We start from the raw sequence: 72,089 nt of genomic DNA, 5'->3' as shown, positions 1-72,089 counted from the left end.
AACCAAGAAGGGAGTTGAATTTGTGACCTCAAATTCGCGGAAATAAAGAACTTTAGATAAAAATACAAGAGATTAAGGAAGGTAAGAAGATTAAGGGCTAAAGAAGATAACACCAAAAATTTATAGTGGTTCGGGAACAAATCTTCATACGTCCACTCCTCAAGATCACACTTGAGTATTCCACTATAATCACTTAGAGTACAATCTTGAATTTTACAAGTTCACCCAATAACTTGATGTTTTCAAGGCTCACACTAAATCTCTTCCCTTAGTTTATCAAACTCTCACTAAGTCTCTTAACCCTTGAGTATTAATTGTCACTCAACAATCAATTCTTTGTGTTTTTAATACCTAAGCTCACATGACAACCATTTTAAATTTTAGTTGAACAAAGGTTTCAACTTAATACACTTTACAAAGAAAGAAAATTAGTGTAAGAAGTTGAAAAATAAATTTATAATAATTTTGGTATATCTAATTCACACACTTAGTTGTAGAGTCTTTAAGAGGGGTATTCATACACATACCAACTCTTTGGAGACGTTATAATGAAGCTAAAACTCTTTTAATGCAAAATTTAATAACTTGGCAAAAATTGCCTAAAGCCATGGAAAACACGCTAGCGCTTTCTAAAAAGAGACATTGGGGCTCCAACGACTCCAACTAAGTGGCACTCATAGGGTGGCTGCTATCTCAACGGTTACTGACATCGCATTAATTGCGAAAATCGCCCCCGCGCTATAATAACGCCCTCATGCTTGCCTTGACCGCACCTTGAAGCACTTCTCATTGCACTAACGTCTGCTAGAATTTGTCTCAACGTCTAAAGAGAGGGGACCCTCACGCTTTTTGGAGCTTTGACACTTTTAACTGTCAAGTGTCAAGAGATGATTGGCCTTCTGTCAGGTGGACTTTTCAACGTCTTGTAAGCTTTTGGCCATATGAAAAGCGCTCCCTCGCCTTTGAAGTCTTTTTACAAGATTTGCTTCAAGGCTAAAGAATATTTAGGATAGGCTTGGTTCCTTTGATGCTCTTTTACATAGACACACATTCATGGTGTTAGTGATAATTAATTTGGTTGTTATAATCAAAATAAAGATCAATTGCACCTTAGGTCAATAATATTTCTTGTATAAAATTTGAGAAAAACTCAACTTCTTACAGATTTGGAAAGAACTAATCTTCATAATCCGAAAAGCAACCAGATATCAACCATACCCATTTTAAAATCAACTAAATATCCACCAAACATCAATAGTTATAAAAAAATTAAAATAAATAGATATCAACGAGAAAATATTTAAGAAATAGAAAGAATATTTAAAACGACTAAAGAATAATAAAAATGACAATCACGTCGAACATATATTGGTTACGAGAAGAATATGCATAGCGTATCATTTGTAATAAACTAATTATTTTACTCCACAATATTTTTTCCTTTTAACTTTTTATTAATAGATACTATAGCTTGAATTTCTTAGAAATAAAAAATTCAAAAGTTATAGAAATCTATGGAATACTTTATATAATAATCTTAATAAATATATTAAAAATAAAGATAAAAAATATATATATTAAAAACCTAAAATATTTTTCTTATTCAATCTTTGTGGTTTTATTTACATAAAAACTCAAAACATATTCCATTTTTATAAGTCAGGAAATTAATAACAAAAAAATCAAGTGTAAAATCAAACAAAATGAATCTAAAGTGGTTAGAAAATTCAAATTACTTTATTCACTCTAAGAAAAAAGATAAAAATTCTGAAGGCAAACTGAGTAAAGTTATAATGTTTGTTGATATTTCTGTTGCCTGCTTTTATTTTTAGTTTTTATTTTTAAAATTTAAAATTTTATTTAAGAAACCTGAAAGGTTAGAAAAAAATAAAAAGTAAGACTATATTTAAATACTATTATGTTATCTTGCAGGATTAATTTGACATATTCTTTTTGGAATTGATTAATTTTACTCATGTTGTTATTTTCTTATAGATTTAAAGATTTTGTAATTCTCTTTAACACTTGTCACATATATGCAATCTTTAGATCTTTTGAGGTACCAAGGAAGACAAAAAAAGAAGAAGAAAAGAACATAAAGAAAAATAATTTAGAGGATTAAATGAAAGCGTAATTTGATATAGGAATGATTAAAAAGTTTAAAGAAAGAGTTTGTCTTTTTATTCTACATCTTTATGATTGACTTTGCAACAGTCGCTAGTAACTTGTACTTATTAGACTTATCTTACAAAAGAAAAAGCAGAAGCGTAACGAAAAGTTGAAAGCGTAAGAATGTAATGAAGTAAAATAAGATGCAATCTGTAATTATTTCTAAAAAAAAAAAGCGTGTAGGCATAGTTTTCTCTTTTTTTTTTTTTTATAAAAACTAATAATTTATACATTGCTCATTCTATATGATATGCATGTTATGCAATTAAATATAAATGAATAGGTGGGTGTTATATATAGTGTTTTGTATTAATACGATTAGTACATATTTATAATATTGAAGTATGGAGATTGTTATCACCAAAAAGACTTTTTTCAAAAAAAGATTATAATGAACATTAAATTTATTATTTTTTATTTTCTGCTGAAGAGATTGTAGAATAAATAAATATAGAATCAAATTTCATTTAAAACATACAATAAAAAAAGTTTTAATGAGAATAAAAGTATTTTTTAGAAATAATTATTTCACATATTTAATTGATAATATTATTTTTTTACTTCAATGCAAATGTTAGTAATTTTAGATACATGAAAGTAATTTTGAGGTTTTTATTATATAGAAAAGCTAAAATTATTTTATGTGAACATTTTATTTTAGAAAGCTATTTAAATTTTAAAATTTCAAACGACATAGTATGTTTTTTGATATTAATTATTAAAATTATTTAATAAAGGAGTATATACTTTTATATTTTTCTATATTACACTACTTATGCATTAATATTTAAAAGTTATATATTTCATTGTTCTATTTTGTAATATTATACTAAAAACTCCTTCCATTAGAATTTTCATAAACAAATTTTAACTAAGTTTGATTTTATACTATTTGCGTCTTAATTTTTTGTGTAATATACAAATTGCCTATGTTTTAGGCTTAATTACAAATTTAATCCCAACCTTTGGCCCTTTTTTATTTTTTAATATGACTTTTTAATTTTGGCAAATAAAATTTTCAGGTTTTAGAAATTTACATTTTAACATTAAACGATGCATTTTTCCTATAACTCCTATCCTTCATTCTGAAATGCTAGAATCTAAACGTAACTTCTATCCCCAAATTTGATTAAACGGTTTACACAATTGAACCCTATTCATCTATTACATGAAAATCTATCATAATGTCTTTAAATTGGAATCGGAAATTCTTTTATTAAACCTAAATCGAGATAAGTTTCCAGTTATTGTTATATTGAAGCATATTGTGCAACTTGAAAATATTGTTTCAAAGTAGATAAGGTACTGTGAAACTCAAAGCTACAGTGGTCCCAACTGCAAACTTTGTCATGATAATAACGAACAGGTAATGCCATTATTTTTTTTACAGTAGTCCTTTTGAATCTCTTTTATTTTCATGACTTAAATATACTATTAGGATTTCACTTATGTTTTGTTTGTATTATTGTTGTCTAGGGTTTCTATGTATATTTATTGAATTAAATAAGTGTTTAGAGTGACCAATAGTAAATGCTAGTAGTGACATTGTTATATATTATTTTTCAACATTTACAGTGACCCGTTCTCTATTTACTTCCACCATGGGGGAGATTAATGAATGCTGGTAGAGATAAGGTATATATTGGTGGTAAAATCAAGCCAAAGCATGGTTTGGATGTTGATAGGTTTTAATATCTAGACTTAAAAACAAAGTGGATAAGCTAGGTTATATTTCTTGGAAGCAACTATCATTTAGATTACCATATGTGAGAAGTAATGAGTGCTATAAGGTTATTTATGATGATTCTGGAGTTATGGCTATGCTTGAGTTTGTTTCTAGTGGTAGTGGTATGATAAATGTCTTTGTAGAAGGGGGAAAGGTGAGAAAGAGAAGTCTCTGGTGAATGACAATTCTGCTGGGAATGAATTTGATGGAAACGAACAAAATAAAGATGATAATGATGTAAAAGGAAAGGTTGCAAATGAATTTATTTATATAGTAGTTGAAGAGGAGGTGATAGATGTGCTATATGATGTAGAGGAACATACTGAAGATTATGAAAGTGAAAATTTAGACCATTGTCTAGTTGGAGAAGTGATACAAATGATAGTCTCGATGACCATGAACTTGCTTTAGAAGATGAGGAATACAAAAGCCAGGCAAAACAAGACTAAGTACAGGAAATATGTACTTGTAGATGAAGTAGCTGAAAGGTTCAATATCATAGTTGGTTCTCAAACAAAGTGGCCTGAAGTGGCAACTAATGTTATTGTGGATGCAGAATCTGATAGTGAGATGGTTTCAGAATATGAAGATTTCAAAGAAGATATAAATTCTGATTCGACAACTGATGAAAATGATGATGCAGATGAGGAAAGAAGTATAAGGAGGAGGAGGACACAAAGAGTTACATATGATCCTAAGTGTGATCATAAAACCTCCAGAGTTTGTATTAGGCATGAGATTTGACAATAGATTATAATATAAAAAAGTAGTTCAAAGGCATGCAAATTTTTAATGGTTATAACATGCAGATTTGCAGAAGCAACAAGGATCAACTAGAAGCCAAATGTATATCAGGCTGCCCCTGAAGGTTATATGCTAATGTAATTAAAAAAAGAAAACTTTTATAGTGAAGACTTATTTTAACCTGCATAAATGCCATATGGAAATGAAGAATAGACAAGCTACATCAACATGGATTGGAAGAGAATATGAATAGATTTAGAAGAAACCCAAATTGGTTAATCGAAAATTTAGAGGATAATGTGCTTGAAAAATATAAAGTGGAGTTGTCCAAGTGGAAATTGTTGAGAGGGTCCATAAATGACCATTATGCTAGTTTAAGGTCATATAAGGCTGAGTTGATGAGAGTTGACCCTGAAGGGAGGTTTGACTTCTTACTTGAAGGAGAAAGTGTATTTAAGGCTCTTTTATTGGATTCAGTGCACTAAGAAATGAGTGTTTATCTGGATGCAGATCCATTATTGGATTCCATGGGTGTTTTCTGAAGACTTTTCTTAGTGGGGCCATTTTATATGTTACTGCCAAGGATGAGAACAACCAGATATTTTCAATCTCTTGGGCAATAGTGGAATCTAAGAATATTTTTTTAGGAATGGTTATTAAAAATACTCTTTGAAGAGCTCAACATAACTAATGGTTTAGGTTGGACTTTTTTCGGTGACCAACAAAAGGTTGTACACTTCTACTATTTTTATTTTAAATGTTTTTACATACTTATTTTGTTACTGTAGTTATTAAGTGTTTTGCTTTTGACTATAATAGGGTTTGACCAATGCAATAAAGAAATTGGTTCCTTTTATCTAGCATAAGAATTGTACTAGGTATGTGTACTGTAACTAGAAGAAAGAATTTAAGGGCTAAACACTCAAGAACATATTTTGGAGAGTTGTAAGAAGTACAAATAAGGCATTATTAAAAGTTGCATTGGATGAGCTCAAAAGGGAAAATGTAGCAGCTTATTTGACATTTCAAGAGAGAGAAACCTCCAAGTTCAGTAAGGCTTACATTTCTACTATACCTAAGGCTTACATTTCAGAGAGGTCAAGACTGTAGGAGGTTTTTGAATTTGGCTTTCTATCCTAACAAGTTGTTTTTCTATTGTGTTAAGATAGGTGTTTGAAAAATTATTCTGCTGAATAATATTTTTGACATTTTTCTCAAGCTCTTCTCCTACTAATTTGTAAGGTGCGGCTTTGATTTTGTTTTCTCCATAAGAAATGGTTATCTTAGGAATCATTTTTTTCGCTATCTTTTTTCGTGAACCACCTAAAGTTTCAACTAAAAAGATAAAATGATTTTTGGTTATCTTAATTGAAGTAAAGAGCCTCCTAAGGGGAGGATGTTCAGATTGGATGGTTTGGTTTTCTCTGACCTTCCATTCTGGCGCCTTGTTCCTTACAGTAACAGGACTAATGAGTTTTTCTTTGAAAGGATAAGAGATACTATTTTCTTTACAATAAATCTGAAACCAATCAAAAAATTTGATTTGGATTCTATTTTGTATGCAAAATTGGTAGTATTCTTCTTGGATACTGTATTTTTCTTGTAGAAAATGTTTAAAAAACTAAAGTTTTTTGGAATGGTTTTTCTTTGAATAGAAATCTTCATGTAAAAGCTTTTTATTGATTTGAAAATATTTTGAAATCATGTTGATTTCTGCTTCTAGATTTTAGGTTATTGCAGATGGTGATGGTGAAGAGGGGGTAGAGACAGTCTATATATCATCATCATTCTTTGGTTCATTGTAAACAGGTCTAGGAACATTGCTTGGTAATCAACATTTTGTAATGTGGTGTTTGAGCTTGGTATATCATATGTTGAAAATCTTTGTAATGTTTGTGATGAAGTTGGTTCTTTGTAAGGGGCATAAATAACAGAAGGTATAAAACAACTCTTGATAAAAGGGTTCCTAAAATAACAGTTTGTTGTAAACCCTTTGTAAGAAGAAAAATATTTTTTAAAGCAATATTGTTGTTTAGAATAGCGGCTTCAGTTTTTCCCCCTATTCTAATCTTTGAATTATTTGTAGAGGTGAGTCTTTCTTTTATTTCTTGGTGATATCTTTTAGGAACCAGCTCATAATTGATACAGTTGAGGTCTGCTACTGTATCAAACAAGGCTATGGTTTCTATTTGGAAATTATCACGGAAAATGAGTTTTATCTGAATCAGATATTTTCTTGAGGTTATTTCTTTTAAAACATTAATAAATTTTTCTGGGACGTTTTTAGAAACCTCAAGATTTTGAAAATCATTTTCTTCTTCAGAATCAGAATCACTATTTTGTTTAAGAATCAAGTTTTGGAGTAAAACAGAATCATTTTGTTGTTTTTCTTTTAATTCTTTAGGTTATGTTTTAATGGTTTTAATTTCTTTTTGGAGTTCTTGGATAGTAGGTAGAGGGTTCTTTTGCTTTTTCCCTTTTTCCAAGATCATAGTAAGATCATAGATGTTCTTACTAGAAGAAGGGATGAGGGTTTCAGTTTTTAGAATTTCTTTCAAAACTTGTTTTTGAATTTGAGGGTCATTAATATGCTTGACAGCTTCAAGAAGAGCTTCTTGTTGCCTAGTGAGCATATTAATATTTTTTAGAATATCATCTAATTTTGATTCAGAATATTCAGATGACGTTTTAATTTCATCAATTTGAAACTATTCCTCATCATTTGAAAATTCTGATTCAGAGGTATCAACTAGAAGAGCTGAAATTTTACTCAAAGTTTCTTCTTTTATTTGGAGCTCATGAAGTTTTTTAGAAAACTTGCAATACTTTGAAGTGTGTCCCTTTTTTCCACATTTGTAGCAAGTAATTTTGCTAAAATCCTTTTTGGAATTTTGTTTTGAAAATTTTGAAGAGAATGGTCTTTTGTAGAAATTCTCTCTGTTTTTTGGCACTTTCCTACTTTTGAAAAAAAGTTTTTTCTTAAAAGGTTTAGAAAAATCTTTTTTGCATTTTCCTTTGCAGGTGGGGGAAGGTTCTATGGGATTATACTCAAACTGGTTACAAAAGCTACCTAGTTCTTGTCTAGTTCTCTTCATTTCCCATTTGAGTTGTCTTTGAAGTTTAAGGTCATGGCAAATTTTTAATCCTTCTTTCTGAGTAAGGCTGACTAATTTGCCATAAGTGTAGAAATCATAAGGGATTTGGCCATTATGAGCTTCTCTGATGGTAATATATTTCTAGAGGATTTTTAGATTTAGAAGATAGATTTCTTCAAAAGGCTTTGAAATTTGGATATCTCTTTCTTCAGTTTTAATAGTAAAATCAGTTTTGAAGATAGGAAACTTTGAAAACTCATAGATTTGCTTCTTTTGAATCTTGGGTATTTCCCAATCATCAATATGCTTTGTAAAATCTTCCATAGTGATTTCCTCACTATTTACTAATCCTTTAGACGTTGAAGACTCAGAGGTAGAAGATTTTGAAAAAGAAGACGATCTACAGAAAAGAGGTTCTAAATTCATTTTAAAATAAATCAAAATAACTTTCTAAACAAACATGAACCAAGCCACCAGTTTTACTGCCCTTAAATCGAACGGGAATTACTACTATGCATAAATGAACAAGTTTGTTTAACAGAGATATGATGCAGTTTAAAATGATTCTAAAATCTCTTATATGTAAATAACCTTCTCTTCCAAAGAACCCTGTAGGCTCTGAGGTAGAAGAGTTTGAAAAAGAAGACGATCTACAGAAAAGAGGTTCTAAATTCATTTTAAAATAAATTAAAATAACTTTCTAAACAAACATGAACCAAGCCACCAGTTTTACTGCCCTTAAATCGAACGGGACTTACTACTATGCATAAATGAACAAGTTTGTTTAACAGAGATATGATGCAGTTTAAAATGATTCTAAAATCTCTTATATGTAAATAACCTTCTCTTCCCAGGAACCCTGTAGGCTCTGATACCATAAGGGGAAAAGACTAACAAGTTTTTGATATGCAGGATCCTCAGACGAGGCAAGCACAGAGCATACACTTGTTAAAAACTATGCACTCAATGTAGAATGAAAATAACAAATTCTTATTGATAAACAAATATACAAACTTTGAATCTTTCAGTGAAAACTATTATACCTCTAGAGTAGTCAGGGAACAACTTAGCAAATTAGCCACTTCGTAGTCTTCTAAAAACCTAATACCTGATACTCCTCAAAGTAGTAGAAATATCAGTGCTATAGATCAAGCCTAAAGCAATGAATCCAATGATTAAGAGCTTGAAAGTGTCACTGAAAAACCCTCCCACATCAACATATTGGGATGGCAAGCCCCTAGATTAACTTGGCAAACTCCTAGGAATACTGCCGCAGATTTAGGTATAAAAAATATAAATAATATCCTCACCCAATCTAGGTTCAATGCTTCCTTCGTCTATGAATGGAATATAGATGGAATGTCTTAGTATAACATTCTTGGTCTCTTACAACAGATGACCATGGCAGCTAATGCCTACAAAATCCAAAGCGGTACCTTTGATAGAGCTATAGCTGAGCTCCTTATAGCTGGATTTTCTGGCCAGCTAAAAGGATGATGGGATTACCATCTCACTCAAACACAGTAGTTGCAAATCCTAGGTGCCATCCAAACCACAATAGAAGGGACCCCCATCTTAGATGAGCTAGGAAATCCTATTGAGGATGTTGTGTCAACCTTAATTCTAACAATTTTCCTCCATTTCATAGGAAACCCATCTCTTCTAAAAGATAAGAATGCTGAGCTCCTCAGCAGTCTAACCTGTAAAAAACTTAGCAATTTCCAAGCTTATAAAGACACTTTCCTAACCAGAGTCATACTTAGGGAAGATTCAAACCAACCTTTCTGAAAGAAAAATTCTTAGCTGGTTTACCCAAGATACTAGGTGAAAGGGTTAGGAATACCATTAGAGAAGCTCATAATGGCCAGATCCTTTATGATTTCTACACCTATGGCGAATTAGTTAGCCTTACTCAGAAAGAAGGATTAAAATTTGCCATGACCTTAAACTTCAAAGATAGCTCAAATGGAAAATGAAGAGAACTAGACAAGAACTAGGTAGCTTTTGTAACCAGTTTGAGTATAATCCTATAGAATCTTCCCCCACCTGCAAAGAAAAATGCAAAGAAGATTTTTCTAAACCTTTTAAGAAAAAACTTTTTTTCAAAAGTAGGAAAGTGCCAAAAAACAGAGAGAATTTCTATAAAAGACCATCCTTTTCGAAATTTTCAAAACAAAATTCTAAAAAAGATTTAATTACTTGCTACAAATGTGGGAAAAAGGGATACACTTCAAAGTATTGCAAGTTTTCTAAAAAATTTCATGAGCTCCAAATAGAAGAAGAAATTTTGAGCAAAATTTCAGCTCTTCTAGTTGATACCTCTAAATCAAAATTTTCAAATGACGAGGAAGAGTTTCAAATTGATGAAATTAAAACCTCATCCGAATATTCCGAATCGAAATTAGATGATATTCCAAAAAATATTAATATGCTCTCACTAGGAAACAAGAAGCTCTTCTTGAAGCTGTTAAGCATATTAATGACCCTCAAATTCAAAAACAAGTTTTGAAAGAAATTCTAAAAACTGAAACCCTCATCCCTTCTTATAGTAAAAACATCTATGATCTTACTATGATCTTGGAAAAAGGAAAAAAGTAAAAGAACCCTCTCCCTACTATCCAAAAACTCCAAAAAGAAATTAAAACCATTAAAACAGAACTCAAAGAATTAAAAGAAAAATAACAAAATGATTCTATTTTACTCCAAAACTTGATTCTTAAACAAAATAGTGATTCGGATTCTGAAGAAGAAAATGATTTTCAAAATCTTAAGGTTTCTGAGAACGTCCCAGAAAACTTTATTAATGTTTTAAAAGAAATAATCTCAAGAAAATATCAGATTCAAATAAAACTCATTTTCCGTGATGATTTCCAAATAGAAACCATAGCCTTGTTTGATACAGGAGCATACCTCAACTGTATCAATTATGAGCTGGTTCCTAAAAGATATCATCAAGAAACAAAAGAAAGACTCACTTCTGCAAATAATTCAAAGATTAGAATAGCGGGAAAAACTGAAGCCGCAATTCTAAACCACAATATTATTTTAAAAAATATTTTTATTCTTACAAAGGATTTACAACAAACTGTTATTTTGGAAACCCCATTTATCAATTTAATTACTCCCTTCAAAGTAACTACTTCTAGTATCATTTTCAAAGTCAAAAACTCAAAGATTGTTTTTCCCTTTTTAGAAAAGCTCGAGAAGAGAAATCTCAATCTTATAAAGGCTCACTCAATTTATAATTTTGAGATAAATGCTTTAATTAAAGGAAAACAAACCCAGCTTTTCCATCTAAAATAAGATATGAGTTTAAAAAGAATCCAAAGCCAATTGCAAAATGATTGTCCAAAAAAGAATTTTTGATTTTGCAAAAGAAAATCGAAAAAGAAGTTTGTTCTGATCTTCCTAATACTTTCTAGAAAAGAAGACAGCATATGGTAGATTTATCATATGAAAAAGAATTTAGTGAAAAACAAATCCCTACCAAAGCCAGGCCTATCCAAATGAATGAAACTCTCAAAAGACATTGTAGAATAGAAATCAAAGATTTAGAACAAAAGGGTTTAATTACCAAATCAAGATCCCCCTAGTCGTGTGCAGCCTTCTATGTCAACAAAAATAATGAAATAGAAAGGGGAACACCTAGATTAGTAATTAATTACAAACCTACACCTAGATTAGTAATTAATTACAAACCTTTGAATAAAGCTCTAAAATGGATTAGATATCCTATTCCAAACAAAAAAGATCTTCTTCAAAAGCTTTATTCTGCCTTTATTTTTTCAATGTTTGATATGAAATCAGGATTTTGGCAAATCCAGATTCATCCTAAAGATCGGTACAAAACTGCATTTACAGTTCCATTTGGCCAGTACAAATGGAATGTGATGCCTTTTGGATTAAAAAATGCTCCTTCTGAATTCTAAAAAATTATGAATGACATTTTTAATCCTTATTCAAATTTTTGCTTTGTTTACATGGATGATGTATTAATCTTTTCAAATTCTCTAGAACAACATTTCAAACATTTAGAGATATTTTTCTATGTTGTCAAGAAAAATGGTATAGTTGTTTCAAAATCCAAGGTATCTTTATTCCAAACGAAAATTAGATTTCTTGGATACTACATCTCCCGGGAAACTATCACCCCAATTGAAAGATCTCTAGCTTTTACTTTAAAATTTCCAGATAAAATTTTGGAAGAAACTCAATTGTAAAGGTTCCTTGGCAGTTTAAATTATGTCATGGATTTTTATCCAAATTTAAACTGTATAGCTAAACCCCTCCATGATAGATTAAATAAAAAATCCCCCTGCATGGATTGATGAGCATACAAAGATTGTCCAAAGCATTAAAAAATAAGTTTCTGAAATTCCATGTTTACATCTTGCTGATCCATCTGCATTCAAAATTGTTGAAACTGATGCATCAAATTTAGGTTATGGTGGAATTCTCAAACAGATCGATGAAATCAAGGCTGATCCTTTACCACCAAGCAAGCCACAAATAGATCTATTGAAATATGAGGGTCCAATCACATGAGCTAGAAGCAAGAGATTCAAGGCTGCCTTGTGTTCTTTCATGGTCCACGTGATAGATAAGATGCATTCAAGAAGCAAGGATAGCGAGTTGGACTTAGAAGATCAAGGTTCAACTTTGATTAATTGTATTTCATTAATGGATTAAAGCCCAACGTAAAGATATGAAGATCAACTCTGATTTACGTTGAATTCAAGCCCAAACGTAAAGCCCAACTCCAAGGTTGAATATTCAAAATCAAAATCCAAGTCAAACTAGGAGTTTTCTTTTAACAAGTCCAAGTTAAAATAGGAGTTTTCTTTTCTTTTAATTCAAAGTTTTATTTATTTAGGAATCTTGGCAATATATCCTAGTCATTCTAGGATTAGGATTAATATGTTTTAAACTCTATAAATAGAGCTATGTAATTCGGCAAACATATATCTTTGATTGAATAGAAAACCTTATTTTTACTTAAAGAGTTTCTTTAAGTGTTCTTGAGATTAAAACTTATTTTTGAGGTTTTGATTTCACTTCTATCTTAATTTAATTCTATTAACTTATTAGTTTCTAGGATTAATTAAGTTCATCCCATTATAGCTATTGATCTTATTTCTTTATAAATAAGGGTGATAGTTCTGCAAATATCTTTTGGCAAACCTTATAAGTATTGATCTTGGCGTGTATCCTTCTCTTTCTTAGAAGGCTTACATCATTTGGTATCAGAGCTAGCTTACAAGGGCACAAAGACAAAAAATTTCTTTGATTGAGTGCAAACACGTGAGGGAGAAACCAATCTTCTTGAAACCATGTCTAATCAATCTTCTTCCAAAGATTCCAATCATAAAATTCCAGATATGAGAGCATTCATGGAGGCTATAAACTCCAAAATTGAACGACAATGGCTTGATAATAAAAATAGGTATGTTGAAATGATGGATGAACTAATAAAAATCAAATCTGAATCGAGAGGTAGGAGCTTTCGAGATGAGAAAAGTATATCTAGAGCGAGGAGAGGAACGTGGAGAGATGAAGAAGAATGCGGAGATAGAACCGAAACTCACCATGGGAGAAATAAGGTAGATTCAAACTTGGGTAGTATTAAGCTTACAATTCCTTCCTTCCAAGGTAAGGGTGATCCCGAGTTGTATCTAGAGTGGGAAAAGAAGGTTGAGAGAGTATTTGAATGCCATAACTATAGCGAGGAGAAGAAAGTAAAATTGGCCGTAGTTGAATTCACCCATTATGCCGCAATTTGGTGGGATCAACTAGTGAGTAATAGGTGTAGGAATAGTGAGGGGGAGATCCAAACATGGGCTAAAGTGAAACGAATAATGAGAAAACGCTTTATTCCTTCTCATTACTATAGAGAGTTGTACAATAAGCTACAAAGTTTGGTACAAGGGGGGAAGAATGTAGAGGAATATTATTAAGAGATGGAGATTGCGTTGATTAGGGCCAATATAGAAGAGGATAGGGAGGCTACTATGGCTCGATTTTTGCATGGTCTTAACAAAGATATTGCTAATCTTGTTGAATTGCAGCATTATGTAGAGATGGAGGACATGCTACACATAGCAATCAAAATAGAGTAGTAATTGAAGCAAAAGAGCAAGAACTCATCTTCAACAAATTCTAATTAGAAATCCAATTGGAAAGGTCTAAATTCTGCCCAAAACAAAGAAAAGGAAGTGTCTAAAGATAATAAAGCCGAAATAAAGGAGGATCAAAGTAATAAATGCCGAACTCAAGAAGGCAAGCCCAAAAAGATCCAATGCTTCAAATGCTTAGGCTATGGACATATCTCTTCTCAATGTCCAAACAAGCGCACTTTAGCATTAAAAGGAGGCAAATTGGTGTATGCTAGTGAACAAGATAGTGGAGCTGAAAGTGATGAAAATTCAATGCCCGAATTGGAAGATTGTTATTCCGATGATGGAGCTAAGCAAGAGGGGCATTCAGGTGAGCTATATGGAGTCACCATTAGATCCTTGAATGTGCAACAAGGGGCTGATGATGAAAGCCAAAGAGAGAACATCTTCTATACACGTTGTTTGGTAAGAAAAACTCCTTGTGTTTTAATTATTGATAGTGGTAGTTGCACTAACGTTGCTAGCACAATGATGGTGGATCGATTGAAACTTCCAATAACCAAACATCCAAAAACATATACTCTTCAATGGTTGAATGATTCGGGAGGTATCAAGGTTACAAAGCAAGTTAGGGTGGCGTTTGGTGTAAAAAAGTTCCAAGATGAAGTATTGTGTGATGTGATCCCAATGCAAGCTTGTCATCTACTTTTGGGAAGGCCATGGCTGTTTGATAGAGATGTCATCTACAAGGAGCGTTCAAATTGCTATTGTTTTACACTTCACAATAAACTTTATACTCTTACACCTTTAAGTCCAAAGATTATTAATGAAGACTAACGTACAATGAAACTTAAAGTTGCTGCCTATGAAAAAGAAAAAGAAAGAGAGAGAGAGAGTGCACGTGAAAAAGAAAAGGTGCACAAGCAAAAGGAGAGCTGTGTGGAAAACCATGAGGTGGGTGAGAAAAGAGAGGAAAAAGGAGAGAAAGAAAGTTTGCTCAAAAAGAAAACATTGAGTTGTGAGGTGCAAGAAAAAGGTGAGTGGAATATAAAAGAGAGAAAAGTGAGCTTTGTGGCAAGAGAGAAAGATGTGAGAAAAGCTTTAATGTCACAAAAATAAATACTTGTGCTTATTTACAAAGAAAGTTTTTTAACCACTAACGATCTTAATGTTTCTTTGCCTTCAAGTTTTAAGTCTCTTTTGTAGAAGTTTGAGGACGAGTTTCCCGACGAAATTCCAAGTGGGTTACCACCCATTCATGGAATTGAGTACCAAATTGACTTTGTACCCGGTTCTACCATACCCAATAGGCCGGCATATAGAGCAAATCCCGAAGAAACCAAAGAATTACAACACCAAGTGGAAGAACTTCTTAATAAAGGTTATGTTAGGGAAAGTTTAAGTCCATGTGCTGTTCCTGTTATACTTGTTCCTAAGAAAGATGGTTCTTGGCGTATGTGTGTAGATTGTCGTGCAATTAACAAAATAACTATTAAATATCGTCATCCTATACCTAGGTTAGATGATATGTTTGATGAGTTGCATGGGGCTGTTGTGTTCACTAAGATTGATCTAAAAAGTGGTTATCAACAAATTAGAATGAAAGAGAGTGATGAATGGAAAACAACATTCAAAACTAAATTTGGTTTATATGAGTGGTTAGTCACGCCGTTTGGTTTAACTAATGCACCTAGTACATTCATGAGATTAATGAATCATGTTTTGCGTGCTTATATAGGTAGGTTTGTGGTTGTCTATTTTGATGATATACTTATTTATAGCAAGTCTTATAATGAACATGTAAAGCACGTGCGTTTAGTTCTTGAAACTTTACACAAAGAAATTTTGTTTGCTAACCTCAAGAAGTGCAATTTTTGCACAAACAAACTTGTTTTTCTTGGTTTTATTGTTAGTGAAAAAGGAATTGAGGTTGTGAAGAAAAGGTGAATGCAATCAAAGAGTGGCCGATTCCCACAAATGCAAGTGAAGTTCGAAGTTTTCATGGACTAGCAAGCTTCTATAGGCGTTTTGTGAAAGATTTCAATACCATTGCTGCACCACTGAATGAATTAGTGAAGAAAGATGTGAAGTTTAATTTGGGAGAAGCACAACAATCGGTGTTTGACTTACTGAAATAAAAACTTACTTCTTCTCCTATTCTATCTCTTCTTAATTTTGATAAAACATTTGAGATTGATTGTGATGCTTCCAGTATAGGTATTGGAGCTGTTCTAATGCAAGATGGAAAGCCAATAGCCTATTTTAGTGAGAAATTGAATGGAGCAAGCCTGAAGTATCCAACTTATGACAAGGAACTCTATGCACTTGTTAGAGCTTTAGAAGTATGGCAACATTACTTGCTGCCCAAAGAGTTCGTGATCCACACCGATCATGAATCCTTGAAGTACTTAAAGGGTCAAAACAAGTTGAATAGAAGACATACTAAATGGAGTGAATTTATTAAAGCATTTCCTTATGTCATCAAGTACAAGCAAGGTAAAGATAACATAGTGGCCAATGCTTTATCTAAAAGGTATGTTTTACTTGCTGTTTTAGATGCCAAATTACTAGGTTTTGAACAAATAAAAGACTTATATCATGATGATAGCAATTTCGGCCAAGTGTATAAGGCATGTGAACAAGGTGCGTTTGATAAGTATTATAGGCATAATGGTTTTCTTTTCTTTGAAAAACGTTTATGCATTCCTTCTTATTCTATGCATGATTTACTTATGAAAGAAGCACATGAGGGTGGTTTGATGGGACACTTTGGTGTTCAAAAGACTTTAGATGTATTGCATGATCACTTTTATTGGCCTTGCATGAAAAATGATGTTTTGCAATTTTGTGCAAATTGTTTTGTGTGCAAACATGCTAAGTCTAAGCTTCAACCACATGGTTTGTATATGCCTCTCCCTATACCTAGTTCATCTTGGGTTGATATTTCTATGAATTTTGTACTTGGATTACCTAGAACTAGGCATGGGCATGATAGCATATTTGTTATTGTTGATAGGTTTTCAAAGATGGCACATTTTATAGCTTGTAAGAAAACTAATGATGCACAACATATTGCTGATCTATTCTTTAGAGAGGTAGTGCGTTTACATGGTATGCCACGCACCATAGTTAGTGATAGGGATACTAAGTTTTTGAGCTACTTTTGGAAGACTTTATGGGGTAAGTTAGGTACACGCTTCTTATTTTCAACAACTTGTCACCCACAAACCGATGGTCAAACTGAAGTGGTAATTAGAACACTATCACAACTACTACGCACCATGGTAAAATGCAACATTAAGAGTTGGGAAGATTGCTTGTCGCATGTCGAATTTGCTTATAACAGAACCATGCATTCTTCAACTAAATTCTGCCCTTTTGAGATTGTTTATGGGTTTGTACCTTTGAGTCCTTTAGATTTGATTGTTTTACCTTTAAAGGAACAAACTAACCTTGATGGTAAGAAAAAGGCCGAATATGTGCTTAAATTGCATGAACAAGTTCGAACTAATCTAGAGCACAAGAATGAAGCAAATGCTAAACACGCCAACAAAGGAAGAAAACAGGTGATCTTTGAAGATTGGGTGTGGATATACATATGCAAAAAAAGATTTCCAAACCAAAGAAAAAGCAAGTTGATGCCAATGGGAGATGGACCTTTTCAAGTGTTGGAACGCATCAACAATAATGCTTATAAGATTAACTTGCCCGATGAGTATGGAGTTAGTGCTACATTTAATGTTGATGATTTATCTCTATATTCTTTTGATGAAGGTCTTGATTCGAGAACGAATCCTTTCGAGGAGGGAGGGGATGATGAAATCAAGGCCGATACTTTACCACCAAGCAAGCCATAAATGGATCCATTGAAGTATGAGGGTCCAATCACACGAGCTAGAAGCAAGAGATTCAAGGCTACCTTGTGTTCTTTCATGGTCCACGTGATAGATAAGATGCATTCAAGAAGCAAGGATAGCGAGTTGGACTTAGAAGATCAAGATTCAACTTTGATTAATTGTATTTCATTCATGGATTAAAGCTCAACGTAAAGACATGAAGATCAACTCTGATTTATGTTGAATTCAAGCCCAAACGTAAAGCCCAAGTCCAAGGTTGAATATTCAAAATCAAAATCCAAGTCAAACTAGGAGTTTTCTTTTAACAAGTCCAAGTTAAAATAGGAGTTTTCTTTTCTTTTAATTTAAAGTTTTATTTATTTAGGAATCTTGGCCACATATCCTAGTCATTCTAGGATTAGAATTAATATGTTTTAAACTCTATAAATAGAGCTATGTAATTCGGCAAACATATATCTTTGATTGAATAGAAAACCTTATTTTTGCTTAAAGAGTTTCTTTAAGTGTTCTTGAGATTAAAACTTATTGTTTAGGTTTTGATTTCACTTCTACCTTAATTTAATTCTATTAACTTGTTAGTTTCTAGGATTAATTAAGTTCATCCCATTATAGCTATTGATCTTATTTCTTTATAAATAAGGGTGATAGTTCCGCAACTATCTTTTGGTAAACCTTATAAGTATCGATCTTGGCATGTATCCTTCTCTTCCTTAGAATGTTTACATCAAAGATTCACAACAAAAAAGAATGCATTGTCTATTTTACTTCTGCACACTGGAATGATACTCAAAAGAATTATTCAACTATCAAAAAAGAAATTCTTTCAATAGTATTATGCATTTCAAAATTTCAAAGTGACATTTTAAATCAAAAATTTCTTTTAAGGATTGATTGTAAATCCGCAAAAGAAGTATTGCAAAAAGATGTACAAAATATAACTTCAAAACAGATTTTTGCCAGATGGCAAGCCATTCTTTCCGTTTTTGAATTTGAAATCGAATACATAAGAGGAGATTCGAATTCAATATCAGACTTTCTAACCAGAGAGTTCCTTCAAAAACAAGAGTGACAATACCGAGAAAAACGAGAGCAAAAGATAAAGAAGAAAAGCCAACAGCAAATACAAAAGTTGTTCAAAGCCCAAAAAAGGATATTTTACCCTCCTTTTCAAAGCCTATCAGAACCTGGACTGAGATCATCCAGGAAGAAATAAATAAAAGCAAAGAAGACCCGGCCCAAAAGCAATTCCAAATTCAGGAGTGGCTTGCACAGAAAAATCTCGAGTTTTTAAAGATGGTCGAAGAATATTCAAAGAAAATACCTGTGGCTGAAGTCCAGCCAGAAATTTCTCCAAAGTCATCATCCTCTTCAAACAAAGGTAAAGGTATACTCTCTATCCCTATTTTAAAACCAGAAATAGTAATTTTCCCTCAAAACCTATCTCAAAACTCTCAAAGTATTTCAAAGCCTAACTCACAAGAAATAGTTTTATCGCAAATAAAACTTTTCAAAACCAATGAAAACATAGAAAAGCAAAACTTTCAAAGCATCTTAACTATTGAGGAAGGATTTTGTACAGAAAGCCCCTCAAAATTAGTTTCAAAAGTTTTTCCTCCAGGATGGTACTTTAAACCCTGTAATAAAATAAAACCCCAATCTTATTACCAGTCTATCCTGGAGGTAACTGGTTCTGCAAAATTCAAACACTTCAAAAAGCATAAAGACCACAAAGACCCAGCTTATTCCATATGCACCATCCAAATAATCCTTCATCCTTCTGATTGGGGAATGGATTTACACTCACCAAGATCTTTTCCAACCTCCCTCCAAAACACATACCCTTCAAGCCTAAATACAACTTTTAACTATTGAGATTACCAGCAAGCTTGGTTTAATACCTTTCTTTTACAAAATGAGAGACAGAGCCATTCTTGGCTTTTCTACTTCGACACAAGCACAATTCAAACTTCCAAAATTCCATATTGAAACAATGGTGGAATTATTATGGCAATGTTCCAAAAACCATAATACCATAAGTTCTCCCTATGTTTAATCTATTCAAAGCTCACTACAAACCCAACAAAATAGAAAAGGCGTTTTCCTCCCCTACTTTTATTTTGTTCAAACTTCTTCCTCTCATGGGTATGTGTGTGGTATTTCCATTTCAAACAAGCAGCAGATGAAGAAATCATCCTTGCCCGAAGGTTCAAAGTTAAATTATGGGATAAATTCAACCACCAAGAAAAAGTATCTCCAAAGATGGTACAAAGTTTTCTTACAAAAAATAGCTTATTGCCAGCTCCCAAAGAATAAACTACCTTCCTGGCACAAAAGTCTTTTATTATTCCAAAGCTAGCGGCGACTCAAACAGAAGAAGATTTCCTACAATTTATCAAACAGTTGTCAGAGATTGTCTCTTCAAAAGGAAAATCTAAAGCTTCATCTTCCTCTTCCAGCACCAGCTCAGCAACAATTGATTTAGATGGTGATTCGAATGAAAACGACTGTTTTAGGATATTTAAGCCCATCAAATGATATCTTTGTAAAGCCCTTGGGTTGAAAACTAGAAATGGCAACTCAGGTTAATTTTCTGCAATGGGCCAAATACCCAACAAAAAAAAAAGTCTTTGCAAAAGTGAAAAAAGACAAAAGACTCTGCACCGTTACTTTTTTAAACAAAATGATGAAGATTCCTCAATAATGAAGCATGACAGACAATTCCTGCTTCTTTCCAGTAAAGACGTGGAGCCCCTCACTCCATTATCGAAAGCATCCAAAGCAAGAATTATTGAGGCTCAAGACTGAAGACCTCTATAAATAGAGGAGCTACCAAAGAAGAAGGCAAACAGAAAAATGACAAGAAACTCTTGTATTCTTCTAGTTCTACCATAAGAAATATAGTGAGAAGAGAGTAACAGAGAGAAAAATAGAGAAAAACCACTTTCCTCTTATATTTTACTCTTGTAAGTTATATTTCTTTGTTTAAAGCTTTCATTTCAAAGTTTGTATATTTGTTTATCAATAAGAATTTGTTATTTTCATTCTACATTGAGTGCATAGTCTTTAACAAGTGTATGCTATGTGCTTGCCTCGTCTGAGGATCTTGCACATCAAAAACTTGTTAGTATCGTATTTCCTTGCATAGTCTTTAACAAGTGTATGCTTTGTGCTTGCCTCCTCTAAGGATCCTGCACATCAAAAACTTGTTAGTCTTTTCCCCTTGTGGTATCAGAAAGTATGCTAGAGGTATAGTAGTTTACAAGGATTCTTTAGACCTATAATCGACATGCTAGAGGATATTAAAGTTGCATTGATGGAAAAGCAGCATATTAAGTTGATGAGAATGAGTGGTTTTACAGATAGTATATGTTCGAGGATAAGATATAATCTAGAACATAATAGGTATAATAACAGGCTTTGCATTAGTAAGCCAGTTGTTGGTGAGAAATTCTAAGTGTCTATAGGGGATGATGGGTTTTGTACTTAAGTTAAAAAAATACTTTCATACATGTAGAGCATGGGATATTAGTGGGATCTTTTGCATTCATGCATGTTCAGCAATTCACTTCATGAAAAAAGACCCTACAGATTATGTAGACCCATTTTACAGTCTACAACATTATATTGAAACATTACCAATGTGCACTTGAGCCACTGAATGGGAAGAAGTTATAGCCTGAAGCTGCTAATAACCCAATAATACTACCACCATTCAAGAAAATGCCAAGAAGGCCAAAGAAGAGTAAGAAGAGTGTGCCTGAAGAAGAAGCAAAGAATGCAAATAAGCTTAGGAGATCTAGAATTGAAATGATATTTCAAAAGTGTTTACAAGTAGGACATAACAAAAGAATTTGTATTAATGATGTTGTAGAAGACCTCTTAAAATTCATGTAAGTCTTAATATCATCTTCATACTTAATATGTAATATTTATGAACATTTTGGACATGTTTAATATGATTTTGGAATGAATTAGGGTAAGAGAGAGAACCCACCAAAGGCAAGAGCGGATGATGCAATGTTAAGGCATCTAGTCAAGCTCATAGTAATTTAACAACTTATATTGGAAGAGGGTCAAAACTTGCAACTGTGTGACATAAAATGACAACAAGAAAATAGAAAAAAGAAGATAGGTAATGTAAGCCAACAACAAACTGGAAGTCAAGTAAGAGATCTTCATTTCAAAATAGTCCAATAAAGGGAAAAGGCCATGGTAAATATACTTATATTAAAATTATTAATACTGTTATAATATAATTTCTTTTTTTATTATTATTATGTAGGTTAGAAAAGGTTATGGAGTAAGGGTGTTTGAGGAGATATGAAACATATATATGAAGGTAAATGAATTTTAGTTTTAAATTCTACTTATTCCAGTATTTCTCCAAGCCAAATGGTAGATGAGTAGTACATTTTATTCGTAGATGTAACACCCATACCTAAGGAATTAACAATAATAATAATAATAGTGATAATAATAATAATAGTAATAATAATAATAATAATAATAATAATAATAATAGTAATAAGGATTATGATGATAATTAAAATAAAACTATAAATTTTATTAGTTTAATGTATATGACTAGAGTATCGAATCTTTAATTTAAATTGGATGATTTATAAGAGGATTTTAATGCTAGATAAAAACAAAAGGATCTATTAAACTATATTTAATTAGTTTAATTTTCAAAGAATTAATTAAGTGAGTTATATAAAAGGTAAATTACTTATAAATATCACATTCTATATTTTCTAAATTCGGATATATGTAATTAAATGCATATAATTAGACTTCAATTCTTGAAACTAAATAATAGTAAGGCTATAAATATGAGGTAAAATAGGAGAGATGATGACATTATTTTAATAAGGTTATTTATAATTTTATTTAAATAATATGAGAATATTATTTATAAATTAGTAGGTGAATTGCACTTTTGGAGGCATATTATTTTAAGAAATGATCTAAAGTTATAGAACCTAATTAAGGAGTAATAATAATTCAAGTGCTTAAATTTATATTGTATTGAATTATTAAATTACTTAGAAGTAAAGTTTGATTTAAAATAGGGTTTAAATGGAAAAATATCATCTCTGGTATTTCTGTAAATATTTGTGTTGGTAGGACTATTTTAGTAATTTCTCTATTAAAAGCAAGGGTAAGTAAATAATTGGTGAAAAAAATGTGAAACCTAGAGGAAGTGAAGCAAGTCCTATTTATAGAGCTAATCTCATGAGTTCTAATCCTTATTGAAATTAGAATGTTTATTAAAATAAAACTAGGATTCTAGATATCTTAATGAAACTAAACTCCTAAGTCCTATAGAAAAGGAAAAGAAGAGATAAATTAGGATATAACTACTAGGTTATTTCTAATTTAAATAAAACATTAATATCCTATATTTGGATCCTAAATAAAACTGAAATGGGTTTAACCCAAAGAAACTGAACTAAAATCCAAATAAATTTAGAGTGCGAGCCCATTATTGTTTCAACAATTAAAAACTGAGAATAACATAATCTAGACATTAATCAAATAATAATAGTAATAATAAATAGTAAAGAAAAGTAGGATGCCTCCTATTGCTTCTTTATTGTCATTTTTTATCTAGAAATTCATATATTTTCTTATGTCGACTCGAGAAGTTGTAAAACTTCTTTTCTCGAGTCAATCTTTCCTCCAAGGTACAGTTTCAATCTATGGCCATTAACTTTAAATTTACCATTTTCAGGATGCATTAACTCAATTTCTCCATAAGGAAAAATTAGTTTAATTATAAACGGACTTGACCAACGTGATTTTAACTTTCCTAAAAAGAGCTGAAGTTATGAGTTGAATAGAAGTACCTTATCTCTAACTTGAAACTCTCTTCTAGGTTTGATCCGGGAATCATGCCACTCCTTTGTATGTTCCTTTGTTAGACAGGCATTCTCATAAGCATGAATTCATTAAGCTGTAATTTTCTTTTGAAACCTACACTAGCTAGATCAAGATCAACCTATTTTATAGCCTAAAAAGCTTTATGTTCAATTTCAACAAGTAGATGGCAAGATTTTCCATATACTATAAGGGGCTGTGCCCAAGGCTGTTTTAAAGGTAGTTCTAGAAGCCCATATAGCATCATTAAGGTTTACAGACCAATTTTTCCTTGACCGCTCAACAGTTTTCTCAAGAATTCTTTTAAGTTCTCTACTCGTGTTTTCTACTTGGCCACTAGTTTAAGGGTGATAAGGGATGACAAATTTATGCGAGACACCAACCCTTCTTAACACCTTCTTTAATTGAGCATTGAAAAATGTGTACCTCTATCATTAATAATAGTATTAGGGATGCCAAACCTGCATAAAATATTTTTTTAAAAATTTTACTACTACTCTAGCATCATTACGAGACAAAGCCTGTGCCTCAACCCATATAGAAGCATAATCAATAGCCACCAAAATATATTTATTACCAAAAGAATTAGGAAATGGTCTCATAAAGTCGATACCCCATACATCAAAAACTTCACATTCAAGTATGCCATATTGGGGCATCTCATCATGAGATGAAATGTTACCTATATGTTAGCAATGATCGCATTCTTACACGAACATGTGGCTATCTTTGAATAGAGTTGGCCAATAAAACCCTGCTACTAGTGCTTTTTGAGCTATCTTGCTTACCACATAATATCCCCCAGCTGGTCCATCATGGCAATGACCAAGAATGCCCATGGATTCTGGTCATGCTATACACCTCCTTATTATCCTATTAGCATAAATTTTAAACAAAAATGGATATTTCCAAAAGTAATACTTCAAATCAGTAAAGAATTTCTTCTTTTAGTGATAAGAATAATCCTTTGGAAGTTCTCTCGAAACAAGATAATTTTCAAAATCAGCATACCATGGAATAGAAAAATCAGAGTTACTCATCAAACTCACCATAGCATACAATTGCTCATCTGGAAAATGATCATTAATATCCTATTTATATAACTCCTCTAAATAAGGGTTCTCTAGGTATGATAAATGGTCGACCGCCAAGTTTTCTGCTCCCCTCTTATTATGTATCTCTAAGTCAAATTCTTGTAGAAGTAACACCCATCTTATTAATCTTGATTTTGTATCAGTCTTAGAGAATAAATATCTCAATGCTGAGTGATCAGTGTATATAATCACCTTTGACAATATTAAGTATGATCAAAACTTGTCAAAAGCAAAGATAACGATAATCAATTCTTTTTCAGTAGTGATGTAATCTATGTGCGCCTCAATCATCATTTTATTTATGTAATAAAAGGGCTGAAAGTGCATTTCTCTCATTTGACCAAGAACGGCTCCAATAACGAATTCACTAGCATCACACATGAGTTTAAATGGAAAACTCCAATTTGGTGCTACCATTATTGGGGCATTAATAAGTTTTGCTTTTAGAGAGAAAAAAGTTGATGCAATAAAGACAAGAATTGCAAATGATACTTTAAACTTTCAAAGAGGTCCGATGACAAGATCTAAGTCCAAAAGGATGCAAGAATCTTTGTTGGGCTTAATTAAAGACATTTGGAGTATTCAAATACAACAAGACTCAGCCTAAGGTTTAGGATTGTATAAAGGAACCAAAATCATCAATTTAGTGCAATAAGTTTGGGCTGAACTTATAGGTCCAATAAAATTCATTTGAAGCCTTTTTTTTTATTAGGTTTTTTTAAGTTATGGTGTGATTAGTTATCATTTAGAGTTATAAAATGGATGCACATAATTAGTCATAATTTGGAATTACAAAATGGATCCATATAATTAGTTGCCATTTGGGAGTTACAAAATAAGTGACATCAATATAAAAACAACCACTTTTAATGAGTTTTAAGGGGAAATAAAGGAGAAAACATGGGAAAGCTCAAAAGACATCCATTTAGGTTTCTTTGTCTTGTTTTGGCTATAAATATCAAAGCCAAATTCAGTTGTAAATTGAATTGATGAATGATAATCTTTATTTGCTCTTTGTGAGTGTTTTTGCTTAAGTTCTTGCATGAACTTTGAACTTATCAAACTATTTTTTAGTTTGTGGCATTCCCTAACTAAAATCTTATGTTTGATTCTTAACTTATCAAATCATACTTAGTTTGTTGCGTTTGGAGTTGAATTCAAGTGCTAGTTTCATTGTTAGAACTAGTTTTTCCTAACTTCACTTGAGGAGATCCTTGGATTTTGGAATCATCTTGATTAGAGGGTGTTTTCTTGCATTCCATACGTATCATAACTCATTAGTTATTGGGATGTATGGTTGCTAAGATGATGATTTCCTATCAAAAGCTGTCATGCATTCATCATCAAACACAAAATCAACATTTTTTCCAAAAACTTAGTAAGGTATCTAGCATATCTAAGAAAACTCCTAATAGCTTTTACAAATGATGGAGGTGGTAGTTTTTTAATGGTCTCAATTTTTGCTTGATCCACCTCAATTCTCTTACTTGAAATCCTATGTCTTAAAGTGATACCCTCTTGTACCATGAAATGGAATTTCTTCCTATTCAAAACCAAGTTGGTTTCCTCACACCTAATCAAAACCCTTCCCAAATGCTCCAAATATTATTCAAATGAATTTTTATGAACAGAAAAATCATCCATAAGAACTTCCATAATGTCCTTTACTAAATTATCAAAGATGGTTATCATACATCTTTGAAATATAGCTGATGCATTACGCAAACCAAATGGCATTCTTTTGTAGGCGAAGGTTCCATATGAGCATGTGAAAATAGTCTTCTCTTAATCTTCAAGAGCTATTGGAGTATGAAAATACCTTGGCATTCCATATAAGAAGTAGTAATATTTATGCCCTAATAATCTTTCTAGCATCTGATTAATAAAAGGTAATGGAAAATGATCTTTTTTAGTGGCATCATCCAACTTCCTATAGTCAATGAACACTCTCTAACCTGTTACCGTTCGTGTTGGTATCATTTCATTATTTTCATTTACCACGACCATCATACCTTCTTTCTTAGACACCACTTGTATTGAACTTACCCAAGAACTATCTGAAATGGGGTAAATTATTCTTACATCAAGGAGCTTGATCACTTCCTTCTTTACTACCTCCTTCATATTAGGGTGAAACGCCTTTAGGGCTGCACTAAGTCTTGAATTTTTCTTCCATTAAGATCTTGTTTATGAAAAATGAAGGGCTTATTCCCTTAATATCCGCAATTTTCCAAGCTATTGCCCGTTGCCGCCTCCTCAACACCTCAATAGCTTAGCTTTCTAATCTTCCAGTAACTTAACACTAACTATTACCAGTAGTTTGAATCGCTCCATTAAGATTGCATATTTTAGATGAGATGGAGTTGCTTAAGTTCTAGGGTTGGTGGGTCCTCAAAAGATGGTCTCATCCTCTCTTCTTTTGGCATTTCAATAGACTCAAATGTTGTCTTTCTCATTGGTTTTGTTGCCTCAAGATCGGCAAGTTGCTCTAAGGCGTCCACCATCTTGCATTTTTCTTATTCCTGTACCAAACACAACTCAAGGGGATCTTTAGTAACAATAAATTAAATTAAATTAACAGTTTCATGTTTAGTCTTATCATCACTAAAGTCCAGGTCGTCAAGTATAAACAAATGTTTCATAGCATTAAGATTTTCAAAAGTCACTTGCTCTTCCCCTACTCGAAGAATAAGCTGTCTATCATGCACATCAATAATGGCTTTAGCTATAGCAAGGAAAGGTCTTCCTAAAATAAGAGAAACATCGATAGTTTCATCTATATCCATAATTACAAAATCTACAGAAAATATAAATTTTTGAACCTTAACTAACACATACGTAATAATATCCATAGGATATACAACAAATTTAATAAAGTGATAAGTAGAGTATGATACTTTTGAATTATTATATGATTGAATTAGTATATATGTACCTATATATGTACCTATGATAGAATTCAAATAATTCAATACAAATATTTACAAAAATTAAAATAAAAAGTCATAAAAAAGGTATGGTACTCTCACTTTTATTTTATTGACATATTAATTCATGTGATTCTATTATTGTAATACTTCATCAGTATGATTATCTACTATTTACTATTATACTATATATTAATCTATAAAATAACTTATATTATATAATCTTATAATAATAATAATTTACGCGTGTAGCGTATGTGACGAGTAATATTAATGAATAAAACTGCATGAGACACTCTTTTAAAAAATTTAGAAAACTATAACCATAAAAAAAATTATCACTTATAATACTAAATTTTATAAAAATAATAAAATTCTTTTTCAGATTGCATAAATATCTTATGACCTACTATTAACTATTCTTTGACCATAGCCCAAGGAAACTATTTTTGTTAGAATTAACATTACTAAAATATTTATTTAGGTTTCTTTTGACAAATAGAAACTTTTTATTTAGGTTGAACCATAACACAGGACAAATTAATGTGCGTACATTATATTGCCAACAGAAACCTGAATACATGCGCGTACAGAGGCACCAGAGCCAGAGAAGAGAGTCGAGTGGCTTGAGGGTGCGGTAGCCCAAAGCCGAAACTCATTTGTGGCTGCGGCGGTAGCCAACTAGCCAGCCAGGTTACCACTTCCTTCCTGCGAGTGGTGATATCAGACAAAAACACTCGCCCACAAATCCAGGCTGAAAAATTGGTAAGAAGGCATGTTCCTTCTTCTCCTTCCATCGAAATCACAGTCACTCACACTTCCTTAGAAAAACAGATTTCTATACTCTTCCTCTCTCTCTCTCTCTCTCTCTGCAAGTTACTTTGTCCCTTTCTCTATTTCCTGTTCTCACCACCTGAATTGCCCTTTACTCAACCCTTCCACATTTTAAGTTTCTCTCCGCACTCTCTCCATCTAGATCTGCCAACTCAAGAACTCATCTGAATTTGGTCCATGATTGATTAGTATGTAATGCCAAATACCCTTTTTTCAGATCTAAAGATAATTATCGATTAATGGTTTCTTTTTTGGGTTTCTGCTAATCCTGGAGAGAGAAAGATGGGATCCAGTGGAAGCAAGGCCTTTAATAACAGTGGCGCATCATCATCAAGTGGACGGAAGGGGAGATGTAAAGGGAGTAGGGTTTTCCAGTCTTCTTGCCTTGGGGGAGCTCCTTCTAATGATAATACCAAAGTCAGTGACTTTATCATCTCTCTCTTTCGATTTAAATGCAATGTTTGTTTTGTTTCTTGAAGGTTTTAGCTGTATTGAGTTTCTTGCCATTGTCAGTATAATAACTTCTGTAATGTTAGCCAAAAAGCTTCATTTGTTTTTCCCTTATCTTTGAAACAAATGGTATGATGCTTCATGGCTTCACTAAAGAGTTATAGAGAGAAGATACCAATATGCTAGAACATATTAGAGTTGTGAGGAATGCCTAGTCAAGGGCCAAGGGTGGAGCTGGAAGTATTTTCTTTGTGGGGCCATTTATTTTTTGATGTCCTAATTATTAAATTAACATTAAAAAGTATCTCATGGATGAACTATAATATGCCTGTAGTTCTTATAAAGAACCATGTCTTTTATGCTTTACATAAACTGGACTCTGTTTGGGAATAGAATGCACAAACTTTCTTAAACTAATGTGTTACATGGAATGCAATTTAGCATATGTTTTGAGTAACTGAATAAAACAATCCCGTAGTTTTCCTAAATAACATCAGGAAAAAGAAAATTCTACAAGAAAAAATTTGAAGAAAAAATTAGAAGGTGATTATAATTTTGGATTGAGAATTTAATCTCTTAAGTGAATCTACCAACAAGATAGAGTTTTGAGGGAGACATTAACAATATAAGGTGTAACACTTGCAACAATTAATTTTTATGTTTATAGAAAAGAGAAAATTATTTAAATGTCTTGGGGAGAGGGGGCATTGCCCTCTCTGGTCATAACATAGCTCTACCTTAGTTATTAGTGCCATTCGGGCTGACTTTGGTTAAACATTATCATGTAACAATAACCTTTATCCTTAATGCCCATGTTCCAGTGCATGTGCCTTTGCCGTTTAGGGCACTAGCAGCTTGTTTAGGGCCTAAAGAATGTTGGTGTTATACTTTCTAGTAGGTGGTTAATTATTTACTTTGGATTAATAAGTATGCATGTACAGCTGTAATATCAAGTGATTGGATAGGATGGGATTAGCTAAAGGAGGTCTACTTGATGTTATATATTTCATGCCCAATGGACCAAAGAAACAAAATAAAGCATGTGTCCCTGATGGGACAGCCTAGTGGTTAAAATTTGGCTAGGGGATTTTAGGTTCAAACCACCGGATGGGGAGTCATCTAGTGAATCTTAGGTTCCTTTGCATATCTTGACATGGGAACTTAACCTCCTAGTTTTCTATTTTTTCTCCTTCTTTTTATTATTATTCTTTTTATAGTAAGAACTAATTTTCCACTTGGACACATGGAATAGCTATTTAATAGGTATATTTTTTTCTATAGGTATATGTTTTTCTTTTGCATATGTCATCTGGCTATTTATGATTTATGTAATGGCGTAAGATGTTTGATTGGTCAGATTTCTCAAGGACTAAATTTTTTATTGTTCATGTTTCAGATGTGTCATCGTAATAGCAAAGAAAATATAGGCAATGCATCACCTAGCGGCCAGACTGGAACCCTGTTAGGTCAGGTTAAAATTGATTGTAGAAAGGTAAAAGTTAAGCAGTCTGAAGAAAGTTGTGTATCTTCTAGTGCTGGGCTAGATGAGTGCAGCCAAGCAAGTATCACAAATAGAGCCTGCAGGATAGGTAGCAGCTCTGCTCGAGCTGCTTCTATTCCATCCTTGACTTCTCAAAGTAGCTTTCTTTCTCGCTTTAGCTTCATTCCTGGTAATATGAGCTTTAGACTAAACAGAGCAACCAGTTTAGGGTCATCCAGGGCTTATCGTATCCCGTCTACAAGTCTCCAAATGCTCAATGATGAAGAAGAGATTCAGCATCCAAGATCAGCCAACAACACTGATGGAAGTGAAACTCAACAAATTAGTGATTTGCAACCTACAACTCACTCACAACATCATGTAGACACTTCTGCTAATGTACATCTGCACAATCGGGCATCTAATTTCTTGGACAATAATGGAAGCATTCAGACAACTTCTTCTGTTCATGGAGCATGCAGAGATGGGGATGACATCAAGGTGGGGAATGATGGAACCTCACGTTCTCCAAGAATTTATAGTGATTCAGATAGTTTTGAGACTAGAATTTCAGACAGACGAATTGGTGCACAAGAGCCCATTGAACATAATGTTTGTTTTAGCCGTACCCTAAGTGTTGGAAGACTTCGAGACAGAGTTCTCCGTCGATCACCACCATCAGACATTACAATTTGTCCTTTGCAACAAGAGAGAGACTTAAGAGATGCCACTCACGTTAGTGGGGGACAAGCATTGGGTAGTGAAATAAGGATATCAGAATCCGAAGGTGATGCTCTTAACCCTCCAACTACATCTGGTTATCCTCCTGTCTCCTCTAGCTCCATGTTCAGTGTTCATGATCATGAGCTGGAAACTACACGGTCAAGAGACACTAGGTATCATGACCTACTGGAACATAGGTCAAATTTCCTTGAGCGAAGGAGGAGAATAAGATCTCAGGTTTGTCTTACAACATTACTCAGTAGTTGGTATAATCAAAGTATATCTAAGAAGTAGTCCCATTGTAGATGCAAATTGCTCCTAGTTCTTTCTTCTGCTAATTCTGCAAAACTGCTAAGTTTACAATCAACCAAACCATGATCCCTTCTAATGTTCCCAGTCTTATGGTGAACCAATAATTTGAATTGATATTTCACATGGTGAATCTGATATGTCAATAGACTTCCCACTGATGTTGGCCAATCATATGCTGCACTTACGTGGATGCTTGATACACCTTTTAATGTTTCTCCAGACTTTGCATACACTCCATCTGGTGATGGAATCCAGACATTTTACTTCAGGGGACATACTTTGTACAAAATGTAAGATAATAGTTAATAGCTTGTGTGTTGGTGAAGACTCGAGGCAAACTAAGATTACTGACATAAATGTTAGTTCTTTCCACTGGAAAATAGAAGCTTATACATACTGATCACAAGGAATAACATGATGGAATTAAAAGAAAATAACAAAAAAGAAAAGGAGCTGAAGGGCAAAGTTCTCTCTCCCTTACTGTGGCTTTCAATCGAGTTTATATCACTGCTATCGCAGAAAATAAATCTCTATATAAGAGGTTTCAAGCAGATATACAATAAGTCTTGGCTTGCAACTTTTTACTGGACATGAACGCAACTGTTGTCTGATGCCATGTACAGTCAGGATCAGGCTGCCAACCATTGTGGAGTATCAAGGATATAACTTAGGCCAAGATTTTACCTACTGGGTTGTCTAGATTAATTTGCTCTGCACTCCTCTTATCTGCTGTCTGAACCTTTTTTAGCTATAAGAAAATAACAGTCACTAATTTTTACTTGAACTGAGTCCTACTTTTTTGTTATTTGCTCTATTTTCTTTTATGTCATAATGGCTAACATCGCATGGATTATTGACTGGCATACTCAATGGTGTAGGTTCGTGCTCTTCAGCGGCTTGGAAGCCGTTTTGAGAACCTGTCTGGACATGAGAGGTCATGCATATTATCTGGTCACCATAGAACTGGACGTTGTACATGTCGTACGACTAATCGAGATGCCAATTTAAATGATGATACAAGTGCTAGAGCGAGCATATCAAGAATTGTCATGTTAGCTGAAGCTCTGTTTGAGGTATATGCCATTACTGCCATAGCTATTCTTCATTGTATTTTTATTCAACAATTCCTTTATATGTTAAATGTTGTTTACATATTTTAATTAGGTTCTGGATGAAATTCACCAACAATCTGTGGTGCTATCCTCTCAGCCTTCGTTGTCTTCGCTTGGATCTGTACCTGCACCTAATGAAGTAGTGGAGTCTTTGCCAGTTGAATTATATACCAAGTTGCAAAAACATCAGAGTGAGGAGGCAGCTCAGTAAGTGTTTGTTTTTACTTTAAATTTCTATCTGTTGTATCTCAGATGGAAGCACTTAAATTTTCATTTTGATTAAATGATGAGAGAATCTTTACAAATTATTTTGATTTAAGTACGGGTTGAAATTCCGTGTTTTTCTAGGAGAATTGTTAATTATATATATAATTATCACAATCCTCTGACATAAGCTAGTTGCATTTTAGTGGATACTTAATAAGACATTGAACTGTGGAAAAAGCCCATCACTTTTAGTTGCATAAAAGTATCCAATCCTTCTGTCATCCATGATCACTGTAAGGATTTATCACTTTTCTAAAAAAAGTCTGGAAGTTTTGATCCTTTCTTCTTCCATGACTAGTGGTGGTTAAATTCTGTTAGATAAAGTAAATGAGACTAATTGATAACCCATCCTCCTACATATGCAAAGAGACAGAGTGAAGTTAAATGGGTCAAACTTTCCAACCGTGGTAGATGCCACCAGGACTCTTGAAATTCCTAGAAGTCTAACACCACAGAGAAGGTAGGAAAACAATCTTATGAAGAATCAATATATTATAGCTAATGCTTTATGGCGATCTCATTAACATTCTTCTGTCTTGGGTGAGCAATGGACAATGGAGATTTAGTGCAGAAACCAACTTAAGGAGAAACCCAGTCAAGAATTAGGGCCTCACAATTGTGTGCATATTCCTTGCCCAAATCGTAGGAACATTGCTTTTTTGTTATCTTCCTTCTTTGATTTTTTTTGTATTGGTACATTGAGTCAGGCCTGAAATCAACTCACTGAAAATTTTAAATTCTCACCTCATAATAGAACAATTGTCCTGTGAACCTTGAACACTCTTTGTTGTTCCAATAACAACTTGAATTCCTTAAGCAAACTAACCAGCTTGCTATTCAGCACTTCAGCACCTGATTCTCCAGTTTCCATCATCCATACAGTTACCAAAGTTAAATCTCTTCCATTTCAATTGGAACTCTACCAAAAAGGAAGTCAATGTTCCATCAAATACACCTGAGGGGACATCTGCACTAGCATTGACACGTGTGGGAACCTGCAGGCAGCTAAATCTGACACTATTTGTGATGTACTGTGTGATCGACTTTAGCTGTTGATGCATCAAATATGTTTTCTTCTTCACATAGACAAAAAATCCATTTCAATCTTAGCATTTTATGTTGTTCCTGGGCATCAAAATAGTGTAACCTGTTAAAGATGCTTCACTATTTTGAGATTATTACTGAAAGCATGCCACTTCCTTATATTTCATACTTTTAAGTTTGTATTCAGAAGTATATCCAGTAATTCATAGTTTATTTTCAATTCAAATCAATGTAGTACAATTGGATACCTTAATATAACTAAATGCCTCTGTTCCTGATTGCTTTGAGCTTAAGCCTCTTCCTTTTTTTTGGTCTGAATTAAAACAGTAATTGAATTAATTTTTTCCCCTTTCTGATAATAGATGCTATATATGCCTTGTGGAGTACGAGGAAGGGGACAGTATGCGGATATTGCCTTGTCATCATGAATTTCACAGGACATGTATAGACAAGTGGCTTAAGGAGATTCACAGGTATAACAGAATTCTTATTGAATTTTAAATTGAAATCCTGAATGTATAGCCAACCATGGTTTTCCCCTCAATAAGCAAATAGATTTTAATCTATATACAAATGTCTGTAAATGCATGCTTATTTAATGTTAATCATTAAATATCCCCGATTTCTTTTGGGAGCAATTTCAGTGAGATCCTAATGTTTTAAACATTAAGTTGAAAGTTATTTCTTCTAGGAGCCTGTAAACTTTTGTTAGTCTCTCCAAACACTATATGCACATGGAATTTGTTGAATTGTTTAAAAAGTATAAAGTTATAACACCTTAAATGCAAAAGGTACAAAAAAGGAAAATTGCATATTTTCTTTTTCTTCTTTTTCTTAAAGATTTTTTTTTTGATAAAATGAAGAAAAGATTCATATTTCCCCCACTTTCCTCCCTCACTCTCTAAGTGTAATGGCAACCAGCTAATATAGAAGTCTACACCACTTGGATGTTGAATTGGTTTTTATTTGGTAAAATAATCTTGGAAGTGAGCCACAGATCACACTTGTCAGTATCATATTTGTTTCTGATTTTTTGATGTAAGAGGGCTTAAACTATCGTGCCAAGTAGCAATTACGCAGGTCATCGTGCACTTATTTTGTTTCTACTGAGAAGATCAACCTCATAATCATTGCTTCTGTGTTTGCTTGATGCGATTGTCTCTCATACTATTTTGGGTAGTCAGTAGTGGCTTCAGTATTTGTTGTGCTTAAGGACTGAGCTCAGTTATTGGGCCCAAGAAACAAAGCCTGATATTTGTGCAAGAAGTGAAATTTCATTTGGTTCTGGTGAAAGAGAGTGATGACTCATCATAAGGCCCGAATTGGTCTGTAAATTTGAAATACAACCATTTGATTTGAAAGCTTACTTTAGACTTTATGGTAACTGCACACTCCAAACTGGCGGTTAAGAGCCCGAACATCTCCTCTCAGACTTTACCAAGCCAAACAAGCCTAAAATCACCAGTAACAAAACTAGAGCAAAACTTCGAAGGCTTTTATCTCAATAATAGTCAAGTGCCCTTTGTCATAATTCAAGTACTTGGATCAATTTTAGGATCCAAGGTTTTTGGTGTTGGTGAATTTTGATTTGGGTGGAGACAGAGATAGAGCTGAGAAAAACAATTTATTTTGAATAATTCTGTTAGATTGAGACACATTTTTTTAATGATAGAGAAATAAAAGAGCTTGCATGTCTTGTATATTGATGTTCCCATTTTTGAGTTCAAACAAATTTAAGTTAACAAGGAGAACAAAATGTCAAGTAGAATTGCTAGAATCTGACGAAAATTTATGTTGGTTGGATGGGGGTGCTTAGCAAGAGAATGTATATAATCATGAGATGGAATGAAGCCCACGTGTACTTTTCTTTCCTATGCTGATTTATGTGATTGAACTGTTGATCAGTGTTTAGTTGATATCTGTTTTAAGTTGTATGTGCCAGCTATGCCTGATTCATTTCTACAATCACAAATTTGGCTCACCTAAATTTTATGAGCTTATCTTTATATGATTCTATTTTCTGGATACTTTGTATCTTGCGTACTAGTTGCATATATGTGATTTTCTTTCTGATAGGGGTGTAATTGAGCCAAGTCGAGTAAATATAGTGCCAGGGCGAGCTCAACTTGACTCAGAAACTCAAGGCTTGAAACTCGACTGGACTTGATTGAGCTTTTTAGTGCTCAACTTGATTAGAAATCTGAAATACTTGAGCTTGACTCCATTACCGCTGTATATATTATAGGCAACTTATTAATTTTTAAAGTTAAAAGTAAATTTCAGTAAGCTTGAACTCAAGCTCGAATAATATTTTTTATTTAAATATTATATATCTTAAAATATAAAAATTGAACACTTGGTTAAGCTCGTGAGCTATGTTATGTTAGTTGGGTACTTAATACTTGAGCTCGGCTTTACTCTTAAACTACTCGAGCTGGAACTCAGCTCGATAATGGTTGAGTTGAATTCGAGTAATTTGCAAGTAAAGTCTGGTTAGCTAAGGAGTAGATTGATTCATTTACACCCTTCTGATATTACTTCAATTCGCATTGATTTTTAGAAGTAATGTTTCTGATTTAAAACATTCATCTGACTTGGTTATGGCCTCAGGGTATGTCCACTTTGTCGTGGGGATGTATGTAGATCTGATTCATTGCCGGCAGAAAACTAAGGTGGCCAGATTGCAGTCTGTCTGTTCATCATTTACAGAACTCTTTCATTTATTTTAGTTCTCCAGCAAGAAAGAAGGTGAATTCAAAAATTTACCTGAAATCTTGACCATTTCCACCAGGATACCTATTGCAGTCTCCCATTCCAACATAGCCTGTTAAAAAATATCAGCACCCTGCTGATGAACGAAGTCAGTCAGAACTGTGGCCGAGGAGTTTTGCGGCCTTCTTTTCCGGGAGGGAGAACACGTGTTGATGATTAGACTTTCTTGATTTGTTCTATTTTTTTTTCAATGTAAAATCTTTAAATAGTATCTTATGCAGGAAGAAAAGAAGGGTCTTCTCATGTTATGCAGCCTCTAGAGCATCTTTATTTTCCCATATTCAGAGTTTTCTAGCTGTCAAAATTGTTATCATAAATTCGTCAGAAAAAAAAATAAAAATAAGGGCACTCACTCTTACCAAATATATTAAAAGAGCGTCTGCATTTTCCTGCTCATGATGGTTTTCTTTAATAGAAAACAGATTAACTAGGAGTTAGCAGAAAGAAAGGAAGAAAAAAAAAAAAAAAAAAACCTGAACCAACTGAAAAGTCGATTGAAATCAATCAGGAAAAATACTTCTTTTTTTTTTTTTTATCTGAACCATCAGGAAAAATAGTTTAGCTGAAGTGTTCTTTCAATTAGAACAATTTTCTTTTTCTTTTACCTGCTCTCAGCTAACAGAAAAACATGTGTTAATTGACTAATTTGTTTTGAACTGAACAGATGGTTATTTAATATTGAAAATGACTGGTCAGTTCTTTCCAATCGTGAATCACCCCCAACATGAACTATTCACTTCCCATGCACAGATGGCAACTTGTAACCAACTCATGGACTAGGAAATGTCATCACCCCTACTGATTTTCTTTTCTTCTTTTTTTTTTTTTTTTTTTAAATTCTACGATCAGGTTTTGAAGTTTTTATTTTAAAATTCTTTTTTAGATCAAATCCTAAGATTTTTAATTGCTCTCCGTTAACATGATAAGCAATGGAGTGATATTCAAGCCCAAAAAATATACAGTTGAAATTTAACAAATTTTGAAAAAATCAACTTCGTTCTATGATTGAAAATGAATAATTTTATTACTCAATAAATAATAAATTTTTATAATTATTAGTTAGTAGAAAAAATATTTTACAAAAAACTAAAATATGAGCAAATAAAAATGGTTCTATTACTATCAATGTATATATGTATTTCTTGTTGTAATCATTTATTGGATTAAGAGTTAGTTTGAGGAGAAATTGATGTTGATGGCGCTGTGTGTGTAACTATAAGAGTTGTTATATTTAAATGCATATTAAATTGATTTTCTAATAAGTTTAGTGAATTTTTAAGTTTTTTTAATAATTTATTTAGATTCTTAAAAATACTACAAAAATTAATTATAAAATAACAGTTTGTAATTACAAATAAATAAGCTGAGAACTTTGAAAGTAATTGTTGAAAATTTGTATTAAATGATGTTTGAAATAAATATAAAAAAATAATTAAAAGAAATAGTTCACTGAAAACTAAAAATATTTATAGAGAATTTATTTTTGAGCATTTGAGTTTTGTAGTACTGATTGTTATTCTTTCTTATTCTTGATTCATTATTGGTGTTGGTTTTGTTTCTCCTTTTAATAAGGATCTTTAAGTTCTACTTTTTTGAAAATCTGCTCTCATGATTTGATTTGTTTTGGTGGAGTCTTATTATTTCTTTAATTTAAAAAGTCAAAAAATAAAGTGGGAATAACCAATTTCCTCCATATATTAAATTTCTATACTGTTTGTTTTAATTATTAACTATTAATTAATTAATTATTATAAGCTTACGATTTTGACTATATTACCATTTGTATCAAACTTAAACTGAGAAATAATTATAGACCAAATAAAGTTAAATATTTAATTAGAATATAAAACCTAATGCCATATGTTTTGACTATATAAATCAATAATTATTATAATTTTTTTATCATTTTAAATTTAATAAGTTAAAATACAATTTTCAAACTCTTCAATCGGTGCTCACACTTATTCACGTCAATCCCAAATAATACTTTTGCAATCTTTTGTTATTATTATTATATTATTATTTTAATATATCTTTTTAAATATCCAACAACTCTAAATAAACCCAAAACTAAATCACTCTTATTCATAAAAAGCTTTTATACAAGTAATAAAATATTGGAAAACTTCACTAAAATATTATGTGATTTTGCCTATTTATAATTTAGAATCTGTAAATTTTATATTAATTTTAGTACCTATGATTATCACTATTAGCACATAACAATCAAATGTCAAAAGACAAGTCATAGACATTGTTGTTCCTATTTTACTCTCAAGTACGTGTTGTCTTCTTGAAAACCATAGGATCGTTTAGTTGAGTTTTTTCTTTTCTTTTTTTACTCGTACAAATAAAATAGTGTTTGCCTCTCTTCTTATCAAATTGTCGTTATCCCTCCTCTCTGTTGGGAGTTTTGATTTGAAATTGTTAATTGTTGGAAGAGAGTGATGAAGAGGTACATAAATAATGGAATTTGAGATTTTTTATTAATAAATTAAAAATTAAATTATATATTGTTAAATAAAATTATATAATTTTAAATATGATTACATAGTTTTAAAATAATTTAATATAATTTTAAATAAAATTACATAATTTTAAATAAAATTATGTAGTTTTGATGTATCAAATTAAAATAAAATTTAAATAAATAATATAATTTCAAATAAAACTATATAGTTTGATGTATCAAAGTAAAAAAAATTTAAATAAAATTATATAAATTTTTAAATAATATTACATAATTTTAATCTACTAAATTAAAGAAAACCACATAATTTTTTAGTAGACCCACGTAGTTTTAATGTACACAGCTTAGGAAAATCTAAGACAAAAGAGTCCCTAATTCTATTAGTTCTTCTCATCTCAAACTACCATCAACTCAACCCTTTCAAAGCCTCCACCACCCACCCTTTTCTTCACGCCGCCGTCCACGCCACCGCTGTTGCGATTCACTCCGCTGCTGCTGGCGTCGCTCTTGCTGCCGTCGTTCTCAGCCGCTGCTCCGTCTCAGGTAAGTTAAGCTAGGAAAGCAACAACTTTGTCAAAATAGATGTAAATAACTTTGTCTTCGGTAGTTAAATAACTCTTTTGATTTGGGTTTTGTTTTTCTTGTATGGATATAAACATATCTAGAGAAAAGCATCAAACACATTAATCAATATCCATGTAAAATCACTATTCATTTTTCCTTACTTCAGTCTAATCTCTCGACATCTTCTCAACACCATTTTCCCACAAAAAAAAAAAGAACTCGTATACTGTTTGCCAAAGGTTCTTGAGTTAACGATTTTGACTGTGGCTATCATTTTGAATGCTGATAATGATTCATTGAAGGTATGATTGTTTCTTGTAAAAATAATGATTTTGACTTCGAATTCTATACTTTTCCCCTTTTCGTTCAACTTCTTTTTAGAAACAAATGTCTTTAAGAATGAGTAGCTAGGAACTCTAGCTTGTGGCTGCGGGTGACATTCCCAAAGTTTGAACTATCTCAGAAAATTAGATTCCATGAAATTTGAATTAGCTGTTTAAAATTTCAATTCAAAACGTACCTCTCTCTCTCTTATCACTTAAAATTAGAATCATTTAAATTTCTATATGCAGTTCCCATTTTTTCTTTAAAGAAATTTTGAAGAACAAGAAAACATATATATATTAGAACCTTATGAAAATGACTTGCATATTGGTCTCAAAGATTAACATACGGTTGTCCAAAATTTACAATTTATAAGCAATTGATTCCAATCAAAAGCAAGGGGTGTTAGATATATTATGTCAAGATTATGTTAGACTTCTAATCAGCTGAACCAATAATTTAGGTTTAATTTTAGATTTTCATTTGTAATTTTTATTTGAATTAACAGTTGCTTTTCAGTTAATAATTCATCTAGTATAAATATTTTTTATATTTATTATATGCATAATACATTATATCTGCTTATTTGATTTTTCTTTTATTATTTTAAATTTTTTAGCAGTGATAATATAAAATAATATTTAACTGCAGAAGCTAGTTGTTTATGTTCAGTTGAAGAAGATGTTGAATTATGATGTGTATTTCCATGAAGTTTTTATTAAGTGTTATTTAAATATTTCTTATAATATTAGTTATAAATAGATCTATTATTTAATATTTAATATGCTAATGGTGTTTTTTTTTTTCAAATGTGGTAGATAAGCACTTTGAATATGGAGATGAAGATCTAAAAAGTGTAATAAATATTGCATTTTACTTAGTTTTTATTATTTACAATATTTTTTAAAATTTTTATTGAATTTATACTTGGTTTGTATTAATATATCAAACATTTAATGTCGAATACTTAGACTTGATTAGTTTATGTTTTGTTATTTTTTGTTTATTTTGATTAATTTAAATTATTATAAGCGGGTACCCATTTAATTTCCCATATAATCATATAAACGAGTTTTAACGGGTAGGGTACCTGCTACCCATTTAAATACCCGTTAAATTTATTTAATAGTCATTTCATCTAAACGAGTTTTAATCAGGTTCGGGTAGTTTGCGGGTAATCCTATTAGAATTGCGACGGTTTAAACGGGTTCAGGTTCAGATACCATTAAATGGGCAGGTATCCTACCCGTTGCCACCCCTCCTTCCAAATACAAACTGCGCAAAGCAAGAGTTAAGGTATATTATTGCTAAGAAATTGTATTTGTTTATTCTTTGGCAGTTTATTTTACTTGAGAACATCCAAAAATAGCAGCACCTGAAGATTTGTCCAGTAGTAATTCAAAGGAGACGCTTTCTCTGCCATATTCCACACCTTCCACTGCAAATTTTCTCTGCAACCAAACACCACGCACCTACCTCCATCATTTCTCTAAACATGCCCTGCTACAGTTGCGGACACCGATCCCTAATCCGCGATGACATAACCGGAAGCCTCGTGTGCGATTCGTGCGGAACTGTTCAGAAATTCGACAACTACGAGACTCACACTGGCGGTGTGAATGGTCCTCAAGGTGTTTTTGTCCGTGTTGGAACTTCAGGTACGGGTAGTACATTGAATTACAAAGAGAAAAAGATCTTCGAAGCAAATAAACTTATTGATGATATAGCCTATAAGTTAAATTTATTGGGTCAAAAAGTTACTGATATTAAATCAATGATTGATAATATTACTGATGGTGAGTATGGTCAAGGTGATTGGTTCCCAGTTCTTATAGGCGCGTGTGCTTATGTTGTAGTGAGGAATGAAAATAAAACAACGTTGTCTATTGCTGAAATTGGAGATTTAATTGGTTGTGATGTTTATGAATTAGGTAGAATGGTGACTCGTGTTGTTGATCATTTGAATATAAAGCTTCCCGAGTTTGATATAGTGACTAGTTTTGAGAAAGTAGTTAGGAATTTGTTTAATTTAGGGAGAGTTGAGAGTGATAAATTTGAGAGAATGAGAGAGCAAGGGGTATTTTTGATACAATGTATGATTAACTGGTTCTTAACCACGGGGAGACGGCCGTTGCCAATTGTTGCAGCGGTGTTGGTTTTGGTTGCAGAGTTGAATGGTGTTGAGGGTGTGAGGATTGAAGATGTGGCGAGGGAAGTGCATGCGGCGGTGTCTACTTGTAAGTTGAGGTATAAGGAGTTGTTAGAGGCTCTTGTGAAAGTTGCGCAGGTTTTGCCATGGGGAAAAGATGTGACAGTTAAGAATGTGGTGAAGAATGGGCCTTTTGTATTACGTTATATGGAAATGAAATCGATGGAAAAATGTGATGGGCACAGGAAAGGTTTGCATTATGGTGGATTTGATTTGGGAGAGGTGGTTAGTCAATGTTTGAGGAAAGATGATGTTGAGTATGGTGTTGAAGAGAAGAGTGTAGAATGTGGTGATTCTAGGTATTTTGAGGTGGAAACTGGAAGTGAGTTGAGTAAAATGGGAGATGATGGTATGAAGAAACTTCAGCTTTCACATGAATGTTTGTCTATGGTTTATAATAAATTCTTGAATGAGGCTAGCTGTGGCAAATATAAAGAAGAGATTGGAAGGGCATATAGAAGGAAAAGCAAGAGGGCATTTGAGCTTTTTGCAACAGATTGGTGGAATGGGAAATCAGAATTGAGCAAGAAGATTTTCTTGAAGCAAATACTGGAGAAAGATGTGGGATTAGATCTAATGCCCCCATCTTTTGTTAATGGCTGTGTGGTAGTTGAGAGGAGGAGAGCAAAGATAAATACTGCAAAGCTGCGCATTGAAAGGATTGTGCATCCTTGGACTGCTGATTCAGGTGATTGTAGTGACATTGATATTCTACAAGATTTACATACTAACAAGAGGAAAAGAAAGACACCTGCAAAAGGAATTGATTGGGAAGATTTTGTCATAGAGACCCTCCTGCTTCATCAAGTGAAAGAAGAGGAAATTGAGAAGGGGCATTATAATACCTTGCTGGACTTACATGTGTTCAATTCTGGGACAACATGATGGGCTCGCAAATGGCAGGCATGGCTAGATTTATATTTTGTTTTTTGTTTTTTCAGCTTCATGACTTGAAGAATATGTTGCAAAAATACTCGAACAGGTATGATGGATATTGTATATATATATATATTTTTTTTTGAGTAGATAGATTTGTTTATTCTACCACAGGAATCTCCAGCTCCTTGGTGTTTTTATATAAATTCATAGTTAGAGAAGTTCAATTACAAAACTTTGACATGTATACTTTCATATTTTAGTTGTATTTGAAATATGATACCTTTTCTCATTTAATTATTTGGCACTTTATTCTCCCCTTCTTAACTTGAGGTGGTCTGTCTGTCTCTATTATATATTAGTTGAGTGTCTTGCTCCAAATGCTTGGTTTACATCATTCCTTTCCTCCACATTGCCTATCCTATATGATTTGTACTGCCATCAACAATCCCTCGCTGTCTGCTTTCTTATATCCACTTGCCTTTCTTCCTCCTCCTTATAAGGCTAGGTAAGCGAATTAACTAAAGAATCAAAATCATCATCTCACAAACAAAGCTTTGTCTTTCATATCAATCAAATCCTCTTTTATCTGATATTTAAATCCGGATTCCTCTCTCCGCTGTGCTCAATGGGTTCCTAGCTTCTCTGCTGTAAATTGCTTTTGAGGCTAATTTGTATGATTGTTACTCGAACAAAAGTCTTTATTTATACCAGGTGATCATACACAGAAGACAAACTCAAATGGAAAAACCAAAATGCCTAGCATTTGTATTGACTTCCAGAATTGATTTAGTTTTCGAGCAGCTGTCCCTTCTCCAAATGCAAGTGCTGCTTGTTTATGTGCTGATGACCTGGATAACTTGGAAAGATAAGAATTTGCACACGTGCAAATCTGTTATGCTGTTTCTTGTTGAAGCAAAGGTTTGGCTTATGGTAATTTACTACTCTTTTTATGTACCTGGGAAAAAGAAAAGCAGGATGAGTACGAATATTATATTTTCTCTTCCCAGCAATAGCAGTTAGAAACCATTTAGTTACCAATAGAAACACATTTGAAGTTTAATTTACCTGACGTTTGAGGGTTCTATTTATCCTTGAATGATTGTTCTCCAGTTTTGCAGGATTGCAGTCGAAGCTAATCTTCCCTCCATTCAGCTTTCAGCACTAGAGAACATGTATTATAGCCACATGATAAGATTTGGTAATGTTGAGGAGGGCAGGTAAATTTGGATTATGAGCACCAACTCGTTCAGTCATCCATTTAGACTCGTAACTAGAAGTTTGCTTGAGAAACTAGAGAATCTGAACTGGAAGTTGAGAGTAAAAAAAGAACTTGGTTCATAAGAATGTTCAAATTTGAGTCATATGAAGCAATTGAAATAATGTTTTCACATATTTCTTGGCATAAACAATTGTTATTGCTAAAATAAGGTTCTCTCTGCAGCATGAAATTAGCAACCTGAAGCAGTCAAAAAGAAGGGAGCTTGAAACTCAGAATTTGGCAAGGGACTGCTTCTCTGAGACTGATACAGATGAGGATGATAATTTTCAGATATCAGTTCTTATCCATCCCACTCACCAAAGATTAATAGCTCTGGCTGTACAAATTCAAAACTTTTAGCTGGTGTTGAAGAGTTGAATGATGATTTACCTTTGATTTCACTACTGCATCCCAGTAAACGGGCATCTAGAAAGAAAACAGCTTGTGTAGAAGCTGCACTACATCTGATAAACTGGCCGAAGTTTCTCCCAGATGTTTGTCTAAAACTAGCAATCAGCAGACTGTTATTGGGCATAAACGTGTCCAAGTGGTCATTTCAGATGATGAAGGTAAAATACAGAATGAGGAGAACTTCTTTGGAGGAAGGTTTCATGAACATACAGTGGACAGTGTTGCTACTTCTGATGGATGTGGGTTTTAATTATTGACTTATTTGAGCTCTAGACTTCATATTCTTTTGTACTAAGATTTATTTCTCATCTGCTTGTAGTTAAGGAGAAAAAGAATCTAGCTAGATCTGCAAACGAATTTTCAGGCATGCAAATATCTGAATGAAGCATTCAGAGTAAGTTTCTCATTGGAGATTATGAAGTCTAACTCCTACAAGCTTCACATTTTTTGTTTGATAGGATTTCGCAAGGGCTACACCCAAGTATGCTAAAAGTTCGTACAATCCTGGTAATACTGAAGAAAGTAATTCATGTAAATCTCCTAAAATGGCTACTCAAACTGGAAAAGTATTCAGATCTTTTAGTACTGATGAAGCTGCTTTTTTGCATTTTCGGATAATGTGGACATCTCAGCAAGCTTAATGCATAGGCATAAAGCTGCCTGTCTCAAGTTGCATAACTTTGCCAATGACAACAAAATCAGGTGTTACTCTATTACCTGCATAAATTGGTTTCATGTTGTCTTCTCTTCCTCTGATAATCTTGCTTTTGGTTCTTGAAGCTGTTGAATTGCACGCACAGGCATTAACGCATGCTTATGTGGACACATAAATATCAGAAGGTTTGAAGGGTTTAGGTGGTAAGCAGGTTAGTGTTAATCAGTTTTAGCATGCAGTCTCTAATATGCTTGTTTTTTGAGGAAATTTCAGGGGTTCATAACTATTAGCACTGATAAATAGTGGACAGATAAACCATAAACCATAAGTCATAGGAACCTTTTATTCAGTAGTAGCACCCTTAGTGGCTAGTGCCAGTATAATAATAATGGCCTAACAGACATTTCAAGAGTAAAAACCTTTGCTTTTCTGGGTACACTGCAGAACTCGTTTTCTGTTCCCTACTCTTATAGCCAATATTCTTGGGGAAATTACACCCGCCACATTCTTTTTTTTTTATAAAACATTACACTTTTACCTTTTTTTTTTCTTTTTTTTTTTTGCAAATATACGTTTTTGTTTAACATTTATAGCTTATGTGCGGGTGTGAGAGAGAGAGAGACCTAAGAGGAAATTTATTATAATGGAGAAATTCTCTTAGGTCCCTAAATGAAAACTAGTGCTACAATAAAATTTAGTTTTTAATATTTTATTTATTTCTTTTTTTTCTCTTTCTTTTTTTTAAAATAATTATAATTAAAACTAGTTAACATTAGTTTAAAATCATTAATAATGATAAAAATAGTAGAATAATAATTAATATAAATTAGATCCAAATACATATTTTTATGAACCAAATATATAAATAAGGCTAAATTGAATTTAAAATTACAAAATTATCCATCACTATGAATCAAATAGCACATGATTGTTTTGAGGAAATAAAAAAATAATTAATTATGAGGATTCATTAATTAAAGCTCTTTTAATTCTCAAAATTCATATCGGAAATATTAATTCAGTAAGATATTTCTAAAAAAATGTGTTTTTTTTTTTATATATTAATATATGAATATTGCCTTGTCATATTGAATTAGCAATTTTAAATACATTGATATTTTGTTTAAAATTCATTTTTTATTTTTTATGGAGTCGTCTAATAAATTTTTTGCATAATATTTTATTAGATGCTTTAGTATGTTAAGGGTGGTAAGGTTAGTATTCGTGCCGAGTATTCAGACTTTTTTTTTCTTTCTGCTATATGATAATTATGTAAATAAAAATAAAATGTAATATATTAAAACAAAATAATTAAAGAGAAACATAATTACACAAACATAATTAATAAAAAATAATTATCACGACTAAACATACTTCGAAATATTTAATGTTGCAAAAATATTAAGTTACTTACCTTTAAAAATAATATTAAATAAAATAAAAATTCATATTATAACAATAAACAATAAGAATCTAATTATATTCAATATATATACTTCCACATAAGTAACCAAATAATCTACTTCCTTTTTCTTTACATATATATAACAAAATTGAAAAAATATAATAGGTTGCACTGACAAATTGGTTGGTCTTTTTTTTTATGAAGAAAAAAAAGAGAAATTGATACAAAAAGACACATTATAGAAAAATAAGAAAAAAAAAATCAAATTAAGTGTTTTTTGCATTGTAGAACTAGTTACTTTGAATGATTTTGTTGATATTTGGTTGTTGTTTAGTTGATTTTTGGTTGATTTTTAATTAATGTTTGGTTTATATTTGGTTGATGTTTAAATTTTGAAGAATTATCTTCTATTTTTTTCTTGAACTGTTATTATATTTCTTGTGGGTCTCGACCTCTTTTTTCTTTGATCTCTCCGTTTAGTTCTTATTATGTAAAACAAAAAAATGTCGTTTTTATTTCTTAAAGTTTGTTGAATTTTGTTCTTTGTAAAAAGTTCGACTTTCTTAAAAAAATTTGTAAGAAATTGTTTGATTTCTATATATTAAGTTCTCTAATTGTTGAACTAGATTTACAGTTATATTATCAATTTTACGTTCTTTGTTTGTTTTAATTTTTATTAATTAAATGATTTTACTGATATTTGCTTAATGTTTGGTTGATTTTCAGATATATGAAGAAGCGTCTTTAATTTTTTTTCTTGAACTCTTATTTACCTATTGAAGACAATCCAGAGTATTAGAAATTAATTGATCTGTTGAAAAAGATATTTCTAAGTTCCTTTAATTGTTATTTACGTATTGAAGGAAATATAAAATATTAGAAATTAGTTTTCTTATTGAAAAATTAGTATTAGATTTACATTGTTTTGTGCTTGACTATGGTTTTTTTATTTATTTATTTTATTGATGCAAAAAATAATTAAAGATAGAGAAATAATATTGAAGTCAGGACTGCGACTAAAAAATGATCCGCATAGATTTTTATGCTATTAGATAAAAAAAGTAAAACAATGCCCATAGAGAAATTAGAAAATAATATAGTTAATTTTATAATTAATTAGAAAAAGACAGTCAATAAGAAAAATAATGAGATATTTATTACTTTAAGATATTTTATATTTTATTTTTATAAAAATATGAAAATCTCATAAAAATTTATGATAAATGTAATTCGTATTTAATTTAAATTATAAAGATAAATGAGTGTAAAATAATTTATAAATTAAAATGTAATAAATAATTAAATTTATATCGGAAAAAAGAAATGATTAGTTACAATAAAGGCTATTATATTTTTCGAGAGTTTAAAAATATGTGTCATCATCACTTCAAATATAATATTTTAATTTGGAAAGATATTTGTTTAAAATTTTAATTCAATAAATAAGTGAGTTATAAAAAATATTCTAAGATAAATAGTAGTTAAAACATATCATTATGGCAATTTTCAAACTTCAAAATATCAAGGGTATTTTTTAGTTAATGAAAAATATCGGTTAATTAAAAAAATATAACTATATTGATAATATAGGCTATAACTTTTAAAATTTAAAAATAAAAAAGTAAAGAAAAAATATGAGAAAAAAAATGCTAAAAGTATTGCTTTTTCTAGGAAAATATATGTGGCAGTAATAAAATCATTTGAAATGAAAATGTTAGCATTGAGAAAAACAAGTGAAATGGAGCTGCAAAAACTGAAAGTATTCTTGCAAAAAAAGAAAAAGAAAAATCAGTTTAAAAAGGGATTTTTTTGTGAGTTTTTCTTTTGGAGGTAAACAACCCAATGTTCTGCCCTTTCTTAGGTATTGATGATCTCAGTAGCCTGCTGTTAGGTCCCAAACCTAAACATTTGTATTTGCAAGTTTCACTTCCTTGGACACTAGAATATGCCCCCTCCATTGAAGTTGAATATTGTAACTAGGGTTGAGTATGAATCGATCCAATTCGGTTATCTATAAATTATCAGTATCATACTAAACTTCGGTTATTTTAAAATTGAAAGTACCAGTACTGTATCAAACATAAAAGGATCCAATATCGTATTGTATCAATTTTACAATTAAATACAGTTCGGTTTGGTGCTATTTTCGGTTCTAAAAAATTTAAAAAACACAACTTTAATTTCAGCTTTAATCAAATACATTTAGAGAAAATATGATTACTAACCTAAAAAAAAGTAGCATGAAAATCTGAATTAGAATTACAATCACATTTTTGAACAACCTGTTTTGCAATTCAGTCACTTGCAAATATAATAATTCATTCAATATTCAAATACAAACCATTAAAATATATGTTACTGCTAGCATAAAAATATTTTGCAGATGGCAATTATTAAAATAAATAAATTTATAAACTTTATGTAGCACTAAAATACATGTCCAAAATTAGCAAAGGAATGTTATTACCTTCCCTAAAAATTAGCACTTCATATTTAATCTTGGTATAAGGGATTCACCAATTTTAGAATCTTGAATAATTTCTACAATAAAAATGAAAAATTATGTCAATAAAACTTAATAGCATCAACAATAAACAAACATATGTAAAAAGTAAAGAAAGGTTACCTAACTCTATGTTTTCAATATCCTCTATTGATTTTTCTAGTTGGATAGGTTTATTTGAACTTGTAAGCCAATCTTGACAACAAATGAGGACTTCCGCTGTTGTAGGAAGTAAAGAATTTCTATATTGATATAGAGTTCGTTCTCCAGTACTAAATGCAGATTCAGAGGCTACTGTTGAAGCTTGGATAGCCAATATATCGCGTGCAACCTTGGACAAGATAGGATACCTTACTGAATTCACCTTCCACCATGCTAAGATATCGAAATCAATGATGAATTTTTCTGCAAATTCTTCGAAGTATCTATCTAACTCAGATATTTTAGACAAATTCTGCTGCGCTTCTTTCTCTAAAAAGAACTCATCAATCTCTTCTTCTGTTTTCGTATCACTTGGCCCACTATCATATGCAGATTTCTCTGAGCTCCCTATAACCTCATCTATATATAATTGATCCTCAATTATCTTGTATTCATCCACTATCAACTCTAAAGCTGTTTTCACCATTTTTTCCAAATTTTTTGCCTCATCTTCACCATAATAAATGGTATACTTAGCTTTCAAGTACTTTAATTTGCATCTAGCTTTCAAGTACCTTAAATCTAGTATTATAGTATATATACTAGATTACTAGTATTAGTATACTATGTGACATATTAATATATATAACTTATATTTTTTATAGTGTATAAAGTATATTATAATATTATAGTTATTTTTAATATGTATTATTTTTTTTATTTCTATAACAATTGCTTGAATTAAAATATAAATTAATTTTTTTATAGAGTACAAAGTATTTTATAATATTATAGTTATTTTTAATATGTGTTATTTATATAATATAAATAATTATTAATAAATATATGTAAAAAATTCGGTTTTACGGTATGGTCCGGATCAGTACAAGACGGATCGGTTCTGGTACGGTTATAGTACGGTTTTTACTAAAGAACTAGTACCATACCGTAATAGTAAAAAAATTTGAATCGGTTCAATTCGGTTATAAAAACTTTCGATTACTTCGGTTCTGCTATTTTTCGGTACGGTTATTCGGTTCGGGCGGGAATCACCGAGATCCATACTCAGCCCTAATTGTAACATCTAATGCTCACATGTTAAAAATATTGTTTATGCTCTTTATGGGCAAAGTGACTAGTGATCGAACGTAGGCATCCTATAATATCTCCTGGTGCCTACACTAAAGATTTAAAAGGGTTAATTGGGCTTTGCCTAAAGATCGAACTCAAGACGTCAGACTGGAAACAACAAGCTCATATGGCAGTTGTTTGATCAAAACAGCATCACCTACCTCTAGTCCTGCCTTCAAGTTACTGAACCGTAGCCTCTTTATAAAAGAAAAAAAAAAGAACTGTAAATATGAAGCAATGCCAAAATAAATAAATAAATAAGAAATCCAGGTGGTTAAGGCTTGGGGCACATACGGGAAACTAAAGAATGCGAGCTCAATTGGTATTTTGCATAATGTGCCTACGTCAATTCTCAATACCCATATTAAGCGAGACGCTTTGGGTTTTTATTAGCGCAGTAATGCACACATTATTTTGAAATATTTATTAATATTATTTAAATTAATACTATAAATATAGTTAATATTATTATTATTATATTAATCAAATATAATATTAAGAATATAATTCAAATGTTATTTTCTAGAATTAAAATCATTGTCAAATTAAAAAATCAATTTGTTAGTAGTATAATATTAAAAACATAATTAAAATATTATTTTCAAGAATCAGAATCATTATTGAATTAGGAATATAATTTATAAATTAATAAATTAATAAAAAATCATAAAATAATCCATAAGCTTGAATCTCATATATAAAGAATAAATATATATGTCAAAATAAAAAATTTGTGTTAAAATAATGATAAATATCAAAATATTTACCTCATATATATATATATATATATATAGTCAAAACTTATTTCTGTATCTCTAAGAAATAAAAAGTTAATAGCCAAGATTCTACTAGTTTACTAAATTCCTATGCATGTACAATTTATGTTATGTGACTTTTTCACTTTATTTTACTTAATCCTTGAAAAACAATTGCGTTTTAATGAATCTTTGTACTGTTATTTTTATCATTTTTAAGTCCTTTTGTTAGGAGCGTATATATAAATGCAGTTAATGCAAATGATTATAAAAATTATGCCAACAAGTTAATGAATTTTTCAACTTTAGTTCATTGCGTCTCTAAAAAATTTATTTTTTTACTCTAAAGAGTCCTTGAACTTTTTTAATTTTAGTTCGTTAAGTCCTTAAAAATTTGTATAATGTTTTGTTATATTTTATGTATTCAAATATTATTTGGGTTTTAATTCACTATGTCATTAATTTTAATATAGGAACTCTTGAATTTGTATAAGAGAATTGTCGTGCACTTTTTATGTCTCATTTTTATTATTTTGTCTATTTCTTTTATTTAATGTGAAAAATAATTTCTGTAAATTGTAATGTGAGATTATTCGTTAAACTTAGATTTTATTTTTAAAAAAAAAATTCTCTTTATGTAAATGTATCATAAAAAATTTGTGAAATTCCAAATCCAATTATATCTAATCAATAGTGTTATTTTTTTTTTTTGCAAGCTAATTTTTCTTAATAAATGTGAATCTCAGCAATTCATTAAACTGATGTATATCATCCAAAAAGAATATGATAATAATCTTTTGAAATAATATCACACAGATAATATTGCACTTAGAGACAAATTAATTTTCTATTAAGTTGCTAAATTGCTCTTTAGTTTCTCCATTTCAACGTTTTTATATTACTTTCATTTTTTTGCTTTATTTGCATTATTTTTCTATTTTATTGTTTATTCCTAAAATATTTTCTTGGAAAGAAGCTCTCAAAATTAACAGATATTTATATAAAGATTTAAAAAAATAAATAAAAATTCAGAGATATTTCAAAATAAAATAAATCTTTAGGAACCTAATAAATCAAAATTAAATATTTTACTGGCTTGTTTAACGACGTCTATAAGCATGCTATTAATAGGAGTTAAAAATAATAAAAATAAAATAAAAGTATAACGATTTATTAAATTGCACTCGGTGATTAGAGACTCAGTAAAATAAAGTAGAAAAGTACAAGGACCTAAACATGGATTTTGCCTATATATATATAATAGAAGATAAGATGATAAATTTTATTAATAGATGAACAAATATACAAACTTTGGAATAAAAGCTTTAAAATGAAAGCTTTAAACAAAAGAAATATAACTTACAAGAGTAATTGAAAACAAGAGGAAAGTGGTTTTCTCACTATCACTCTCACACTCTCTCTTTAGTCATTATATTTCTAATGGTATGACTTGAAGAATACAAGAGTCTCTTGTTATTTTTCAGTCTACATTCTTCTTTGGAAAACTCCTCTATTTATAGAGGTCTTCAGCCTTGAAGCTTCATAATTGAAGCTTTGGATGCTCTTCATAATGGAATGAGGGGCTCCACGTCTTTTGGATGTTTTCTAAAAATGGAGTGAGGGGCTCCATGACTTTTGCAGAAGTTGTCTGCCACGCTTGATGAATCTTTTTCTTTTAAAAAAGTCGAGATGCAGAATCTTTTATCTTTTGTCTTTTCTTTTTAAATGACTTTTTTTAATTTATTTGTTGGGCCTTTGGCCCATTACATAAATATTTTGGGCTGCCATTTCTGGTTTTCAACCCAAGGGCTTTACAAAAATGTTATTTGATGGGCTTGAATATCCCAAAACAATCATCTTCGTTCGAGTCACCATCTAGATCTATTGCTACTGAGCTAGTGCTAGAAGAAGAAGATGAAGCTTTAGATTTTCCTTTGGAAGAGGCGGTTTCCGACAACTGTTGTTCTTTCGGAGGTGGAAAGAAGCTATTCTTTGAAAGAAAACTTTGTACCATCTTTAGAGATAATTTTTCTTGGTGGTTGAATTTATCCCACCATTTGACTTTGAATCTTCGGGCAAGGATGATCTCTCCATCTGCTGCTTGGTTGAAATGGAAATACCATACACATACCCAGGGGAGAAAAAAGTTTGAACAAAATAGAAGTAAAAGGGGAAAATGTCTTTTTATTTTGTTTGGTTTATAGTGGGCTTTGAATAGATTAAACAAAGGTAGAACTTCTGGAATTATGGTCTCAGGAACATTGCCATAAAAATTCTACCATTGTTTAAACCAATATAGGATCTTTGAAGTTTGGATTGAGCTTGTATCGAAGTAGAAAAACCAAGAATGATTTTTTCCTTCATTTTGAAGAAGAAATGTATTAAACCAAGCTTGTTGGTAATCCCAATAGTTGAAAGAAGTGTTTAGGCTTGATGGGTAGGTTCTTTGGAGGGAAGTTGGAAAAGATCTTGATGAATGTAAATCCATTCCCCAATCTGAAGGGTGGAGAATTCTTTGGATGGTGCATGTGGAATATGCGGGGTCTTTGTGGTCTTTATATTTTTTGAAGTGTTTGAACTTTGCAGAACCAGTTACCTCAAGGATAGACTGGTAGTAAGATTGAGGCTTTGATATATTTCATGGTTTGAAGTACCATCCTGGAGGAAAAATTTTTGAAATTAGTTTTGAAGGGCTTTCTGTACAGAATCCTTCCTCAATAGTTAAAATGCTTTGAAAATTTTACTTTTCTATATACTCATTGGTTTTGAAAAGTTTTGTTTGTGACAAAACTATTTCTTGAGAGTTGGGTTTTGAAATACTTTGAGAGCTCTGAGATAGGTTTTGAGAGAAAATTTCTATCTCAGGTTTTGAAAAAGGGATAGAGAGTATACCTCTACCTTTGTTGGAAGAGGAGGATGTCTTTGGAGAGACTTCGGGGTAAAGTTGTATCATTTGCTTTGAATATTCTTCGACCCTTTTTAGAAATTCAAGATTTTGCTGAGCAAGCCACTCCTGAATTTGTAATTGTTGTTGGGCCAGATCTTCCTTGCTTTTGTCAATTTCTTCTTGGACGATTTCGGTTCAGGTTCTGATAGGCTTTGAAGAGGAGGGTAAAATCTCATTTTTTGGACTTTGAATAGGCTTTGAATTTGCTGTCGACTTTTCTTTTTTGTCTTTTGCTTTCGATTTTCTTGACATTTTCACTCTTGTTTTTGAAGGAACTCTCTGGTTAGAATGTCTGGAACTGAATTCGAATCTCCTTTTATGTATTCAATTTTAAAATCTAAAATAGAAAGAATGGCTTGCCATCCGGCAAAAATTTATTTTGAAGCTATGTTTTGAACATCTTTTTGTAAAACCTCTTTGGCAGATTTACAATCAATTCTTAAAAGAAATTTTTGGTTTAAAAGATCGCTTTGAAATTTTGAAATGCACAAAACTATCGAAAGAATTTCTTTTTTGATAGTTGACTAATTTCTTTGTGTATCATTCCAGTGTGCAGAAGTAAACTGGACAATACATTCTTTGTTGTTTTGAACTTGCTTAAGAATCCCACCATATCCTAAATTTGATGCATCAGATTCAACAATTTTGAATGCAGATGGATCGGCTAGGTGTAAGCATGGTATTTCAGAAACTTGCTTTTTAATGCTTTGGACAATCTTTGTATGCTCATCAGTCCATGCAGGGGGGTTTTTCTTTAATCTATCATGGAAGGGCTTTGCTAGACAGTTCAAATTTAGATAAAAATCCATCACATAACTTAAACTGCCAAAGAATCTTTGTAATTGAGTTTTTTCCAAGATTTTGTCTGAAAATTTTGAAGTAAAGGCTAAAGACCTTTCAATTGGGGTGATAGTTCCCCGGGAGATGTAGTGGCCAAGAAATCTAATTTTTGTTTGGAATAAAGATATCTTGGACTTTGACACTACAAGACCATTTTTTTTAACAACATAGAAAAATGTCTCCAAATATTTGAAATGTTGCTCTAGAGAATTTGAAAATATCAACACATCATCGATATAGACAATGCAAAACTTTGAATAAGGATTGAAAATGTCATTCATGATTTTTTGAAATTCAGAAGGAGCATTTTTTAATCCGAAAGGCATTACGTTCCATTCGTACTGGCCAAATGGAACTGTAAAAGTAGTTTTGTACCTGTCTTTAGGATGAATCTTGATTTGCAAAATCCTGATTTCATATCAAACTTTGAAAAAATAAAAGCAGAATGAAGCTTTTGAAGAAGATCCTTTTTGTTTAGAATTGGGTATCTAATCCACTTTAGAGCTTTATTTAATGGTTTGTAATTAATCACCAACCTAGGTGTTCCTCTTTCTATCTCACTATTTTTGTTGACATAGAAAGCTGCACATGACCAAGGGCATCTGGATTTGGTAATCAAACCCTTTCGCTATAAATCTTTTATTTCTATTCTACAATGGCTTTCTAGGGTTTCATTTATTTGGATGGGTCTTGCTTTGGTAGAAATTTGTTTATCACAATTTTTTTTTTCATATGGTAAATCTACCATATGCTATTTTCTTCTCTAAAAGGTATTAGGAAGATCAGAAAAAACTTCATTTTCAATCTTCTTTTGCAAATCAGAGATTTTCCTTTGGACAAAATTATTTTGCATTTGATTTTGGATTCTTTTCAAACCCATATCTTATTTCAAGTGGAAAAGCTGGGTTTGTTTTCCTTTAATCAAAGCATTTATCTCAAAATTATAAATTGAGTGGGCTTTTATAAGATTGAGATTTCTCTTCTTGGGTTTTTCTATAAAAGGGAAAACAATATTTGAATCTTTAGCTTTAAAAATGATACCAATAGTAGTTACTTTGAAAGGAGTAATTAAATTGATAAAAGGAGTCTCCAAAATAACTGTTTGCTGTAAATCCTTTGTAAGAATAAAAATATTTTTTAAAGCAATATTGTTATTTAGAATTGCAGCTTCAGTTTTACCCGCAATTCTAATCTTTGAACTATTGGCTGAGGTAAGCCTTTTTTTTGTTTCTTGATGATACCTTTTAGGAACCAGCTCATAATTGATCTGATTGAGGTCATACGTATCAAATAAAGCGATAGTTTCTATTTGGAAATCACCAGGGAAAATGAGTTTTATTTGGATCAAATACTTTTTTGAGGTAATTTCTTTTAAAACATTAATGAAGTTTTCTGGAACATTTTCAAAAACCTCAAGATTTTGAAAATCATTTTCTTCTTAAAAATCAAAATCACTATTCTGTTTGAGAATCAAGCTTTGGAGCAAAACAGAATCATTTTGTTGTTTTTCTTTCAAATCTTTGAGCTCTGTTTTGATGGCTTTGATTTCTTTCTGAAGTTCTTGGACTGTAGGAAGAAGATTTTTTTAACTTTTTCCCTTTATCTAAGATCATAGTAAGATCATAAGTGTTCTTACTAGAATAGGGGACAAGGGTTTCAGTTTTTAAGATTTCTTTCAAAACTTGTTTTTGGATTTAGGGGTCATTAATATGCTTGACGGCTTCAAGAAGAGCTTCTTGTTGCCTAGTGAGCATATTAATATTCTTTGGAATATCATCAGAATCTGATTCAGAATAATCGGATGAGGTTTTGATTTCATCAATTTGAAACTCTTCCTTATTATTTGAAAATTCTGATTCAGAGGAATCAACAAGAAAAGCTGAAATTTTGCTCAAAATTTCATTTTCTATTTGGAGCTCATGAAGTTTTTTAGAAAATTTGCAATACTTTGAAGTATGACCCTTTTTGCCACATTTATAGCAAGTTATTTTGCTAAAATCTTTTTTGGAATTTTATTTTGGAAATTTAGAAGAGGATGGCTTTTTGTAGAAATTCTCTTTATTTTTGGGAGTTCTCCTATTTTTTAAAAATCATTTTTTTTTTAAAGATTTGGAAAATTCTTCTTTGCATTTTCCTTTGCAGGTAGGGGAAGGTTTTATGGGATTATACTCAAATTGGTTGCAAAAACTACCTAGTTCTTGCCTAGTCTTCTTCATTTCCCATTTTAGTTGTCCTTAGAGTTTATGGTCATGACAAATCTTCAATCCTTCTTTCTGGGTAAGGCTAACTAATTCACCATAAGTGTAGAAATCATAAGGGATCTGGCCATTATGGGCTTCTCTTATGGTATTCCTAATCCTTTCACCTAGAATCTTAGGTAAACCAGCTAAAAATTTTTCTTTCTAGAAAGGTTGGTTTGAATCTTCCTTAAGCATGACTTTGGTCAGGAAGGTATCTTTATAAGCTTGGAAATTGCTAAGCTTTTTACAGGTTAGATTGCTAAGAAGCTCAGCATTCTTATCTTTTATAAGAGAAGGGTCTCCTATGAAGTGAAGGAAAATCGTCAAGATTAAGGTTGACACAGCATCCTCAATAGGATTTCCTAGCTCATCTAAGATGGGGGTCCCTTCTATTGTGGTTTGGATAGCACTTAGGATTTGGAGCTGTTGTGCTTGTGTAAGATGGTAATCCCACCATCCTTTAAGCTGGCCAGAAAATCCAGCTATAAGGAGTTCAACAATGGCTCTATCAGAGGTACCACTTTGGGTTTTAGTTTTGTAATCATTGGCTGCCATGGTCATCTGTTGTAAGAGACCAAGAATGTTGTATTCTAACATTCCATCTATATTCCATTCATAGATGGAAGAAGCATTGAATCTAGATTAGGTTAGGATATTATTCCTATTTTCTATTTCTAGATCTGGAGCAGTATTCCTAGAAGTATGCCAGGTCAATCTAGGGGCTTGCCATCCCAATCTGTTGATGTTGGAGGGTTTTTCAATGACACTTTCAAGCTCTGAATCATTGGATTCATCGCATTGGGCTTGGTCTATAGCATTGATATTCCTACTGCTTTGAGGAGTATCTGGCACTAGATTTTTGGAGGACTCAGAAGTGGCTAATTTGCTAAAACATCGCTCTAGCAAACTCAGTTTGCTTCTGAAATTGATCTTGGCTAGGCTTTGAGATTTGGTAGGGTTTGAAGACTGTATTCTTGAGCTTTTCTGATTGGCTTATTTCTTTTGGATGATCAGTGTTGGGGATTGGAGAGGTGAAGACTACAAGAGGTTTTTGGATCTGGCTTTCTATCCTAACAAGCTGCTTCCCTATTGTGTTAAGATAGGTATTCGAGAAATTGTTCTGCTAAACAATATTCTTGACATTTTTCTCAAGATCTTCTCCTATCAATTTGTAAGGTGTAGCCTCTATTTCATTCTCTCTATAAGGAATGGTTATTTTTCTAAGAGGAGGATGTTCAGACTGGATGGTTTGATTTTCCCCGACCTTCCACTCTGTAGTCTTGTTTCTTACAATAACACGACTAATAAGCTCTTCTTTGAAAGGATAAAGAATACTATTTTCTTTGCAATAAATCTGAAACCAATCAAAAAATTTGATTTGGATCTTGTTTTTTATGCAAAATTGATAGTATCTCTCTTGAATACTGTCTTTTTCTTGTAAAAAATGCCTAAAAAACTAAAGTTTTTTAGAATGGTTTTTCTTTGAATAGAAATCTTAATGTAAAAGCTTTTTATTGATTTGAAAAACTTTTGAAATCATGTTGATTTATGCTTCTAGATTTTGTGTTATTGCAGATGGTGATGGTGAAGAGGGGGTAGATACAGTCTCTGTATCATCATCATCTTTCTTTGGTTCATTGTAGACGGGTCTAGGGATATGTTCAAGAATCCTCCACCCTTCAAATTGGGGAATGGATTTACATTCATCAAGATCTTTTCCAACTTCCCTCCAAAGAACCTACCCATCAAGCCTAAACACTTCTTTCAACTATTGGGATCACCAACAAGCTTGGTTTAATACCTTTCTTCTTCAAAATGAAGGACAAAGCCATTCTTGGCTTTTCTACTTCGATACAAGCTCAATCTAAACTTCAAAGATCCCATATTGGTTTAAACAATGGTGGAATTTTTATGGCAATGTTCCTGAGACCATAATTCCAAAAGTTCTACCTCTGTTTAATCTATTCAAAGCTCACTATAAACCAAACAAAATAGAAAGACGTTTTTCCCCTTTACTTCTATTTTGTTTAAACTTTTTTCTCCCCTGGGTATGTGTATGGTATTTCCATTTCAACCAAGCAGCAGATGGAGAGATCATCCTTGCCCGAAGATTCAAAGTCAAATGGTGGGATAAATTCAACCACCAAGAAAAATTATCTCTAAAGATGGTACAAAGTTTTCTTTCAAAGAATAGCTTCTTACTACATCCGAAAGAACATACCATTTTCCTGGCACAGAAGTCCTTCATTATTTCAAAGCTAGCGGCGGCTCAAATAGAAGAAGATTTCTTAAAATTGATCAAACAGTTGTCGGAAACCGCCTCTTCCAAAGGAAAATCTAAAGCTTCATCTTCCTCTTCTAGCACCAGCTCAGCAGCAATAGATCTAGATGGTGACTCGAACGAAAATGACTTTTTTGGGATATTCAAGCCCATCAAATAACATCTTTGTAAAGCCCTTGGGTTGAAAACCAGAAATGGCAGCCTAAAATATTTATGTAATGGGCCAAATGCCTAATAAAAATAGAAAAAGGGACTCATTTAGAAAGAAAAGACAAAAGACTCTGCACCTCTACTTTTTTAAAAGAAAAAGATTCCTCAAGCGTGGCAGACAACTTCTGCAAAAGTCATAGAGCCCCTCACTCCATTTTCAAAAAACATCCAAAAGACGTGGAGCCCCTCATTCCACTATGAAGAGCATCCAAAGCTTCAATTATGAAGCTTCAAGGCTGAAGACCTCTATAAATAGAGGAGTTTTCTAAAGAAGAAGGCAGATTGAAAAATAACAAGAGACTCTTGTATTCTTCAAGTCATACCATTAGAAATATAGTGAGAAAAGAGAGAATGTGAGAGTGATAGTAAGAAAACCACCTTCCTCTTGTATTCAATTACTCTTGTAAGTTATATTTTTTTGTTTAAAGCTTTCATTTTAAAACTTTTATTCCAAAATTTGTATATTTGTTCATCTATTAATAAAATTTGTCATCTTATCTTCCATTCTTATTTAAGATTTGACAAGCGTATGCTCTATGCTTGCCTTGTCTGAGGATCCTGCACACCAGAAACTTGTTAGTCTCATATTGGTATCAGAGCCAAATGGGTTCCAGGAAAGAAACATCATCTGTATAAAAGAGATTTTAGAATCGTTTTAACCTGCATCATATCACTGATAAACAAACTTGTTCATTTATGCACAGTAGTAAGTTCCATCTGGTGTAAGGGCAGCAAATCTGGTGGCTTGGTTCATGTTTATTTAGAAAGTTATCTTGATTTATTTTAAAATGAATTTAGAACCTTTTTTCTGTAGATCTTCTTCTTTCTCAAACTCTTCTACCTCTGAATCCTCAAGGCATAAAGGTTTAGTAAATAGTGAAGAGATCACTATTGAAGATTTTTCAAAGCATATTGATGATTGGAAAATACCCAAGGTTCAAAAGAAGCAAATTTATGAGTTTTCAAAGTTTCCTCTCTTCAAAATTGATTTTACTATCAAAACTGAAGAAAGAGATATTCAAATTTCAAAGCCTTTTGAAGAAATTTATCTTTTGAATCCAAAGACCCTCTAGAAGCATAAAGAAAAAGACTATAAGTATATTTAGATGGTAATCAACATTCTGTAATATAGTGTTTGAGCTTGGTATATCAGATGTTGAAAACCTTGGTTGTGTTTGTAATGGAGTTGGTTCTTTGTAAGGAACATAAATAACAAAAGGTATTTTTGATACCCCTCCAATATCTATGGTCGATGTTGAAGAATCATCATCAGAAAATCTAGAAGAGGTTGATTTCCTGTTGAATGTAAGCTTTACTTTTCCTTCTGGAAACTGGGTTATGTTTTTGAGATTTGTATTTGGGTCTATTTGCTTTGGTGATTCAGGTTGGGTTGCACCTTCAAGGATCCATTCTTCTAGAAGAGTGATATCCTTCCATTGAATGGTTTTTGAAATGGTTGCATTGGATTTGGAAAGATCTGTTTGTAGGAATAAGGTTTCTCCTTTTGGTGAATGGAGTTTGTGTTTCGAACCAAAAGCATAAATCATAGCTTTGTAATGTATTTTGAAAATCAATGCTATCGGAATAGATTTTTCAAGCATTTTGTAATTATGTGTCTTTATTTGAAGAACAATACTCTTTAAAACATTTTTATCATTTAAAGAAATTGTAATGTTTGGAAAAAAATTGAAAGAAATTGGTCCTTTATTAAGGCTTGACTCAACAATACCTAACAAAGAATCATAGAAATTTGTAAACCTAGCATCTCTAAGGACTGCTAAGATGGAAGTATTTTCTTACAGTAACAGGACTAATAAGCTCTTTTTAAAAGGATAAAAAATACTATTTTCTTTGCAATAAATCTGAAACCAATCAAAAAATTTGATTTGGATCTTGTTTTTTATGCAAAATTGATAGTATTTCCCTTGAATACTGTCTTTTTCTTATAAAAAATGCTTAAAAAATCAAAGTTTTTTAGAATGGTTTTTCTTTGAATAGAAATCTTAATGTAAAAGCTTTTTATTGATTTGAAAAACTTTTGAAATCATGTTGATTTATGCTTCTAGATTTTGTGTTATTGCAGATGGTGATGGTGAAGAGGGGGTAGAGACAGTCTCTGTATCATCATCATCTTTCTTTGGTTCATTGTAGATGGGTCTAGGGATATGCTTTGGTAATTAAGATTCTGTAATATAGTGTTTGAGCTTGGTATATCAGATGTTGAAAACCTTGGTTGTGTTTGTAATGGAGTTGGTTCTTTGTAAGGGACATAAATAACAGAAGGTATTTTTGATACCCCTCCAATATCTATGGTCGATGTTGAAGAATCATCATCAGAAAATCTAGAAGAGGTTGATTTCCTGTTGAATGTAAGCTTTACTTTTCCTTCTGGAAACTGGGTTATGTTTTTGAGATTTGTATTTGGGTCTATTTGCTTTGGCAATTCAGGTTGGGTTGCACTTTCAAGGATCCATTCTTCTAGAAGAGTGATATCCTTCCATTGAATGGTTTTTGGAATGGTTGCATTGGATTTGGAAAGATCTATTTGTAGGAATAAAGTTTCTCCTTTTGGTGAATGGAGTTTGTGTTTCAAACCAAAAGCAGAAATCATAGCTTTGTAATGTATTTTGAAAATCAATGCTATCGGAATAGATCCTTCAAGTATTTTGTAATTATGTGTCTTTATTTGAAGAATAATGCTCTTTAAAATATTTTTATCATTTAAAGAAATTGTAATGTTTGAAAAACAATTGAAAGAAATTGGTCCTTTATTAAGGCTTGACTCAACAGTACCTAATAAAGAATCATAGAAATTTGGAAACCTAGCATCTCTAAGGACTGCTAAGATGGAAGTATCTAAACCTTCTCTGGTAAGGGGCTTTATTCCTACCTGGACAAGGCCTATATGAATATACTTATAGTCTTTTTTTATGCTTCTAGAGGGTCTTTGGATTCAAAAGATAAATTTCTTCAAAAGGCTTTGAAATTTGAATATCTCTTTCTTCAGTTTTGATAGTAAAATCAGTTTTGAAGAGAGGAAACTTTGAAAACTCATAAATTTGCTTCTTTTGAATCTTGGGTATTTCCCAATCATCAATATGCTTTGAAAAATCTTCAATAGTGATTTTCTCACTATTTACTAAACCTTTAGACCTTGAGGACTCAGAGGTAGAAGAGTTTAAGAAAGAAGACGATCTACAAAAAAAGGTTTTAAATTCATTTTAAAATAAATCAAGATAACTTTCTAAACAAACATGAACCAAGCCACCAGATTTGCTGCCCTTACACCAGACGGGACTTATTACTGTGCATAAATGAACAAGTTTGTTTATCAGTGATATGATGCAGGTTAAAATGATTCTAAAACCTCTTTTATGCAGATGATGTTTCTTTCCTGAAACCCATTTGGCTCTAATACCAAAGTTAAACATTTCATAAAACAAATAGCAATTAAATCAAATCCAATAGATGAATTGACATTTCTCAAATTTAGATAAAAACCTTTCTTAAGTGATTAAACCCTAATTCCTAAGAGGAGGGAAAGGAATCTCTTCTGAAACCCACTCACTTAGGTCATGCATTAAGATTAAGAAACTTATACACCAAAGAATTTTGTAGATCTATCTCTAGTATTCCAATCAATTCTCAATTCTTAAAAGTGATCAATTCATAAATAGTTATCTCTAATCAATTCATGAAAACAATATCCAATCAATACATCGACTTATCAATTGAAATAAACAATAAAACAATCACAGGAATAAGACAACTCAAAGGAAAGATCTAGTTGCATCAAACTTAAATCGATTCATGTAAAACAAGTTAGGGTTCATCAACACCCAAATAGCAAAGAAATTAGTTTTTACATATTGTAAATAAGAAAGAAGAAATAAAAAATGAAGATCTTAAACTATTCATAGATGAAAAGCAAAGGAAACCCTCCAATTTAAATCTTCAAATCTTGAAAACAAAGATGGAAATTGATGTTTCTTTCTTGAGTAACCTTGAAAAAAACCCTAAAAAAATTGAAAGAAATTGAATTGCTAAAGCTTCTTTGTCTTAAAGTAATGTAAAAGTCGAAATCCCCTTAAAATTAAACCAAAACCCTTAAATAGTAAATTTAAAACACTTGACAAGGGGACCACAGGGGCTACCCACATGCTGGTGTGGCGTCAATTGACTTTTGAAAACGTGGAATGAATATCAAGTCATACGGCTAAGCCACATGGGGGTGTAAGCTCCTTGAGTGTTTCTAGCTTCGGTCCTTTTTGGTCTATGTACACGAGAAGGCATATGGCGGTGCAAGCTTTCCGTATGGAGGCATCTTACATTCAACAACTTTTCACAACTCACTGAGGCAAGGCACATGGTGGTGTGCTCCTCATGCCAGACAATTAAGTTTTTGCCTTTTTGTTAGATCTAATCCAAATTGTGACATGGGGGTGTAGCTTCCCGTGGCATTCCTATGTCAACGCTAAACTTGGATAAATATGCTTTTTCTTTGCTCGATTCTCATGTTTTTTGATGTTTTACTCCTTGACATGTATTATCCTTGAAATGCCTAAAACAACTAAAAATCAAGCTTAAATAAACAAATCAAACTCAATTGAAGTTAAAATCAATATAAAATAAAGCTCAATAGTAAGTACTTTTAGCACTTATCAAGCTCCTTTGTATACTTGGATTGGTTAATGTCCTTGCTTTGCTTAATTTATAGACCAAGAAAGAATTTGAGCTCTCCCATCATACTCATCTCAAATTTTCTAGTCATACACTTAGCAAAATCCTCCCAAAGTAATTCATTAGTAGCACTAAACACAATGTCATCAATATAAATTTGTACAATGGGAGTATCATGCTTGTCTTTCTTTACAAATAAAGTAGTTTCAACTTTTCCCTTTGAAAAACTATTATCTATTAAAAAGGAACTAAGCCTTTCATACCAAGCTCTAGGAGCTTGTTTTAAACCGTACAAGGCCTTAATTGACTTAAATACATGATTTGGCAACTTGTGACTTCCAAATTTGCGAGGTTGTTCAACATACACTTCCTCCTTAATGAAACCATTTAGAAATGCACTTTTCACATCCATTTTAAACAATTTGAAATTAATGTGACATGCATAAGCTAAGAGAATTCGAATAGCTTCTAATATAGCAACCAAAGTAAAGGTCTCATTATAATCAATGCGTGTCTCTTGGTTGTAACTTTTTGCAACCAATCTAGCTTTCTTCGTAGTGATAGAGCCTTACTCTCATTAAACTTATTTCTAAATATCCATTTGCACCTAATAATTTGGTGGTCTTTAGGTATTGAAACAAGTTTCTCTTAAATTGGTAAAGTTCATTGTTGCGTGCTACCCACACACGGCAAAATGCATTGATCGTATCAAATAATAAAGTAATGAGTACAAGTATTGTTCCGCCGGAGACTTAATTATAAATACTATTTTCAAACTTCAACTAATGTTTACCAAATAGAATGTTGTTTGATTTGGTGAAATTAAAAAGTTATCTTGAATAGAAAACAAGAGTAAAAGTAATTAAAAATATTTATTAAAGAAAAAGTCTATTCATATGTTAAATCCCCCTAACAAGTTATAAACTTCATGAATCAAATAGCAATTAAATCAAACCCAAAAGATGAATTTACATTTCTCAAATTTTAGGTCAATGGGTAGGTGTAAGGCTATCAAAACCTGTAGGTTATCACGATTCGATTTGTGTGCTTGTGACAGCTGCTAGGGAATGGGTAGGTATAAGGCCACCAAAACCTGTAGCAATCCTAACCAATCAATAATCAAATAAAATATATATTATTTTCATCCAATATATCAATATTTCACTGTCGAATCATCACCCTCATAATTACTATAAAACTTATATTGGTTCATCAGCAATAATACCATTAATACATCATCAGGTGGTTCATTATGTTGAATGAAAAAAATAAGTCTGAATATAAATATTGAGTTTCTAGAAATCTAAATAATTAGGAATACAAAAAAATAGTTATGTTAAGCCCGAAGAAGGTAAGAGTCGGGCTGCCAAAATGAAAGGAATTATAGAAAATTTGATTATCACCTGAAAAATTAAATTTGAAATTGTCAGTGTCGAGAGTGTTTTAAAATTAGATAATCCAAAATAAACACAACAATCGCTATAAAATAAGTATTTAAATAAATATAAACTATCATGAAATAATTAAAACGTGTTTCATGCCATAATTCAGAAAAATTAATTTAATAAATATAGGACAAGAACATAAGTAGAACCTTATACTCGAATTCTATTAGCCATTCGGTTCTCTTATTCCAATAAGACTGGCACCCAGAGAGCAAGCCTCGACCATGGTCCTTAAATCTTGTCCAATCACTTAATTACTAATACAGCCAGCATCTAGAGAGCAATGCTATTCGGTTCTCTTATTCCAATAAGACTGGCACCCAGAGAGCAAGCCTCGACCATGGTCCTTAAATCTTGTCCAATCACTTAATTACTAATACAGCCAGCATCTAGAGAGCAATGCTTGACTAGGGACATTTTCTCCAACAAATCAAAATTTCATAAGCCTAGAGAGCTATGCTCGTCCATGACACATCTCATAATTATGCCTCTATAACATGTTTCTGATTTATACTGGTGTGCACGTGGTATTGATGCAACCCATCAGGTGGCATGTTCTACTGTCGTCTCATCTAGAGTCACATTACAAATATAGCATTAATAATATTGAAAGTAACATGATACACAAGCAGTCATAATGTTATTTAATTTAATATAAATTAGTAAAATCAAATATCATCGGCTATGGCGGACTAAATTTAAAAATACAGTATTCGTAATAATAATAATAATGATGATAAATATAATGGTAAAGAAATAATAATAATATTGATAATGATGATGGTGACAATAATGAAAATAAAATTAATAATAATGATAACAATAATAATAATAATTAATCAAATAATGTTGCATTTGGATATAGACATGGCACATATACAATTGATTATATGATTTTAACTCACAGTTTTGCCGAATTTCCTCTAGATGTTTCTATGCCTCTGGCGGAATTGACTAAACTATCAGATTATCTATTCATAAAAATAATTAAATTAATAAAATATTTCATAATTAATCATAGGCTTGAACTCCTAGAATTAGACTGCCTAAAAATTTCAATTGATCCCGACTTGAAAATTCTACCGAAAGTTCAGTAGAACCTTTCCTAAAACATGGATGTTTATCCCTGTAGAACACGTCCTGAGCTTGCTAAAAGTACTTCAAATAATCATTCACAGAGTCAGATCACCCATATTTGCATTATTTTCCCAACTCTACAAAACAACAAAGTCCAAAAATGAATAATAATCAGTCCGACATAAATATTCATTCTACAACCAACTCAAAAATAATTTGTCGGTATTTAATGTAATTATTTACAGCCAGTATTTGTCACAAAACTCGATAATAATTAATCACACTAATTAATTAAACTATCAATTAATAGATTTAATATTATCTAATAACTTTTAAGGTCCGATTAAATTATACTGAGCCAAAAATTCAAAATTCTGTGCATCCAAAAAATACCAATGCTGGAAAGTTGGTATAGTCAATGGTCTTCGAATTCGAATATGAAGATGTCTACGCGAAGCTTAAGATGCGTGGAACCCAAATACATAAAGATCTTCACCTATAACTCACTGGAAGACAACAAATTGAGGCTGGAAAGCTTCGACTTCGGTAAGGCTTTAACACAACTTCCGGCTACGAAAAATGGAGGGAAAGGTTGTTTTGATGTTTTCAGTGGAGGAAAGTCTGTTTCTAGTACTGGTTTGCCCAAAAGACGATGGAGGTGGCAGCCAGTTTAGGTGCTTTCTTCCTCCAAGTCGTCACTTTTCTAATGAAATAATTTGAGGGAAGGATTCATTAGTGGAAAGATGAAAGAAAGGCATTTTGTGGCTGACTAGTGGTGGTAATGGGAGAAAATGAAGGAGGAGTGGTATGTAGGGTGAGGAAGAAAAAGAATGGGAAGGGAGGTGATTTCTTTTGTTTATTCTTTTAAGGAAAATTGCGATTTAGTCTCTCAAATTAAGCCTAGCCACAATAAAAATCTTCATCCTTAATGTTTTGTTCTTTTTTCCTATCACGACCTGATCTGTGGACCTGTGACCGGCACTAGGGAATAGGTAGGCTTAAGGCCACCGAAACCAATAGCAAGCCTAACTAGTCAATATTTCAGATAAACACACACACACACGCACACAATTCATTCACATGGTTACCACATAGTCAGATCAAATCCATCAACGTGAACACTTAATAATTTTTCTTAGTCCTAACAGACCTTAAAAGAAAATAAAAAGTAAAGTTTCAGATCCACTACTACGGAGAGTCTATATTCCAAATATTTCGAAATGCAAAAGAAAGAAATTAATTACAATAAGAGCGAGCTATCAGGAGAGAAAGACGGGTGGAAACTTAAATGTCACCAATTAAGATTGAGACAGTTAATCTCGGGAGTGAGTTAAAATCATATATCTAAAATTAAATAGTCATAAACAAATATATATATATATATATATATATATATATATATATATAAAAGTAATAAGTAATGTAGAATATCATAAAATAATAAGTGTGTACCATAGTATAACTTAAAAATATGCAATTTTTAACTCATATGGGATGAGCACTTCAGCGGAACCCTAATCCCAATTCTAGCAGCCTTTCGACTCTTTTATTCTAATAGGACTGACGCTCAACCAAAGTCCTTAAATCCAGCCTGGTCACTTAATTTCTAATATAGCGGTAGCATACCGTAGAGCAACGAGCTCATTAGACCTTCCTCCTCCAAAGGCAACTAAATTTCCGGTAGAGTTATACTCAATCACACATCATCAAAAAAAAGATTCCTTATGTCATGTCTCTGATTTATACAGGTGTGCATGCGATCCTAATGCAACCCATCAAGTAGCACATTCTACTGTCGTCTCATTCTAAGTCATAATACAATTATAACATTGATAATATGAGAAAATGATATAAGTAACAAGCAATCTTATCATTGTTCAATAACTTATTAAATAAGATTAAATAGAACATGTATTGCAGACATAAACTTAATTAATTAAATAAATAAATAATTTAAAGCCATAAATCAATTAAATAAATAATAATTTAAATCAATTAATTAAATACATAATAATAAATAATAATAAAAATTTTAAAGAATATCCATAGTAAAAAATATATTAATACGATGATAATACTAAAAAAAATTCATAACAATTATTAGTCAAAAATGCTATATAAAAATTGGCAATGACACATATGCAAAGGATATATAACTTTAACTCACAGTTCCGATGACCTCCTTGCTCTACTCCTACATCTCGGGGTGAAGCGAATTTCAATCAATGGGTTACCTATTCATGGGAATAATGCAATCAATAAAAATAAAATACTTAGTAAATAATCCTAGGCCTAGACTCTTAGAATTAACTATCTGAGAATTTTGACTAAAATTAGCAGTGAGAGTCTCCTCAAATATTGAACATTTACACTTCAAAATGAGTTCCGAACCCGCTTTAAAAACACTTAATATTCTCCAATTATTTAACAAGTCGGGTCACTAGCGCATTATTTTCGACCAGAATATAATAACCTTGATTCATATATATAATTTTTGGCAGCTTAATATTATTTCACGATTATCACGATTCAACGGGTAAATAATTATTCTATATCATTTTTTAATTTTCTCACATTTAATTTAATTATTCACAACGTTAATTTACAAAACCAAATAATAATTACCACTATAATTAAACCACAGTATTTCTATAATCAAGCTACTAATTAATTAAATTAAGTTAATTATTTATTTATCAGCAATTTTTAATATACCAAATATCTTCTAATAATTTTAAATAATTTTTTAGGTCCAAAAAAATTATACCGAAATCGAAAATCAAATTATACATTTGGAAAACAAGATCCAAAGCGACAGCCTGCTACCGAAAACTAATCCCAGCCAAATCGCAATCCAATCAATAAGCTGCCAAGCACTGAGACGCGCTTGATCCGAACATGGCGGTTGGAGGAATGCTGCCATGATGAGACTTTCAGCTATTAGCACGATGGCGATGCATTAGGAGCATTACTACTTAGCTTTTGAGGGCAAATCAACGTCATGGCGGCGACAAGTGCGCTCTGGTTGGTTGGTAGCGGCGAGCACTCCACCCAAGTCGAAGGCGATGTCGACATAAAGGAAGGAGAAGAAAAGAAGAAGAAAAATAGAAAGGAGGATGCTAGCGCAAGGGGAGAGGGGATAAGGAAGTCTTAGCAGCGGAAATGAAAAAAATGAGTGGGGAAAGGAGGTGGTGGCATCGGGGAAGAAGGAAGAAGGGGGAGGGGACCAAAATGAAACTTTTCAAAATGAGAAAAATGTCCAAGTTTTGCGTAAAAAGACATCACATCTCAAGAAAGAAAGAAACCCCGAGTATCAAGTAAAAATCTAAGGGTGTAAAGAAAAAAAATTAAAGTAAAAGAGCTTGCAAAGCAAGTGAAAAATACAAATGTCTATTGATCTCTTGTTTGTATATAAAGGTTTTACCTCTTGAATAAGGTTATTATAATTCCGATTATACATCATAATTATATTCATTGATAATAAGTTATGCTATTTGTTGTGAAACATGTATGAATGATGAATACTTGAATCTTTTGACTAATTATGATTGAGTTTACATCTTTTAAGAAATTCTTATGATTCAAGTTTTCTTGAGTTTGTATAATTTCTGCATTAGTGAGATTCTTTTGAATAGTACCTTTAATATGAGTATGAATTACTTCATTGATTTTGCAAAGATTAATTCTTAAGTTGCTATTTACTTGAGGGCAAGTGAAGGTTTGAGAGTGGGGGTATTTGATAGGTTCATATTATATATATATATATACATATATATATATATATTATATATATATATATATAATTAAGATATTTTAGTAGTTTATTGATACATTTTATAAATATAATATGTAGAAATATGTATTTTTTACCTCACTTTAGCCTTCTTATCTAATTTCAGGTGATAATAGCAAAAAAATGAGGATATGAGCAAACAATGCATAAATAAGCTATAATTGGACTGCGGCTGTAAAAGACTCGGAATAAAGACACGTGGAATACTAATATCGCCGGACTAGTCGAATTCATCAAGGCCCACAAAGGAAAAATTAATTAGTTATGATGTAATTAAGGATAGTTATCTTTTAAATTGGCTATTTTGTTTAGGACAGTGAATATGATAACTATAGTAGTGTTATGCTGAGAGGACGACTCTAAAAAAGAAATCTCTATAAGAACTAGAGGTTAATTAAATAAGAGGGGATCTATTATTATTCTCTCTGCAAATTCTCTACAGTTCATCTTTTACAGCATTTAGTTAGTTTTTGCATTGTTCTTTCAAGAATCAAAGAAGCTTTCCAAGGACATTGAGAGTGAGGATCAATCTTCTTCATTCCTTGAAGAACTTTTGAATTTTGAGAGGGTACTAATCTTCTGTTTTATATATCTTATGTCCTTCTATTTAATTACAATGACCATTGGATTAAATATATCAGGCTAAGTTCCATAAATGTTTAGTTTGGCTTTTTATTTATGTATGAAACTTATATATTATGAGTTTAATGAATGATTATTTTACCTTCATACATGTATTAGTTTCATCTATAATTATTGGTTGACCTCATATTAATTTAAAAGTAATATTTGTTATGAAAATTTTTAGGTTAAAAGTATTAGAAACATCATTTCTACTTTAATCTATGTTGGTATAAGAAACCTAGATTTGATCACTAGCTTGAGTGACTTAGGCAGAAGGCACATCACCATCTCATTTATTAGATTTGGACTTCAGAGAAATAAGGGGATTACTAAGTTTAAGCTAGGCTAAATGTTATTTTATCATATAGTCTACATTAATTATTCCAGTTGCATATTTAATTTCTAGTTATTTAATTTCTTTCTTAAACCTTAAAATCATTATCAAAATATTTGCTTAGAGTGTTTAGATTTATTTTTAGTAATTTGTGTGATTGTTGGTCTTTATAATATATGCTCTATAATTTCTTGTGAGATTGACCTTATGGTGAACTTGCCCAATCTAACGTTCAGTTCATACACTTGTGAGTACTAAGTTTGAGACATGAAGTTTTTGGCGCCATTGCTCGGGAATTATGTCAATATTGTATT

General features: G+C 31.8%; 2 protein-coding genes across 14 annotated transcripts; both read left to right on the top strand.

Moving 5' to 3' along the window:
- Positions 1-28,170: 28,170 nt before the first annotated feature.
- Positions 28,171-36,842, top strand: LOC8259116 (E3 ubiquitin-protein ligase MBR2). Of its 2 annotated transcripts, none has more exons than XM_048376885.1 (6): positions 28,171-28,856; positions 30,286-31,329; positions 32,283-32,477; positions 32,614-32,723; positions 34,190-34,300; positions 36,438-36,842. In XM_048376885.1, the coding sequence occupies exons 1-6, from the start codon at positions 28,722-28,724 to the stop codon at positions 36,496-36,498; spliced, it is 1,656 nt and encodes a 551-aa protein (XP_048232842.1). In that variant the 5' UTR covers positions 28,171-28,721; the 3' UTR covers positions 36,499-36,842. The 2 variants fall into 2 exon arrangements, with proteins under 2 accessions (XP_048232842.1, XP_015573563.2); XM_015718077.3 differs by having other exon boundaries at positions 28,173-28,856; positions 32,569-32,723.
- Positions 36,843-39,417: 2,575 nt separating this feature from the next.
- On the top strand, positions 39,418-47,669 carry LOC107262638 (plant-specific TFIIB-related protein PTF2). Of its 12 annotated transcripts, none has more exons than XM_048376706.1 (8): positions 39,418-39,612; positions 41,297-43,148; positions 44,164-44,262; positions 44,487-44,953; positions 45,034-45,221; positions 45,347-45,416; positions 45,495-45,580; positions 47,501-47,669. In XM_048376706.1, exon 2 carries the CDS (start codon positions 41,453-41,455, stop codon positions 43,049-43,051), a length of 1,599 nt encoding a protein of 532 aa, XP_048232663.1. In that variant the 5' UTR covers positions 39,418-39,612; positions 41,297-41,452; the 3' UTR covers positions 43,052-43,148; positions 44,164-44,262; positions 44,487-44,953; positions 45,034-45,221; positions 45,347-45,416; positions 45,495-45,580; positions 47,501-47,669. The 12 variants fall into 12 exon arrangements, with proteins under 12 accessions (XP_048232663.1, XP_048232662.1, XP_048232655.1 ...); XM_048376705.1 differs by having other exon boundaries at positions 44,156-44,262; XM_048376698.1 differs by having other exon boundaries at positions 43,757-44,262.
- The last annotated feature ends 24,420 nt before the right edge of the window (positions 47,670-72,089 follow it).

This window comes from Ricinus communis, chromosome 7, assembly GCF_019578655.1.
Source record: "Ricinus communis isolate WT05 ecotype wild-type chromosome 7, ASM1957865v1, whole genome shotgun sequence".
Classification (NCBI taxonomy): domain Eukaryota; kingdom Viridiplantae; phylum Streptophyta; class Magnoliopsida; order Malpighiales; family Euphorbiaceae; genus Ricinus; species Ricinus communis.
The sequence above is the reverse complement of the archived record's forward strand: the minus strand, read 5'-3'. Positions and strand labels throughout refer to the sequence as shown.

Bases quoted from the DNA above. Each gene is read 5' to 3' on its own strand.
- LOC8259116 (XM_015718077.3), top strand. From the start codon at position 28,722: ATGGGATCCAGTGGAAGCAAGGCCTTTAATAACAGTGGCGCATCATCA. The intron at 28,857-30,285 runs GTCAGTGACTTT...TTCATGTTTCAG, and splicing joins CTTCTAATGATAATACCAAA to ATGTGTCATCGTAATAGCAA. The intron at 32,478-32,568 runs GTATATGCCATT...TATTTTAATTAG, and splicing joins TAGCTGAAGCTCTGTTTGAG to GTTCTGGATGAAATTCACCA.
- LOC107262638 (XM_048376706.1), top strand. From the start codon at position 41,453: ATGCCCTGCTACAGTTGCGGACACCGATCCCTAATCCGCGATGACATA.